The sequence below is a fragment of the Bufo gargarizans genome, chromosome 4 (genome assembly GCF_014858855.1).
Source record: "Bufo gargarizans isolate SCDJY-AF-19 chromosome 4, ASM1485885v1, whole genome shotgun sequence".
In the NCBI taxonomy this organism is placed as follows: Eukaryota; Metazoa; Chordata; class Amphibia; order Anura; family Bufonidae; genus Bufo; species Bufo gargarizans.
The window spans coordinates 513881491-513942438 of record NC_058083.1 but is presented as its reverse complement, the minus strand read 5'-3'; the positions used below and the strand labels follow the sequence as shown (position 1 = coordinate 513942438).

Here is a 60948-nt window from a genome sequence, read left to right as displayed (position 1 = left end):
AGGTCACAGAGAGGCACGGAGCATTATCAATCATGTTAATGCTCCGTGCTTCTGCTGTCCGCAGCGGGTCTTGGCTCTCATTCACGCAGCGGATGTCACGCACGGCATCCGCTCGTGTGAAAGAGCCCTTAGGGATCCAGCCCCCCAGGCTGGGTCTCATAGGCACTATGTCAGTGTAAAAGCTGACAGGCAATGCATAACAATACATGATGTATTATAATGCATGGTAGGGGGGATAAGATCTCAAAAAGTTGGAGTCCCATAGGGGGAAAAAAAGTTTAAAAAAATTGTTTCATTATTTCATAAAAATAAAAGTTTCAAGTTAAAAAACCCATAAAAAACATATATTAGGTATCCCTGCATCCGCAACGGCCTCCTCTATAAAAAATATCACATGATCTACCCCTAAGATGAATGCAGTTGAAAAAATTAAATAAAAACTGTGCCAAAACAACATTTTTTTGGTCACCTTGCCCCAAAAAGTGTAATGTTGAATGATCAAAAAATCATATGTACCCAAAAATGGTACAAATAAAAACATCAATTCTTTCTGCAAAAAATGAGCCCCTACACAAGACGATCAGCAGAAAAATAAATAAAAATATGGCTTTCAGAACATGGAGATGTTAAAACATGATTTTCTTTTTCATGATGCCTTTATTGTGTACAACTGAAATAGATAAACTTAAAAAAAAATAGACATATTAGGCATTACTGTGTCCGTAACGACCAGCTCTATAAAAATATAACATTATCTACACCCTGAGTTGAATACTGTAAAAATAAAAAATAAACGGCTAAAACAGCGATCGGCAGAAAAACTAAGAAATATGGCTTTCAGAAAATGGAGACACAAAAACATTTGTTTGTCAAAAATGCTTTATTATGTAAAACTGAAACAAAATAAAAATAGACATATTTGGTATTGTCGCGTCCATAACAACACCTGTCAGGTGAACATCATAAAAATAAAAACTGTCAAAACAGCCATCTTTTTGTTACCTTGCCTCACAAAAAGCATAATATCAAGTGAGCAAAAATCATATGTAACCCAAAATAGTACCAATAAAACTGTCACCTTATCCCATAGTTTGCAAAGTGGGGTCACTTTTTTGGGAGTTTCACTGTAGTGGTGCATCAGGGGGTCTTGAAATGCGACATAGCAACATAAAATTATCCCAGTGAAATCTGCGGTCCAAAATCCATATGTTGCGCCTTCCCTTCTGCACTCTGCCGTGTGCCCGAACCACATATGGGGTGTTTCTGTAAACTGCAGAATCAGGGTAATAAATATTGTTTTCTTTAGTTGTCAACAGGAAAAAAAATATTTAAAATAAAAAATCTGCCCAAAAAAGTGAAATTTTTAAATTTAATTTCCATTTTCCTTTCATTCTTGTGGAACACCTAAAGGTTTAACAAGGTTTGTAAAATCAGTTTTGAATACCTTGAGGAGTTTAGTTTCTAAAATGGGATCATTTATGGGTGGTTTATACTATGTAAGCTCCACAGAGTGACTTCATAACTGCACTGGTCCTTAAAAAAGTGGGTTTTGAAAATCTTCTTCTAAATATTAAGAATTCTAGATCTTCTAATAAAGTCTCCTACAAATAAGATGACAGTTACAAAATTATGCAAATATAAAGTAGATACCGTATCTGGAAAATGTAAAGTAATAACTATTTTATGAGATATCACAATCTGTCTTAAAAGCTGAAAAATTCAAGTTTTTAAATTTGCTAATTTTTCCAAAATTTTCTGTAAATCTAGGATTTTTTTTAAAATAAAGGTGAATTATATCAACTTAAATTTACTACTATCAAGAAGTACAATGTGTCACGAAAAAAACAGTCTAAGAATGGCTTGGAAGGTGAAAAATGGCAAGGTCCTTAAGGGGTTAAATTCAGTACTATACTCAGGTCATTATTAAAAACCAATGACAGAATCAAAACAGCCCATTATGGATGAAATATTGCTGGTTTTAAAGGGGTTTTGCACCTTTGGCAGACTCCCCCCAGCTCAATATGGTTAATACGTAAGAATCCTTATCAAAAACAAAAAGGGAGTCATTTATCAAATACCGACTTTTTATGCTGTCTTCGATTCCTCCCTGAGCTCCTAGAGGAAGCGGCTAAAAACTATCCAACCCCTGATTGGAATATTTTTTCCTCCTCTTTTATGCCCCTTTACTCCCAAGTGGAGAGGATGGAGCAAAAATGCGCTTGCTATAAAATTTTGTTCCGTGGACAAAACAGGTTTTGCAACTTTTTTACGCCCAAAAAGTGGCATAGCACTCTTATTAAATGACCTCCATATTGTCCTAAAAAAAAATCAATACAAACAGCATGTACAGGTGTCAGCCAACCATTAAAGGTGCGTCCCGGCAATTTGCGATGAGCTGCATGCAGTTATCACTGCCAATGCCACATTGTGTACAGGCAGGCGTAATCGTCATATAGCTGATTTCACTCACTCTTGTATAACGTAACTTTACTTTAACGCTAAATTCAAACAGCAAAATCAGTGGCAAAAAAATCTGTAGCAGATTAGTAGCTGAAAACAGGTCATTTTTGGTGGCAGAGTTCTAATTTGGTAGAGGGTTTAGGGGAGTATTAGAAGAGTATTTGGTTGAGGTTTCTCTGCTTCCTCTCTTCGGAGAGACTTCAAAGGGCCTTCATGATCTATACCAGTGTATTACTGTACTGCGGCAGCAGCAGGAAGCGCATGGCGTCATAGCAACCAATGATGCCGTGCGCTCCTGCCCTCAGAAGAAATCCAGGCTGGTATCACACGGTCCGTGTTTCACGGATGTGTGCATGAGGCTTTAGTCCTGTGTTCTTAGGGTACTTTCACACTTGCGTTTTCCTTTTCCGGCATAGAGTTCCGTCACAGGGGCTCTATACCGGAAAAGAACTGATCAGGCATATCCCCATGCATTCTGAATGGAGAGTAATCCGTTCAGTTTGCATCAGGATGTCTTCAGTTCAGTCGTTTTGACTGATCAGGCAAAAGAGAAAACCGCAGCATGCTACGGTTTTCTCTCCGGCGAAAAAAACTGAAGACTTGCCTGAACGTCGGATCCGGCATTTTTTCCCATAGGAATGTATTAGCGCCGGATCCGGCATTCAGAATACCGGAATGCCGGATCCGTCGTTCCAGCATGCGCAGATCGGTAAAAATTTGAAAATAATTTACAAGACTGATCCGTCGGTCCGCATGACAAGCGGAGAGACGGATCCGCATCCGGATCTGTCTCACAAATGCTTTCAGTCAGCGGCGGATCCGGTGGCCAGTTCCGACGATAGAACTGCCCGCCGGATCACACTGCCGCAAGTGTGAAAGTAGCCTTATATGTGAATCACAGTGGCTTGTCCCACTGGTTCAAGACAAAATAATGTAAAATTGTATTCATAATTTGGGATGCCAAGGATGGGAGCAGTGGTCAGTGTAAGCTTAGGGTGTAAAAAGCATCTATTGGCTCTGGAGTGATGTTGAAGGGATTCAACTTGAGACATGCAAAGAAAAGGGCCACTGTACCAGAGGTATTATGTGTTCAGAGGCGACAATAGTGTATGACAGGGGTGGCCAACCTTACAGACACAAAGAGCCAAAAAAACAACAACTTATGACTGCCGGGAGCCACAAGTTATACATTTATACACGAGTCAGCTTATTTTTCGCCCTACAAGATGCACCTAGGTTTAACAAAGAAAAAAAGGAGAAAAAAAGATTTTTCATCTTAACTGAGGTCTGATAAAAATATTTTTTTCTTGTTTTTCATTAGCAGAGAAATAAAGACAAAATATATTTTTCATCAGACCGCAGATAAGACTCCTAAATCAGATACCCAATCCTATTCTGACCTAAAATAAGATCCCCAAACCTAATCAGACAACACAAATCAGACTCCCAGTGTCAGGCCCTCAGTGCTCAGATCTCCCCCCTTCACAGATCTGACCCCCCCCCCCCCCATGCTCAGACCTGACCAACCCATGCTCAAACAAGACCCCCTATGCTCAAATCTGAACCCCCATGCTCAGATCCATGCTCAGATCAGGACCTTCCCCCATGCTCAGATCAAGTCCCCCATTGCCCAGATCAGGACCCCCCCCCCCCCCCCATGCTCAGATCAGAACCTCCCATGCTTAGATCAGACCCCATGCTCAGTTGTATAATAAAAAATAAAAAAAATCTCTTCCCGCTCCTGCTCAGGCACCTGCTACTCTGCAGGTCTGACACGCTCTCCACTGTGACCTGATGAGCACTATGTCAGGTCATAGTATTTCTCCACGTACTACGTTCTCACACTGTGTGCATCAGGACGTAGTGGAGAGTAGCTGGAGCTACAAAGTAGCAACAGTGCCCGATCAGGAAAAGAGATCTGAGCATGGGGTGGAGAGTCTGCTTCCCGGCTCCACAGCTAGAGCCGCACTTGAAGAAGCAAAGAGCCGCATGCGGCTCAAGAGCCACAGGTTGGCCACCCCTGGTGTATGAGACCTAAAAAGGCACGTAATGGCTTTGAAGACTTTGGCTGTGGCCCCAAGTCTTCTAGGGCTCAGATGTTTAATGCCCAGAAACAGACAATGACCTAAAAAAGTGACTGTCTTTTGACAAAGCTGCAATTTCTCCTTCAAAGCCTTACACCCATTTGCAGCTAAAAATAAAAGAAGTGACTTTGACTTAGGCCTCATGCACACGACCGTTGTGTGCATCCGTGGCCGTTGTGCCGTTTTCCGTTTTTTTTCGCGGACCCATTGACTTTCAATGGGTCCGTGGAAAAATCGGAAAATGCACCGTTTTGCAGCCGAGGCCGTGATCCGTGTATCCTGTCCGTCAAAAAAATATGACCTGTCCTATTTTTTTGACGGACAACGGTTCACGGACCCATTCAAGTCAATGGGTCCGTGAAAGAACACGGATGCACACAAGATTGGCATCCGTGTCCGTGATCCGTGGCCGTAGGTTGCTTTCATACAGACGGATCCGAAGATCCGTCTGCATAAAAGCTTTTTCAGAGGTGAGTTTTCACTTCGCGAAAACTCAGATCCGACAGTATATTCTAACACAGAGGCGTTCCCATGGTGATGGGGACGCTTCAGGTTAGAATATACTGAAAAACTGTGTACATGACTGCCCCCTGCTGCCTGGCAGGTGCTGCCAGGCAGCAGGGGGCAGACCCCCCCCCCTGTTTTTAACTCATTTGTGGCCAGTGCGGCCGCCCCCCCCCCCCTCCCTCCCCTGTAGTTAACTTCTTGGTAGCCAGCCCCCCCTCCCTCCCCTGTAGTTAACTAATTGGTGTCCAGTGGGCCCCCCCTCCGTCCGCTATAGATAACTCATTGGTGTCCAGTGGGCCCCCCCTCCGTCCGCTATAGATAACTCATTGGTGGCCAGTGGGCCCTCTCCCCTCCCACCCCCTCCTAATTTAAATCGCCCCCCTATCATTGGTGGCAGTGGTGAGTACCGATCGGAGTCCCAGTGTAATCGCTGGGGCTCCGATCGGTAACCATGGCAACCGGGACGCTACTGCAGTCCCGGTTGCCATGGTAGCTTAGCAATTTGTAGAAGCTTTATACTTACCTGAAGAGCAGCGATGTCTGTGACCGGCCGGGAGCTCCTCCTACTGGTAAGTGACAGGTCTGTGCTATAAGCAATGCGCCGCACAGACCTTTCACTTACCAGTAGGAGGAGCTCCCGGCCGGTCACAGACATCGCAGCTCTTCAGGTAAGTATGAAGCTTCTACAAATTGCTAAGCTACCATGGCAACCGGGACTGCAGTAGCGTCCCGGTTGCCATGGTTACCGATCGGAGCCCCAGCGATTACACTGGGACTCCGATCGGTACTCACCACTGCCACCAATGATAGGGGGGCGATTTTAATTAGGAGGGGGAGGGAGGGGAGAGGGCCCACTGGCCACCAACGAGTTATCTACAGCGGAGGGAGGGGGGGCCCACTGGACACCAATGAGTTATCTATAGCGGACGGAGGGGGGGCCCACTGGACACCAATGAGTTATCTATAGCGGACGGAGGGGGGGCCCACTGGCCACCAACGAGTTAACTACAGGGGAGGTAGGGGGGGCCCACTGGACACCAACGAGTTTACTACAGGGGAGGGAGGGGGGGGGGCGGCCGCACAGGGGAGGGAGGGGGGGGGGCGGCCGCACTGGCCACCAATGAGTTAAAAACAGGGGGGGGGGGGGTCTGCCTCCTGCTGCCTGGCAGCACCTGCCAGGCAGCAGGGGGCAGTCATGTACACAGTTTTTCAGTATATTCTAACCTGAAGCGTCCCCATCACCATGGGAACGCCTCTGTGTTAGAATATACTGTCGGATCTGATTTTCACGATGTAGCTCATATCCGACAGTATATTCTAACATAGAGGCGTTCCCATGGTGATGGGGACGCTTCAAGTTAAAATATACCATCGGATTGGAGAAAACTCCAATCCGATGGTATAAAAGAACTCCAGACTTTACATTGAAAGTCAATGGGGACGGATCCGTTTGAAATGGCACCATATTGTGTCAACTTCAAACGGATCCGTCCCTATTGACTTGCATTGTAATTCAGGACGGATCCGTTTGGCTCCGCACGGCCAGGCGGACACCAAAACGACTTTTTTTTCATGTCCGTGGATCCTCCAAAAATCAAGGAAGACCCACGGACGAAAAAACGGTCACGGATCACGGACCCACGGACCCCGTTTTTGCGGACCGTGAAAAAAAACTGTCGTGTGCATGAGGCCTTAACATGACACTGTTCCACTGCGGCACAACATAACAAATCATCGCACACTGCAATAGAACTGTATTGGATTCACCTGGCTCCTAATTGTCTAGTAGGCATTTCAGAGGTTTTTTATTGCAAACTGGGAAGGGGAGTTAGCTGCTCCCTTCCCTCTGAGCAGGGGCGTACACAGAAATCATTGGGCCCCATAGCAAGAATTTAAGGCTAGGTCTACACGACGACATTTGTCGCGCGACATTTTGTTGCACCAATGTCGCGCGACAATTTTTATAATGGCAGTCTATGGTGTCGCACTGCAACATGCGACATGCTGCGACTGCGACGCGACAGTCGCAGAAAATCCATTCAAGATGGATTTTTCTGCGACTGTCGCGTCGCAGTCGCAACATGTCGCATGTTGCAGTGCGACACCATAGACTGCCATTATAAAAATTGTCGCGCGACATTGGTGCAACAAAATGTCGCGCGACAACTGTTGCGCCCTATCTGTCGCGCGACTTTTTGTTGCGCGACAAATGTCGTCGTGTAGACCTAGCCTAAATTGGGCCCCTATGCCCGTTCCTAGTCCCTCCTACTATGCGCCCTGGCTCCTCTCACTACCCTCCCTAACTTCTCCCCTGCCCCACCTCATGCAGAAGTATTTTGTTCTACAAAATGGCAGTACTCATGCCGGAACCCAACAGACCCATTAGGGTACTTTCACACTTGCGGCAGGACGGTTCCGACAGGCTGTTCACCATGTCGGATCCATCCTGTGGCTATTTCGCCGTGCCGCCGGACCGCCGCTCCGTCCCCATTGACTATATAGTGCACGTCGAAAGTCGCCGGACTAAAAAGTCAGACATGCAGTAACTTTTAGTCCGGCGGCTTTCGCTGTGCACCGCCATGCTGCGCCAGAGCTCCGCCCCCGTTATAGTCAATGGGGACGGAGCGGCGGTCCGTCGGCGCGGCGAAATAGCCGCAGGACAGATCCAACATGGTGAACAGCCTGTCGGATCCGTCTGCCGCAAGTGTGAAAGTAGCCTTATAGAGAATGGGATCTGATAGGTTCTGGCGGTGTTCAGCATATATTGACAAGAACCTGGGGCGTTACATGATGTAATACCACCCAACTTTCCTGCTGTCCAGCATTGCACATGCTTAGAGACATGAGAAAAGTTTGAGGAAGCGAGTGCCCCCCTTCCCCCATCCTCTGTGTCATGCAGGACAGCTGGGAGACACTGACATTACTTGCTCTCCTGCATGACACATGTGCAGAGACAGGAGTCTCTGGGAAAGATGAGTAACCCCCTCCCTCTGCCTTTCCATGTTCTTATTATCTGCATTTATACCTTGCAGGAAATCTGAGTGACATTACATGATGTAATAGCACCCAGCTTTTCTGCTGTCCTGCATGGCACATGTGGAGAGACATGAGAAAGCTGAGTAACACAGCTCCCACCTCCCCTCATATCTTCTCATGCCTCTGCACCTGTGCCATGCAGGACATCAGGAAAGCTGAGTCACATTACATAATAGCACCCAGCTTTCCTCCTGTTCTGAATGGCATATGTGCAGAGGAATAGCCTGGGAAAGCTGAGTGACACACACACACCTCTGCACTGTCCTCACCTACAAATGGTCACTTACTTCATTACTGGTGGGGTAGTGGCAATCCAGAGGAAATAGGAATCAGGCATAATGAAGCTAACAGGCGGGAGGCGGAGCTAGGAGGCGGGGCTAGCAGACGGGAGACAGTTAGGAAGATAGATGGGGGCGGGGACTCTCCTCCACTGCGGGCCCCCCTTCCTCACGGGCCCCATAGCAGCTGCGTGGTCTGCCTATATGGTAGGTACGCCACTGCCTCTGAGTCATCTAAGTCCACCCTCTTTGGTCGGACCATTCGACCCTCTTTTCTACCAGCCATTTGCAAGTGAACTCTCATTAGAACTGTTTTCTGGTGTTAGAACAACACAAACATATAACAATCGACATTAACCCCTTCAGGACCCTGCCATTTCTCACCTTAAGGACTAGGCCGTTTTTTTTAGATTTGTCATGTGTCACTTCATGTGGTAATAACTATGGAACGCTTTTACTTATCCAAGCCATTCTGAGACACATCGTACTTCATGATAGTGGAAAATTTCAGTCAATATTTTTCATTTTTATTTTTAAAAAAATCCACATTTACCCCAAAAATTTGAAAACTTCGCAATTTTCAAAATTTTTATTTATCTGCTTTAAAAACAGATAGTGATACCTCACATAATAGTTATTACTTTACATTTTCCATATGTCTACTTTATGTTGGCATCATTTTGTAAATGCCATTTTATTTTTTGAGGACGTTAGAAGGCTTAGAAGCAAATCTTGAATTTTTTTTAACCATCTCAGCTCCCCTAGCTTAAACACCCTTTATGACAGACCACTTTTTACACTTCTGCACTACACTACTTTCACGGTTTATTGCTCGGTCATACAACTTACCACCCAAATGAATTTTACCTCCTTTTCTTCTCACTAATAGAGCTTTCATTTGGTGGTATTTCATTGCTGCTGACATTTTAACTTTTTTTGTTATTAATCGAAATTTACCGAAATTTTTGCAAAAAAATGAAATTTTTCACTTTCAGTTGTAATTAGTTTTTTAAAAAAACGACATTTCTATATAATATATAATATATCCATAGAAAAGGTTAGGCAGCACTCCTTCACATGCAGAAATGATTGTACGGTGCCCGCGGTGGTCCCTCGATACAGGACGGATAAATAATGAAGAAAGTCCGCAGCACTCCTTGCAAGGAGCGCTGCGGACTTTCTTCATTAATATATAATATATATATATATAATATATATTTTTCTCTAAATGTATTGTTCTACATGTCTTTAATAAAAAAAAAAAAATGCAATAAGTGTATATTTATTGGTTTGGGTAAAAGTTATAGCGTTTACAAACTATGGTACAAAAATGTGAATTTCCGCATTTTGAAGCAGCTCTGACTTTCTGAGCACCTGTCATGTTTCCTGAGGTTCTACAATGCCCAGACTGTAGAAAAACCCAACAAATGACCCCATTTCGGAAAGTAGACACCCTAAGGTATTCGCTGATGGGCATAGTGAGTTCATAGAACTTTTTTTTTGTCACAAGTTAGCGGAAAATGATGATTATTATTATTTTTTTTTTCTTACATAGTCTCATATTCCACTAACTTGTGGCAAAAAATAAAAACTTCCATGAACTCACTATGCCCATCACGGAATACCTTGGGGTGTCTTCTTTCCAAAATGGGGTCACTTGTGGGGTAGTTATACTGCCCTGGCATTTTAGAGGCCCTAATGCGTGAGAAGTAGTTTGAAATTCAAATGTGTAAAAAATGTCCTGTGAAATCCTAAAGGTGCTCTTTAGAATTTGGGCCCCTTTGCCCACCTAGGCTGCAAAAAAGTGTCACACATGTGGTATCGCCGTACTCAGGAGAAGTTGGGCAATGTGTTTTGGGGTGTCTTTTTACATATACCCATGCTGGGTGAGATAAATATCTCTCTAAAAGACAACTTTTAAAAAAAAATTATACAAAGTTGGCATTTGACAGAGATTTTTATCTCACCCAGCATGGGTATATGTAGAAAGACACCCCAAAACACATTGCCCAACTTCTCCTGAGTACGGCGATACCACATGTGTGACACTTTTTTGCAGCCTAGGTGGGCAAAGGGGCCCACATTCTAAAGTGCTCCTTTAGGATTTCACAGGGCATTTTTTACACATTTTGATTTCAAACTACTCCTCACACATTAGGGCCCCTAAAATGCCAGGGCAGTATAACTACCCCACAAGTGACCCCATTTTGGAAAGAAGACACCCCAAGGTATTTTGTGATGGGTATAGTGAGTTCATGGAAGTTTTTATTTTTTTGTCACAAGTTAGTGGAATATGAGACTTTGTAAGAAAAAAAAATCATCATTTTCCGCTAACTTGTGCCAAAAAAAAAATATTCTAGGAACTCGCCATGCCCCTCATAGAATACCTTGGGGTGTCTACTTTCCAAAATGGGGTCACTTGTGGGGTAGTTATACTGCTCTGGCATTTTAGGGGCCCTAATGCGTGAGAAGTAGTTTGAAATCCAAATGTGTTGAAAATGCCCTGTGAAATCCTAATGGTGCTCTTTAGAATGTGGGCCCCTTTGCCCACCTAGGCTGCAAAAAAAGTGTCACACATGTGGTATCTCCGTACTCAGAAGTAGGGCAATGTGTTTTGGGGTGTATTTTTACATATACCCATGCTGGGTGAGATAAATATCTCTCTAAAAGTCAACTTTTCCCATTTTTTTTATATAAAGTTGTCATTTTAGAGAGATATTTCTCTCACCCAGCATGGGTATATGTAAAAATACACCCCAAAACACATTGCCCTACTTCTCCTGAGTACGGCGATACCACATGTGTGACACTTTTTTGCATCCTAGGTGGGCAAAGGGGCCAAAATTCCTTTTAGGAGGGCATTTTTAGACATTTGGTTTCCAGACTTCTTCTCACGCTTTATGGCCCTTAAAATGCCAGGGCAGTATAAATACCCCACATGTAACCCTATTTCGGAAAGAAGACACCCAAGGTATTCCATGAAGGGCATGGCGAGTTCATAGAAGATTTTTTTTTGCCACAAGTTAGCGGAAATTATTATTATTTTTTTCTCACAAAGTCTCCCTTTCCGCTAACTTGGCACAAAAATGTTAATCTTTCATGGACTCAATATGCCCCTCAGCGAAACCCTTGGGGTGTCTTCTTTCCAAAATGGGGTCATTTGTGGGGTGTTTGTACTGCCCTGGCATTTGAGGGTCTCCACAATCATTACATGTCATTACATGTCAGATTGCGAGGGCATCTCCTGTGCACAGCCCTCTTCAGATCACCCCACAGATTTTCAATCCGATTCAGGTCTGGTCTCTGGCTGGGCCATTCCAAAACTTTAATCTTCTTCTGGTGAAGCCATTCCTTTGTCGATTTGGATGTATACTTTGGGTCGTTGTCATGCTGAAAGATGAAATTCCTCTTCATGTTCAGCTTTCTAGCAGAAGCCTGAAGGATGACCTTCGGGTTTGGCTGCAATTTTTGCATGTTTACGATGGTGTTTCTTATTTTCCGGAACTGGAAGTAGACAGCGATGCCTTATACCTCCTCACAGAGGCGGCAGATTCTTTTGGTTATGACGCAATTTTCACGGACCATTGATCGGCATCCCAGTGGCCTCCGGATTGCTCAAGTCAAGGTTTGAAAAAAACACTCACTCATTTGGAACTTTTTCCTATTGTTGTGACTTTTGAATTGTGGGCCCATGAGATAAAAAAAACAAACCTATTCTATTTTGGTTGGACAATAAAGGGTCAGTTATGGCAATAAATAGGCTGCCTTCTTATTCTCTGCCAGTATTGGCGCTGTTGTGTCATCTAGTTTGTTGCATAAAATTGTTTTTAAGGCACGTCATGTGCCAGGTAAGATTAATGTAGTGGCTGATGCTCTATCTCGTTTGCAGTTTCATAGTTTCAGGGAGCCTCAGCCAACTGCGGACCTGGTGGGCTTCCCATGCCCTCTGTTTCTCTGGGATCTGACGCTAACCGTCTGATGACCTTGATAGAGAATGCTGTGACACCCCCCACCTGGTCTAGTCACTGTAAAGCATGGTTAGAATGGTTGTCTTTTGCAGAGGTGGACGCGTCGCTAGCCACTGACTCGGGTCACGCTATTCTATTCGGGTCATCTCCACGACATGGGGAGTTCATCAGCCATTGTCCAGAAAAGATTATCAGGCATTTCCTTTGCCTTTCATTTGTTGGGTCTTCCTGATTTTACAGTTTTCCTGATTTTGAAGGGATGGATGAAAGAGTCCTGTCCGGTCTACAAACAGTGGCACACATAATTTGCTTTGCTGAACAGGCTTTGCGGCATCCTCCTCTTCGTCTGCTTGTTGGATTTTGAATCCCGACTTTTTTGTTATGTTCTTTCTGCGCACAGTGAATCAGTGAATTGATAGCACCTTCGCGAACAGTGACCATTTTTATGCTTGAGGACGATGTGTTTTTTTTTCCAGAAATGGTAAAGGTCCGCATTTGACGTTCCGAGACAGTCGTGTATAGTTGAGGCATTTGGCAATCAATGTCGTGGATTGATGATACCTTTTTTCCAGTGAACATTATCCTGTCTTTTTCCGAATTGCCCTCAGGTCCCCAATTATCTGGTTCACACAGACAGTTCTCCAATTTACAACCTTTTTTAAACACTGTGGGGCACATTTATTAAGACGCCGGTCTTAATAAGCCACTGCGCTCGTGGAGGATTGCCTCTACATAACTTCTTACAAACCCACCACCGATTCTAAATGTAAGACAGCTTCCTTGCCTAAACCAGGTGTAGAAAATGGTGAATGAGATGGGCCAGCTTGCCCGTCCCCTTTCCCGCCTCCTTTTTTAGACCTGGCATAAGCGAGGAAGAAGTCTCGGATTCTGCCGCAACATGGCATGCAACAGAATCTGTTCCAGATATACGCCACAAAAGTAGAGTATATCTGTTCCTAAAATACCCCCTGTATTGCCAAGTCAGGTTTGTCACCAATGAATTCAGAAAACACATCCATTCAGAATCGGGGTAGCCACCGTGGCGGGTAAGCCGGAGGCTCAAGTTTGAGAGTGAAACTTGGGCACTGGAAATCTGAGCAGTTTCTCAGATATACAAGGCCTCATCTGTTAACCTTTTGATGGTTAATTTTTCTTTTTAGGTTTTAGGAGACCAGCGGTGTGGCTGATTGGTCATTGAGAGCTTTGTACCACCCAGGAAGCTTGCAGTTGTGCTTTATGCATGCAGATGTCTCATGGAGAGGCGTTTGTGGCCTAAAATGGCTTAATGTGCTACCAGAAGTGGTGGTGGTTAGCAGGGAATCTTGCAGTCCTACAGTTCTGGTTATACATGCAGGTAGCAACGACTTTTGTTCTGATAAGATTTTGGAGTTGATTTTCATTATGTATTCAGACTTTGACCATTTCCCGGCCTTTTTCAATGATGAAGTATTAGTTTGGTCCAAGATAGCTCTGCACCGCCTACTTAACATGCGAGTTTCTAGGCATGGTCGCTCTAGGGTGGAGTAGTTGTTCACCATAGACAATTAGAGGGGGGACAACCAGAATTTGATTTTACCAGATGTTGTACACCTTTAGATATTTTCCTCTCTGGGTTGCAGGATGCAATTGACAGGGTCATTTACTCAGTGTAGGCTTACACCCGGCTCCGGTGGCGTAGGAGACCTTGTCTAAGAAGAAGATGGGGAAGTCGCAGTCACCTGAAGGTTCGACAAAGACATGCTCACCGCGACTGTGAGGTGATGTAGATGGACATCAGTTTTGGTGTAAAGTGTTAGACAATATCCTCTAATTTTTGTTTAATAAATCTGAATCCTCCCCCCATTGTTACCACAAAAGTCGCACAGCCCAAACACACAGAACATTTACCTAAATTCTGGGCTACAGGACCTTTCATGATGTCATGACCATGTGATCCTGTGTAGGAGGACTCAGGCTCCAGGCTGTGCTGCTGGAGGAGGTAAAGGACCTGTGATGATGTCAGGTCATGTGATGTGTGGGAGGAGTCAGGCTCCAGGCAGTGCTGCCGTAGGAGGTAAAGGACCTGTGATGATGTCAGGTCATGTGATGTGTGGGAGGAGTCAAGGGATCAGATGACCAGGTGTGGATGTGCTTGATGGGTAAAACCTAGAATATAAGGGCTCCAGAGAGATTTAGGTCACGTGGTGGTGAAAAGTAACATTTAGGTAAGTGTCCTGTGTGTTGGGCTGTGGGACGTCCTCTCCATGTTCTGTGCGGTCTCCTGTGGGGTCAGGATTAGGGATAGGTTTACAGTCAGGGAGGTTTTGGTGGAGAACATTAGTTTTTAAAACAATTTGGGGGCGGGGCTACATTCTCTCAGAAGCCCATACATTCTAGGTGTGTACATGGTCACTATTCACATCAAGAGGCGGTTAAAGGGGTTCTCCGAGCACAGACCTCCTGGGAGTATTACCTCTATGCTGTACATTGTCATATGTGACTGATTAGCTGCGGATTATCTGCTTGTAATCTGCCGCAGAAGAACCCCGCCTTATACTCCACTGCAGCCGTTCTCTATGTGCTATATGGCGGAATTAACTCTATACTGTGCGATGGACGCAGCTGAAGTTGGTTTCTTATTTTTATTATTAGCCTTATTTTCATGTTACATTTGTTAATTTATTAACTCCATACACACTCACCGCAGGGAGCTAACTGATCAACAGGCTTATTTGGGAAAGAGTGAACAATGGTGAAGAACATTAAGATGATGTAGGAACAAAGCACAGATTACAATTGTGTTCAAGGAAAACCCCTGGTGAAGGAGGCGGTTATCTATAACCGTAAACGGTGATGGTGGTCACACACACTCTCCTTTGGAAGATAAAAGCAATACACGCTTCCCAGCTATCTACTCCTCAGGTGGCCATAAACTACTGCCTGGCAACTCACCCAGTCTGAATGCTGGGCCCTGATTGCAAAAAACATTAATGCGCAAATGTTGGTGCACTTACGAATGTCCTGCCCGGGAACCAGCAGGGGTTGTGGCATTAAGCATGGGTCGCAGTAGAGTCGGGGACAAGATCCGCCTGGGGTGCAGGGCGACACTCCTCCAGGGAAACAGGCTGTAGAGTAGGTGCAGCAGCTGGACTCTCTCCTTGCACACAGGAATCACTGGAGCTGTCTGGATTGTGCTGTAGGCTTTACACAGAAGCAGGGTTCACTTCTACCTGTGGACATCTTTTAGTCTGTCTCTCCCCTGGCCACGCTGCTGTCTCCAATATGGCTGCTGTTCCTTTTCCTTCCTTAGCCTTTCCCCCTGGTCCCGCTGCTATTGGCTGCAGGGAGGAGCAAGTGTTCATGGGATTTGCAGTCCACTTCACCTCAGAAGCAGCACTAATGCTTGTAATTGGCAGCAGCATCAGCATCCACTAGACCCACTGCTTTCTTTGCAACGGTTACATTTGGATTTAGATGAGCCTCTAGGAGCAACTGGGGCATTGCTGTTACACCTAGAAGCTCTACTCTCTCTGCAACTGCCGTGCCCTCTGCATTCCAATTAACAGGGCCAGGCAGGCCTCATGACATTTACACTGCCTGGCCCTGTCAATCAAAGTACAGAGAGCTGAGCCTCTAGGTGTAACGAGCCTCGTTGCTCTTCCAGGCTCATTTGCATATATTAAAACATTTTTCTCAGCAATGCGGGCACATATGAACATGGGACCAACACAGATGCCTTCAGCTGCCAACTGCATGTAAGCCGTGTACCGGGGTGGTCTTCCCAGGATACAGACAAGTAATGAACAAGGAAAACAACTCCACCACCAGCTTTTGCCAAAACGGAATTTTACCTAAACATGGTAATGAACACAACCACAAATGCTGGGAAAATAAAATTAATTTACATACACCCAGCCCGAAGGCTGAGACTCTTGTGCTGAACAGTGCGGCACCCTCCAATGGATGTGGGGGGAAAGCGTGGTAATTTACCTACTGGCCTACACAACTAAACCGCCACACCTTACCTGTTATTACCCTAAAAAAACTGAATAAATGAATGGGTTTGTGGTGCGGGCTAGCCTGCGGTGCAGCACAACAGCTTACAATCTTACACAGATCTACAGTATTCCCCTTCTCATAACTGGTCTTGTAGCATGTGCCTGAGTATTTCTCCTGAGCAAAACGCCAGCCTGGCTTGAGTCTGTGGGAAGTTTATCAGCTCTCCAATGTGAAATGTCCCTTTAAATTATGGAGTCCTTGCAATGAACAGCCAGCAACTCTTGTGGCCTGACACAGACGGACACCCTAACTTACTAACTACAGACCTGGTCTCAGTCTCTAGGCGCCAACACTGTAATGAGGTGCATGCACTATCTTACCGACCCGAGTCTGCTCTGCATCCGCTGGTGACTCTGCATGCGGTGCTTCACTGTATGTAGCTTTGCTCCTCAGCTCTCATCAGCATTCCTTAGGGTGGCCACTTGCAGAGCCCCAAAAAGGAGGACATCACACCCCGAAAAGGAAAACATTGTATCGGGGACAGTTAACAATAGTTAAATAATACATACTAGATGCCCAGGTTATACCAGTATGGTCCATGTCACTATATACAAGAAGACGTATAACTTATACCAGCTGTACATATATAATTATATACAGGAGATACCCAGGTTATACCAGCATGCTCCATATCACTATATACAAGAAGATGTATAGCTTATACCAGCTGTACATATATAATTATATACAGAGAATGCTTAGGTTATACCAGCCTTGTCCATATCATTATATACCTGAAGATGTATAACTTATAACAGCTGTACATATAGAATTATATACAGGAGATACCCAGGTTATACCAGCATGGTCCATGTCACTATATACAAGAAGATGTATAAGTTATAAATCTTCAATGGACCATGCTGGTATAACCTGGGCATCTCCTCAATATAATTATATATGTACAACTGGTTATACATCTTCTTGTATATATGTTGCGTAGATATGTCGGCACTGTGTGATAGCACGTGGGTGCACAGTCCTAGGGTTGGTATCCCAAACAATAGAAATTATCTAACAGGTCCGGCACTGCAAAGTTGCTGTATAGTTATTATTTTATTGTCACTCTGACGCATTTCGGCACTTGCACTGCCTTTGTCAAACAAAGGCACTGCAATTGCCGAAACACGTCACAGAGTGACAATAAAAGAATAACTATACAGCAACTTTGGAGTGCCGGAACTATTAGATAATTTCTTCTTGTATATAGTGATATGGACCATGCTGATATAACCTGGGCATCTCCTGTATATAATTATATATGTACAGCGGGTATCAGTTATACAATGTATAATTATATACAGGAGATGCCCAGGTTATACCAGCATGGTCCATTAAAGATTTATAATTTATACCAGCTGCACATTTATAATGATATCCAGATGATGCCCAGGTTATTCCAGCCTAGTCCATATATAATTTATACTCAGATATATTGTCCTGTAAGTACCTGGGGCAGTGAGATCTGTGCTAACCTTGTGCCTACCCTGAGTGCTGATTGTGCTGGCTTTTCAAGCACTAGACGGCCTGGACCAGTGTGGAATCATAGATGGCAGGCAGTGCCAGTGAGCATTGATCAGAGTGGCACTCGTGCCCCGTAGCCGCTCCCGCCTGAACTAAAGGTACACGACGGACATTCCACACATACAGCAGCGCTGATGATATTGTCATACTGCACACTGTGCAGTCCGGACATGCTGCCAGGCCCTGCGCCTAATGATGGGTATGCGTAAAGCCATCCTTACTTGTGCCACCTGCCATCTGTCCTGGCCTTATGGAGGACCAGGAGCCTGAAAAACAGACTGTCCGGCCTAAAACCCGACGTCTGGCCACCCTAGCGTTCCTGGAAGCAATCCTCGTTCCTCTGGTCAGGATCAGGGTCTTGGACATGATCAGCTTCACTTAGCTGCCGCTCTGGTCACTGAGGGATGCTCTCACACCTGGATGCCATCGGATCCTCTGCTGACAGTTCCTGTCTCGGCTCACTCTAAGATGGCTGCTCCCTTTCTCTTCCTCTCCAGGCTCTTTGTAACCCCACCTCTCATGAATATGGAAATATATGCAGTCTGTAGCTGTGTTGTGGCCAAACAGCAGAATGTCAGTCCAGGTCATTTAATTTCATCTACACAAACTGTTTACACAAGGAGAGCTGTTTCCCCATCTTACACATATATATATATATATATATATATATATATAGCTTGAGAAAAATAGGACTGCACTCCAGATAAAAGTGAAAAATAAGTGGAACTTTATTCACCCATGATATGGCAACTTTGCGACGTTTCGGCCGAAAGTTGCCATATCATGGGTGAATAAAGTTCCACTTATTTTTCACTTTTATCTGGAGTGCAGTCCTATTTTTCTTAAGCTACATTATTGGGGCATTGCCGCTGCCCTTGTGGATTTTGCACCCGTTTCCTGGTGGTGCTCCCGCTGGATTTTCTTAAAAAAAATAATATATATACACACGCAACAGGTCAGCCAGTGTCACAGGTACCAATCTGCTGACAGATGCCCTTTAAATCTTGTGAGCTCAACTGATAGGACGAAGGCAGCTTTATACTGGTATTAACCCTGTGACCTTCAATTGTCTATAGTGCAGATATAAAGGTGTGACATGTGTTGACCTAAAACATGAAGGAACTGCCTTAATCATATATTCAACATCTACACTTTATTATCTCCTTCAATGTTTCCTCTTATCATCACCAGTAATTGCATTTTTAAACAGGATTTTATTTTATATTGCCTCATCTTTCCATTCAGGTTCCTACAATATAGGATCCACTCAGTGGATATCTCCTATATAAGATCATTCTCCTGACTGACCCATCAAGGATGGATAGGGATGGAGACAAGATGGCAGAGAGTATAATAAATCTCACCCTAGAGATCCTCCTCCGGCTTACTGGAGAGGTGAGAGATTCTGATGATGTCACATTACATCATCTTCTCTATGTTACTAAGGCTAGGTCTACACGACGACATTTGTCGCGCGACATTTTGTTGCACCAATGTCGCGCGACAATTTTTATAATGGCAGTCTATGGTGTCGCACTGCAACATGCGACATGCTGCGACTGCGTGGCGACAGTCGCAGAAAATCCATTCAAGATGGATTTTTCTGCGACTGTCGCGTCGCAGTCGCAACATGTCGCATGTTGCAGTGCGACACCATAGACTGCCATTATAAAAATTGTCGCGCGACATTGGTGCAACAAAATGTCGCGCGACAACTGTTGCGCAACAAATGTCGTCGTGTAGACCTAGCCTTACAGATGGACATGACTGGAGAGGTGAGGGACTCTGGAGATGTATGGAGTGATATTTATTACTGCGTCTCTCCATAGCCAGGAATACACAATAGTGAAGACCTGTAGTGAAAGTTGTCAGGCCTCTGTATCTGCAGGACTGGGAAGAACCCTGAGCCCAATCTCTGGGCTGACATCTCACCCCGATACATGAGAAACTCCATAGAGAGAGGATCCTAGAGCTCACCAACAAGATTATTGAGCTGCTGACTGGAGAGGTGACATTGCTGGGAATGCTGGGACATTATACAGTAACACTATAAGGGATCTGGGTGATGACTGTATCATTGTGTTGTCAGGTTCATATAAGGTGTCAGGATGTCGCTGTCTATTTCTCCATGGAGGAGTCTGAGTATTTAGAAGGACACAAAGGTCTGTACAAGCATGTCATGATGAAGGATCACCAGCCCCTCATATTACCAGGTACTAGACATGACTAAATACACACGTCCTCTCATTATTTATATAAGGAATGAATTCAGTCACTGTATTTCCTACAGTTAAAGAAGACAGAACAATACCGGATAGATGTCCCAGTCCTCTTCTTCAACAGGATGATTTAGAAGTACATTACAGTGTCCCACAGGATGATCAGGTAGATGGAGATGAGGTCTAATGAAAGGTTCCTTATGATCTGTAGAAGGGCTGGGAAGATCTTGTGTTCAATCTTGTTTTATTCAACAGTAGTATATGTGTTATCATTGTATATTGAGAAAATGACCTTTGAAATTTACAGGGCTGTAAAAAAGAGAAAAATTCTGCAAAAAAATAAAATAAACATCAAGTGGCAAAAGAGAGCGAAACAAATCCCCAAAAGTTCTTTAAATATATAAATGCTAAAAAAACACGGTCAGAGCAGGTAGGTCCCCTAAATAACGGAAAAGGGGGATGGCCACTGAAGATAAGGAAATTAGTTACTAAATGAGTTTTTTTAGCTCTGTATATAGAGAAAGTAGCTGATATCGGTGGTGCCAGGGCTGTTAGTGATTGGGTGAGTGATTGGGCATCAACTTGGCCAATGATGTTCAATGTGGATGTAAAGTTCTGCATCTGGGTAGTAATAATCTCCATGCATCTAGGCGAAGTAATACTGGGGGAGTCACTTGTAAAGAAGGATTTGTGTGTCCTTGTAGATCGTAGATTACATAACCGCATACAATGTCAATCAGCTGCTTCTAAGGCTACCAGGGAATTGTCATGTATTAAACAAGGCATGGACTTGCAGGGAAGGTATGTAATATTACCACTTTACAAATAGTTGGTGCAGACTCATCTGGAATATGCAGTTTATTTCTGGGCACAGTCCATAGAAAGGGTGCTCTGGAGCTGGAGAGAGTACAAAGGAGAGTGACTAAACTGATAAGGGGCATGGAGGGTCTTAGTTATGAGGAAAGAATTCAATTTATTTAGTCTTGAGAAGGACGTCTAAGGGGCGACATGATTAACCTGTACAAGTATATAAATGGATTGTGCAAAAAATATGCTGAAAGGCTGTTTTATGTAAAATCCCCTCAAAAGACAAGGGGCACTGCCTCCATCTGGAGAAGAGAGTTCAGTCTCCAGAGACATCAAGGCTGCTTCACTGTGAGAACTATAAATCTGTGGAATAGTCACCTCAGGACGTGGTCACAGGAGTAACAGTGGACGGTTTTAAAAAGGGCCTAGATAAATTTGTAAAAGTAAATGACATTAATGCCTATGAAAATGTGTAGAAAACTGAGTATCACTCCCTTTTTCTAAAATTTGCGTCCCCTCCTATCCCTTGGTTGAACTTGATGGACTTATGTTTCTTTTTTTCAACTAATGGGTAGAGATGACAGGATTACAGCTGGATCTACTCACAGTTTTCTGGCTATTGAGACTGCTGGTTGGAATAAGGAACCAACAGGTTGGATTTATACAGGAGATCAGCAGATATTTGTGTCAGATAATAAAATTAAGCAGATGTGGATATGCTATGTCTCTTGAACATATTTGACTTGGGGCTACTGCTAATGGTGTTATTAAAGTGACTCCCCCCCAGTCTTAACCTTTTATCTTCTCTTCAGTTATGTGGATGCTGATGCAGGGGAAGCACCAGACTGCTACCTCTTAAAGTAGTCTGTGTACAACTGACTGCCGAACCACGGGGGTCAAGAGACACCGGTGTGGAGCACCAAGAGATCAGGCAGAACCAAAGGCAGGGACAGGTCAATGTCAGGACAGAGTACATGCAGTCCTATAACTGGTTCGATGTGCGGGCAGGCAGCTCAGGGTCAGAACAGAGATTAGGTAAGGGTCAGGTCAGACAGCAAAGGGTCAAATCCAGAAGTCAAGCAGAAGTCTGTAGACAGAACAGGCAAACAAGCTAGTGACACCTTTGCCTGAAACTGGCATACTAGAAGCTATTGCTCAGGTGCCTGTCCTTTAAGAGACAGAAAAAGTGTATGTGCGTGACCTACAGGTAGTAAGTACCATAAAACATTCCGCACGACTTCTCCATCAGTCTGCTGACTTTTACAATATTTGTTTCACAGCTTTTCAGTCCTATTAAAGATCTGAACATTATTAAGGTTGAAGAGACAGATATGGACAATTGTACAGATAACCACCCAGGTGAGTAGTAACCACTACATAAAGCAGAGAAGACTCGCAGATTCTACTCCTTCACTGGCTACTGGTGACTCATTGTATAGTTTTTCCGACAGGTTCCCTTTACTACCTGTTACAACCTGGTGTCCCGTAGTATTGATCAGAAGGTTGAGGTTATCGCCTATTCTTCTAACTTCTATGAAACCTCTTTCAGTAGTAATTTGGCTTCTGAATTTTTCAGAATCGGAAAGAGCCTTATGGCAGAGCCACCACAGGGGCAGACTAAAGAATTGAAATATAAAGAGCCACCAATGAACAGTAGCCGCTGCCTGTCTGACTATAAAGATTTCACAATGTTCTGCCCTAAAGAAGTAATCAGAGGAGGAAAAAATATCAGTGGTCAATGACGGCTTACTGGACATTCTGCTCACCCCTTCCTGCTAAAGACTTCAAAGATACCCTGCCCTTGGGCTCTGATCAATTATAGTATATGGGCCCCCCAAATATCTAATGGCGGCTGTCTCATGGTCCCCTTCTTGATGTGTCAGGGAACAAATTTGTATTCTCAGTCATGGTTTGACATGGCAGCATACAGGATTAGGATATAGTATGTGTAGATTGTGTGTTTTTTTTTTTTTTTATAGGGGACTAATTCTAATCAATATTGAAGCCATCTATAGAATACATGCAGCAGTTTAAAAAACGATTCCCCCTCTGTCGGTATGAAAGTAAAAATTAAAATTGTATTTTATTGAAAATGTTTTATAACTGTTTCAGTGTATAGAAAAGTACAACCTTTATTTAATATCCATTAATCACAGGAACGTTGTCAGCTAATCTGACATATTTTGTATTGTTATCGTTCTTGGGGATCTAAACAAAAATCACAGACAAAAAGATTAAAAAAAACATGCGGATGTCCATGGCTACATTTATGGAGAAAAAAAAATCACTGAAAAAAAAATTATAATGCACTAACACAATAGATGCAAGCATTAACCCCTTAAGGACTCAGCCCTATTTCACCTTAAGGACTTGGCCATTTTTTGCAAATCTGACCAGTGTCCCTTTAAGTGCTCATAACTTTAAAACACTTTGACTTATCCAGGCCATTCTGAGATTGTTTTTTCGTCACATATTGTACTTCATGACACTGGTAAAATGAAGTCAAAAAAATTATTTTTTTTGCATAAAAAAATACCTAATTTACAAAAAATTTGGAAAAATTTGCAAATTTCAAAGTTTCAGTTTCTCTACTTCTGTAATACATAGTAATACCCCCAAAAATTGTGATGACTTTACATTCCCCATATGTCTACTTCAGGTTGGAATTATTTTGGGAATGATATTTTATTTTTTGGGGATGTTACAAGGTTTAGAACTTTAGAAGCAAATATTGAAATTTTTCAGAAATTTACAAAAACCCAATTTTTAGGGACCACTACAGCTCTGAAGTCACTTTGCGAGGCTTACATAATAGAAACCACCCAAAAATGACCCCATTCTATAAACTACACCCCTCAAGGTATTCAAAACTGATTTTACAAACTTTGTTAACCCTTTAGGTGTTGCACAAGAGTTATTGGCAAATGGGGATGAAATTTGAGAATTTCATTTTTTTGCCTAATTTTCCATTTTAACCCATTTTTTCCACTAACAAAGCAAGGGTTAACAGCCAAACAAGACTGTATCTTTATTGCCCTGACTCTGCCGTTTACAGAAACACCCCATATGTGGCCGTAAACTACTGTACGGCCACACAGCGGGGCGTAGAGTGAAAGGTGCGCCGTTTGGTTTTTGGAAGCCAGATTTTGCTGGACTGGTTTTTTGACACCATGTCCCATTTGAAGCCCCCTGATGCACCCCTAGAGTAGAAACTCCCTAAAAGTGACCCCATCTAAGAAACTACACCCCTCAAGGTATTCAAAACTGATTTTAAAAACTTTGTTAACCCTTTAGGTGTTGCACAAGATATAATGGAAAATAGAGATACAATTTCAAAATTTCACTTTTTTGGCAGATTTTCCATTTTAATATATTTTTTCAAGTAACAAAGCAAGGGTTAACAGCCAAACAAAACTCATTATTTATGGCCCTAATTCTGTAGTTTACAGAAACACCCCATATGTGGTCGTAAACTGCTGTACGGGCACACGGCAGGGCGCAGAAGGAAAGGAATGCCATACGGTTTTTGGAAGGCAGATTTTGCTGGACTGTTTTTTTTTACACCATGTCCCATTTGAAGCCCCCCTGATGCACCCCTAGAGTAGAAACTCCAAAAAAGTGACCCCATTTTAGAAACTACGGGATAAGGTGGCAGTTTTCTTGGTACTAGTTTAGGGTACATATGATTTTTGGTTGCTCTATATTACACTTTTTGTGCGGCAAGGTAACAAGAAATAGCTTTTTTGGCACCGTTTTTTTTTTTTGTTATTTACAACATTCATCTGAAAGGTTAGATCATGTGGTAATTTTATAGAGCAGGTTGTCACGGACGCGGCGATACCTAATATGTATACTTTTTTTTTATTTATGTAAGTTTTACACAATGATTTCATTGTTAAAACAAAAAAAGTTTTAGTTTCTCCATAGTCTAAGAGCCATAGTTTTTTCAGTTTTTGGGCGATTATCTTATGTAGGGTCTCATTTTTTGCGGGATGAGATGGCTGTCTTATTGGCACTATTTTGGGGTGCATATGACTTTTTGATCGCTTGCTATTGCACTTTTTGTGACGTAAGATGACAAAAAATTGCTTTTTTTAAACCGTTTTTATTTTTATTTTTTTACGGTGGTCACCTGAGGGGTTAACTCATGTGATATTTTTATAGAGCCGGTCGATACGGACGCGGCGATACCTAATATGTATACTTTTTTTTATTTATGTAAGTTTTACACAATGATTTAATTTTTGAAACAAAAAAAATGATGTTTTAGTGTTTCCATAGTCTAAGAGCCATAGTTTTTTCAGTTTTTGGGCGATAATCTTGGGTAGGGTCTCATTTTTTGCGGGATGAGATGCCGGTTTGATTGGCACTATTTTGGCGTACATGCGACTTTTTTGATCACTTTTATTACCTTTTTTGGGAAGTAAGGTGGGCAAAATTTAAATTTTCTCATAGTTTTTATTTTTTTATTTTTATGGCGTTCACCGTGCGGGGAAAGTAACATGACCGTTTTATAGATCAGGTCGTTACGGACGCGGCGATACCAAACATGTGTAGGGAATTTTATTTTTTTCATTTTTAATTAGTGATAAATGTGTTTTTTGATTTTCACTTTTTTTTCACTTTTTCTTACTTTTTTTTTGACCCAGACCCACTTGGTTCTTGAAGATCCAGTGGGTCTGGTGTCTGCATAATACAGTACAGAACCTATATATGTTTCTGTACTGTATTTTACTTACACTGAACAGATCTATGCTTTCAGCACAGATCTGTTCAGCACCATGGACAGCAGGACGCCTGAGCAGGCGTCCTGTTGCCATGGGAACCTTCCCCGTCTGCCACAACTTCGCAGACGGGGAAGGGTAAGGACTGGGGCTTCGGGGGGCTGTCTGGGGGCTCTCTCCCTCTCCCATCGGGGGGCTGCAAAGGCACAGCAGCCCCCCGATGGGAGAGGGAGGGAGCCGCATCTTACTGTTAACTCTTTCCATACAGCGGTCCGTACGGACCGCTGTATGGAAAGGGTTAAACGGCTGACATCCATTCACAGATGTCAGCCGTTTATACCAGGGTGCCAGCAATGTGCTGGCACCCTGGTATACCCACTAGAAGCCAACGATTATTCGGCGGGAGGCGGGCGGGGGATCGCGATCCCGCCTGCCGCACCACCCGCCTCCCGCACCGCCCACACCGCCCGCAACACCCCCCCTGCACCTCCCACCAGGCTAAAATCATGCAGGGGTGCAGGGGGGGTGATCACTATAGATTTGTGCCACACTAAAGTTTCTGATCGCCGCGGTCAGGGACCGCGGCGATCAGAAACAGCAGAAATAGCAACAAACCGCAGGTCTGAATTGACCTGCGGTTTGCTGCGATCGCCGATACGGGGGGGTCACATGACCCCCCCAGGCGTTGTGACAGGATGCCGGCTGAATGATTTCAGCCGGCATCCTGTGCGGATTAACCCCTGGGGCGCCACAATCTCAATTAAAACTCATGACGTACCGGTACGTCATGGGTCCTTAAGGACTCGGGAAACATGCCGTACCGGTACGTCATGGGTCCCTAAGGGGTTAAATATAGACAAATCCCTCATTCTGATATAATAAAATCTAAAAATCTCTGCCAATATATTTTGATCAAAACACATCTGTGCCCACCTACCACCGCCAAGGTGATCTCAGTCAGGCAGGTCCTACACTAAACCTACCTATGCCGTCGGGCATATATGTTCAGGAGAGCAGACTCTGCACATATAGTGTGCTGCCCCTTGTCACCTCTATGTGCAGCAACCAACCAATGAGAGGATCCCTGTATAAGGCAGTACATCTGACACCGACCTCACCACACGGCTGCAGCCAATCACAAAGGACAACAATAGGACAAAAGAATGATGGATAACTTATATTGGTATATAGGATTTCAAAAAAGCTGAGAATGTGCATTAAATTTTACCAAAACAGCGGCTGTATTATCAGCAGATCACATCATGTCCAACAATTACAGCCGTGTGCGAATTAATTGGGACATGGAGGTGAATGTCAATAACTCTCATTGTATTTTCCAAGCTTATTACTTTCTGGTGTGGAGATGGATATCACTCCCTGAAAGCACTCAAAAATTATTACTGTTAGCAAAATCCACAATTGGGCAATACAGCAGCATGGCTCCAAATTAAAGAGGACCTTTCACTACTGTACTAGCCAGGCTATGAGCTGTGCGCTGCGATTGGCCAGCAGTGCAGCAAGGGACACGCCTCCTACAAAAAATCAGTCAGAGGGAGCGCAGACACCAGAGCCTATACAGGGCGAACGGAGCGGCGCCCAGGCATACTAGTAAGTGCAGGGGGACCCCTGGGCGCCGATCTCTGCCCACTGATCTAGTTAGTTTTTAGTTTGTACAGTAGTGAAAGGTCCTCTTTAAGATGTAATCACGCGGCTTGGAGGAAACACACATGACACAAAGTTTGTGTACTCAAAGGATAATTCTGTTATTTGGGTGAAAGGTGGGTTTTTATAGGGGGAGAACAAGAAGGCTTTATGTCAACCTTTTGAAGCAAGCGTACAAGCAGTATATTTAATTTCATGGTGACACAGCTGACCATTCTAGCACAAATCATACCTTATCTACCCTTGAGTTCTTGGCTACTTACCTAGAGCTTTCTAAAAAACTGCTCATGCGAAGGATCATAAATCAAATACGTAGTAGATAACATATTGAAGTTCTGTCACTAGAATTTTCAATATTAAACTAGCTGACATTAGCGATGTGCTAATGTCAGCTGCACCTAACTCTGCTATTCTAATGATTATCCGTGCCCCTGTTACTGTAGAATTCTTACTTTTCTAATATGTAAATGAGCCTCTAGGAGCAGGGGGGTGTTGCTCCTGCACCTAGAGTCTCCCACCTCAAGTCACTCCTTCCAAGTGTTGATTGACAGAGTCAGGCATTGTTCGCATCCTTCTGCCTGCCCTGTGCCCTGGGGAAATCTCGTGCCGTTTGGTATTCTGGGCAGGCGCGATGAGGGAAGGACGCTCGCAGGCTGCCATCTTCCTCACCACACCTGCGCAGAATACTAAACGGCGTGAGATTTCCCCAGGGCACAGGGCAGGCAGAAGGATGCGAACGATGCCTGGCCCTGTCAATCAACACTTGGAAAGCGTGACTTGAGGTGAGAGACGGGAGCCTCTAGGTTAACTAGACAACTTTAAACCTAAACTCAGGACTAAAAGATTTTATTGGCAGGGCCCCCTCAACAGTATTATAAAATTACATTATATACAGTGACACTGTAGGAAACGTTTACAGTGGCTGCAGGACCTGGTCTGAGAGAGCGATCTTGACTTGCCACAGGAGGAGTGGGGGTTGCATGGGAGATAGGGGTTGCGAAGAAGTTGCTGGGGGGGTGGGGGCCTTTTCAAAAATTGGAACAATTAGAATCAACCATGAAACTGGACAGAGAGCAAGGAGAGGAGGTAAATAACGTTCCTAATAGAAGTAGCTGGACAGTAATGGACATGGGCTGCTGATGCAACTGAACTGATACCTAAGAGGATGAGGCAACTAATAAAGGAGGACATATTCTGTGCTAAAACTTGTGAAATAAATTCTATTTTGTACTGTTACTCTAGTCTGTTATCCTGTTTTTCCAAATTTATTTGAACAGTATTATACCTACAGTATAGTAAAGGACTTATCCTTAAAGATTTATTGGTACACATTTTTTTTTTTTATGAAGCAGTATTGAAAACAAATGAAGCAGTCTCAAACAACCTGTAGACTTTCAAAAATGTGGAAGATTTAAAGCTTGTGATTTTTATTGTGTCAATAAACTGCTTATAAATGCAATGGACTTAAAGACTTGTGTGATAAGGCAGTTTATTAACTGCAGCATGAAAGGAATGATCTGTGTGGCCATGTGGAGCTGGGAGAAATGATATATTAGGGAGACCCTACAAGAACTATGTTGAAGAGACTTCAACATATTAACACAATAAATACAGGATAAGTATCTCCATTGGTAAGACACATTAGATATTAACATTGAAGTCACAAGGCTCTCAATTTCTGGAGACCTCCATTGATTCACCTAGACCCCAGAAAAGGAAATTTGGATAATGTATTATTCTATAAGACGAAGCCAAGTGGATCTATCAACTGGGTGCATTGAGCTCAGGAGGCCTGAATGAGGGCTTCACTTTTACTCCATGGGGTAAATTATGATTTGTATTCGTTTTTTCTTAATAATTCTAAAACAATTTCTACACTGTGAAGTTTAGCAAGTGGGGAGAAGCGAAAAATATACTATATGGAATTAGGACATCTACTCATTATACCTACAGTAATTGTATGACACCACATTCTATGTCTGTAGGCATTAATATGAAGTTGCTCATTCCCCTCCCCCTTTATCAGCCAAATCAGCTTCTAGTCTTTCGGTTTTCCACATGATTTTGGAGTGTTTTTGTGCACATTTATCCAAAACAGAATTTGTGAGATCAGACAATGATAATGGATTGCAATCTCTGTGGTTCCTCCCCAAAGTGTTTGAGGTCGGGACTCTTTTAAGTTCTTCCAGACCAAACTCACCCAACCATGCCTGTATGAAATCCATAACTCACCAAATCAGCTAAATCCTTCGTCGGGAGAGTCCTTGCGGCGCAGCATATGGGGCTTTTATAACATGATGACATGATACAACCTTGTGAAAATACAAGAAGCAGCAAAAGTGTGGAGGAAGGACAAATATGCAATGTCTATGATGGAAATATGAGAACCACATTTGGATAAGGACGTATTCGCTTAGTCATTGTAAGACACTCATCTCATTGAACAATTTAAATTTGGACTATGTAGCTTTGTACGCAAAAATTCATTCTATTTTTGTTATTTACTGATAAATTTTCACAAATTTTTTAAGATTTTAATTTGGCTTTTCCAAAATGTCTTGGTGTGCTGCAGCATTAAGATTTTACTGGAACTAAGGAGCCTAGACCAACCCCTGAATACAACTCCATAGCTTTATCCCACCTCCACCAAACTTTACAGCTGACAAAATGCAGTCGCACCGGTAACCTCCTCCTGGTGTTCACCAAACCCAGCCTCATCCACCAGACTGCCACATAGAAGTGTGATTCATCAATCCACAGAACACATTTCCACTGCTCCAAAGTTCAGAGGTAAGTATGATGTTCTAAAGCAGAATTCCTGCAATAGATAGTGATGACGCCATTGATTAATGTAAAGTGAATACAGAGACCAGTGACCTCTGCTTAACGTATACATCCTGGGCATAAATGACACATAAAACCCATAAATGTGATATGAACAGAGCATTATATGTGCAGTACATGCCGGTATTACTTATATGTATGTGGTATATGTACAATAAGTTATTTACTATATCTGTGAGATGCTGTTTTCAACACAAGAATGGAAAATAAAAGTGAACAGCTTGGTGACCTAAGATCATCATCTACTGGTCTACTGTTAGATCAATAATTTCATTTTGTTCCATGCTTTTTAAATCTGTATGGATTTGTTTTATAAAGAAATGTAAATAAAATATCAATATAGTGTTAAAGGGGTTGTCTCATCTCACCGTTACTAAAGCGAGATTAGACACAGTCCTGACCATCTCCTGGCTGGGAAAGGTAGGGAAACGCCATAGCTTGCTGTGCTACTTGTTTCCGCGGCTCTCATGCACAGCAATGGGAGCTACTAAAACAGCCGGCACTGGGACGCTCTGCTGTTTCCAGGCCAGGAGGTGGTCAGGACTGTGTCTCATCTTGCCTTAGAGATGTGACAACCCGTTTAAGGTTATAGTACATAAAAATAATAATCAGATTTATCCTTTTCAGATGACCGTTCGGAAAGCTCAGCAGAACATCTGATATCATATTTTAAAACAGATGAATGTAATGTCACAGAAGAAGAGCATGCCATTATCTCAGATGTGTCCTCTGATCCTTTGGATAGCGTCAAATCTCCAAATTCATCACAGACTGTTAAGAAAAATAAAAGTCACAGAAGAAGTGTTCACCATCAAAGAACTCACACAGGGGAGAAGTCTTTTTCATGCTCAGAATGTGGAAAATGTTTTAACCGCAAATCAGTTCTAGTTACACATAAGATAATTCACACAGGGGAGAAGCCATTTTCATGTTCAGAATGTGACAAATGTTTTAATCGCAAATCAATTCTTCTTATACATGAGAGAATTCACACAGGGGCAAAGCCATTTTCATGCTCAAAATGTGAAAAACGTTTTTACCGTATGTCAGACCTTATTGTCCATGAGAAAATTCACACAGGGGAGACACCGTTTCCATGCTCAGAATGTGGGAAATGTTTCAGCTATAAAGCACATCTTGCTAAACATCAGATAATGCACACAATGGAGAAGCCATTTTCATGTTTAGACTGTGGGAAATGTTTTAAACGTAAATCACATCTTGTTATGCATGAGAAAATTCACACAGCGCAGAAGCCATTTTTATGTTCAGAATGTGGGAAAAATTTTCACTGTAAATCACATCTTGTTAGACATGAGCAAATTCACACAGGAGAGAAGCCATTTTCATGTTCAGAATGTGGGAAATGTTTTAACCGTAAATCACATCTGCTTAGCCACCAGAAAACTCACACAGGCTTGTAGGCATTATCATGTTCAGAATGTGGGAAACGTTACAGAGTTAAGTCAAGTTTTATCACACATCAGAGGATTCACACAGGAAAAATATTTTCATGTTCGAAATATAGAAAATGTTTTATCCATGTATCATCTTAAGCATTAAAGGGAGTCTGTTACCAGTAAATTCACTGGTAAACCCAGTCTTGTAGGGCTAGCTCAGCTGAATGTAATGATGCCTTTCACTTATGGATTTGTTGCTTCAGTTCACTTAACTGATCATTTTGCAATAAGCAGTTAAGTGCGCTGAAGGAGGGCCTAAGCCACTCTGCGCACTCTTCCTCCTCCTGCTTCCTCTGCCCTCACATTCCTTTCCTTGTTGACTGACAGAGCCAGAGGAAGAGAGAGAGGGGCTGGCAGAGAAAGCAGGAGAAGCAACAGTGCACAGAGTGTTAATGCCCCCCCTTAGTGCACTGCTGATGTGAAAATAAACTAAAACTACTTCTCTAGAATGAAGTAATGGATTGCTAAGTGAAAGGTATCATTAAACTCAGCTGAGCTAGCCCTACAAGGCATTGTACCTGGTTTACCAGTAAATTTCCTGGTAACAACAGTTACAGTCAAAGTAAAGATGAAAAAAAGATTCAAATTCCTCAGTGGTTGATACAATACCTTTTAATGGCTAACTGAAAAGATGATGGCAAAATGGCACGCTTTCGAGGCTACTTTAGCCTCTTCATCAGGCGTCTCTTAAGACAATATATGAAGGTTCAGGTTCACATACTTATACACCAAAGTACATAATGAGGTAGATGAGACAAGTGATGTAAAGCAAATTAATATGAATGGCGGAGTAAAAAAAAATGTTGTAACAGTACATTGTTGGATCAATCATTATCGAAGTGGATTATAGATAAGACACCTGAAAGTTTTATTGTCCACAGACAGGACTTCTGAGAGACTGAGGAATCCCCTTTTACATGTCTTCTACAGCATCAAAAGTAAGGTCCAATTGGAAATTGAAACAAGAAGAGGACAATAAAACTTTCACACTTCTTATCTATAATCCTCATGTATAATTGTTCCAATAATTAGTGTTACAACTGTTTGTTTCCTCCGCCACTTATATTGATCTGCTTTTTTTTTTTTTATCTCTGTCTTAAGAGATGCCTGAGGAAGAGGTTCAAGTACCCTCGAAAGCTTGCAATTTTGTCATCATCTTTTCAGTTAGCCATTAAAAGATATCAACCCCTCAGTCTTTTTTCATCTTATATTTACTGGCTAGCATGGTAGAAATATATAATTTTTACTTTGTCAAAGTAAAGTCACATGTCATCCAAGAATGAGGGAAATCAGCTAAATGATTATTACGCCTGCCCGTATGCGATGTGGCCCTAACAGTTAGACCAGATCACCACTAATTGCTGGGACACGCCTGTAATTGTTAGCCGACACCTGTACACGATGCTTGTTGGAAAAAGCATGTACAAGAAATGCAGCGCAGTTGGCAATGAGCTGCATATGGATTCCGTTGAGAAGGCTGGATTGTTGACAGGCAGAGTAAAAATTTATGTAATTACCTATAAATGTCCAAATAGCAAATAATAATAATCTTTATTTATATAGCCCCAACTTATTCTGCAGCGCCTTACAATTCAGGGGTTCATGTACAAACAGTCATAAATAACATAGCAACAGACAAGTCGATAATTACAAGAGGAATGAGGGCCCTGCTCGCAAGAGTTTGCAATCTATGAGGGGATAGGGGTGACACAAAAGGTAGAAGTGCTTGTTATGTACGATAGTCCAACCATCTTGGGAGAAAAGGGTAGCAGATATAAACCCACATGAGCCGGTCAGCAGCCAATATAGGAAGTGCTTCTGGGTGCAGTGGAGGCTTAGCTTCAGGGAATGATAAATGGGCTATAGGAGGTTAGATCAAGGGAGGTGATAGGCCACCCTGAAAAGATGTGTTTTTAGCGAACGCTTAAAACTGTGCATGTTGTGATTAAACCTGATTTCTTGGGGTAAGGGCATTCCAGAGAACCGATGCAGCTCGGGAGAAATCTTGGAGCCGGGAGAGAGAGGTTCGGATTTTTGTGGAAGTCAGTCGTAAGTCATTGGCTGAACGGAGAGCACAGGTAGGGTGGTAGACAGAGATGAGGGAACAGATGTAAGGGTGGTGCAGCACTGTGGAGGGCTTTGTGGGTGAGGATGAGTAGTTTGAATTGGATTCTATAGTGTATGGGTAGCCCATACAATGACTGACACAGGGCAAAGGCATCAGAGTAGCGGTTGGACAGATAGATGACCCTGGCTGCTGCATCAAGAATAGATTGGAGAGGGGAGAGTCTGGTGAGGGGGAGGCCAATTAATAGTGAGTTGCAGTTATCAAGGCGGGAGTGGATCAGGGCAACAATGAGAGTTTTTGTTGTTTCCATAGTGAGAAAGGGGCAGATACTAGAGATGTTTTTGAGGTGCAGGCGACATGAGCAGGAGAGAGATTGAATATAGGGGGTGAAAGAAAGATCAGTGTCAAAAGTCACCCCGAGACAGCGGGTGTGCTGCCTTGGAGTGATGACGGTGTAGCACACCGAGAGGCAGACATCAGGTTTAGGTAGGTTAGTAGATGGAGAGAACACAAGAAGTTCAGTTTTTGAAAGATAACGCACCTATAGATCCACCATGTGCAGAGAATATTTTTCATTGAAGGTAATGAGTCAACGAAATAAAGTAAATGACCCTGCGCTGTAATCAGGGGATCCATCACTAGTTCATAATTCGCTCAACTTTGTAAAACTGTGTGTCAAGTATGTTGGTACCAGTTACTAATAAATATCTGCATTTTGGGCTTATGTCTCTTTATTTTTTAGTTGATAAGATATTGCCCCAGAATCTATGGAGTAACAGGACAGCTGGTAGTCATGGTGTGTGTAAATGGGGAGAGGAGAATTACGCTGTGGATCCCAGACTTTGTGGAGTTTTCATTTTTGGAAGGCTATTTCAGACCGTTAGTAGGGAACTGGTGGATCTATAGCTCAAAGTAGATGGTGCACGGATTAATGAAGCCTTGGCATAACTTAGGATCCCCTTTATAGCATGGGGTAAGTAGCAGATGCAGACTGGAGCTATCTGCAACTTGTGGTAGTGACTATGCAGATACTGTGGCTTGACCACCAACAGAGGCTGAGCTGCCCAAGTGCGCCCCCCCCCCCCCCGCCATTTAGATATGTATGTTTGTTAATCATCATCAACCCATCATCAACCCCCCCCCCCCCACCACCACCACCCGGGGCGTTCCTTGTAATTTTACCCCATCCAGCAAATAATGCTAATAATTGGGAAGGGAATAACTGGCCGTTGTGGTGATCTCATGAAAACTGAATTACCGGTAAGTCTAATTCCGATTTTCCATATCATCACCATGACAGCCACAAGGAGATATCCAAAATTATAACATCAAGAGGGGGGGCTACTGCCTGAAGGACTTTACGTCCAAAGGACAGTTCGGAAGAATTGGAGAAATCTAAGCGGTAATGCTTAATAAAAGTATGTACAGTCGTGGCCAAAAGTTTTGAGAATGACACAAATATTAGTTTTCACAAAGTTTGCTGCTAAACTATTTTTAGATCTTTGTTTCAGTTGTTTCTGTGATGTAGTGAAACATAATTACACGCACTTCATACGTTTCAAAGGCTTTTATCGACAATTACATGACATTTATGCAAAGAGTCAGTATTTGCAGTGTTGGCCCTTCTTTTTCAGGACCTCTGCAATTCGACTGGGCATGCTCTCAATCAACTTCTGGGCCAATTCCTGACTGATAGCAACCCATTCTTTCATAATCACTTCTTGGAGTTTGTCAGAATTAGTGGGTTTTTGTTTGTCCACCCGCCTCTTGAGGATTGACCACAAGTTCTCAATGGGATTACAATCTGGGGAGTTTCCAGGCCATGGACCCAAAATGTCAACGTTTTGGTCCCCGAGCCACTTAGTTATCACTTTTGCCTTATGGCACGGTGCTCCATCGTGCTGGAAAATGCATTGTTCTTCACCAAACTGTTGTTGGATTGTTGGAAGAAGTTGCTGTTGGAGGGTGTTTTGGTACCATTCTTTATTCATCGCTGTGTTTTTGGGCAAAACTGTGAGTGAGCCCACTTCCTTGGATGAGAAGCAACCCCACACATGAATGGTCTCAGGATGCTTTACTGTTGGAATGACACAGGACAGATGGTAGCGCTCACCTTTTCTTCTCTGGACAATCCTTTTTCCAGATGCCCCAAACAATCGGAAATAGGCTTCATCGGAGAATATGACTTTGCCCCAGTCCTCAGCAGTCCATTCACCAAACTTTTTGCAGAAGATCAATCTCTCCCTGATGTTTTTTTTTTTTTTTTTGTGAAGTGGCTTCATTGCTGCCCTTCTTGACACCAGGCCATCTTCCAAAAGTCTTCGCCTCACTGTGCGTGCAGATGCGCTCACACCTGCCTGCTGCCATTCCTGAGCAAGCTCTGCACTGGTGGCACTCCGATCCCGCAGCTGAATCCTCTTTAGGAGACGATCCTGGCGCTTGCTGGACTTTCTTGGACACCCTGAAGCCTTCTTAACAAGAATTGAACCTCTTTCCTTGAAGTTCTTGATGATCCTATAAATTGTTGATTGAGGTGCAATCTTAGTAGCCACAATATCCAATAAGTGCTCGCTGTGTCACTCCCTCACTAATGCCTCATTCACACAGTCAGTGATTTCCATCAGTGATTTTTGAGCCAAAACCAGGTGTGGCTCTAAACTCAGAACAGGTGCTGATCTTTCCCTTCTACCTTATGTCTGTGGAGGCTCCAGTCCTGGTTTTGGCTCACAATCACTGATGGAAATCACTAACCAAAACACTGACGTGTGAATGAGGCCTAAGATTTACTGAGCTCTCCTCTGCCTGGCACCCTCTCGGTCCTGTCATCATGCTGTAGGCATGGGGTGAAAAATAAGTGGTCTGGCCAGTGCTGGTGCGGAGTGAACTGCGGCAGTGCATGAATAAGAAACTGTGATACAGTACTGTCTCCTGTGGTGAGTCACTCACTAAGCCTGCTCTAGTGCGCGATGCCTTATGCCCATCTGTAGTAGCTCCACCGCCATCTCCTTCCATGTTCTGTGCAGCACTTCAGAGTTGGTGCTTAAGGATTGGCACCAACTGCTGCTACTGGAGGCTGCCTGTCCACATTCTCTCAGTCAGGCTCTGAACCTACAGGCACATAGTTTGTCTGCAACTGTTATGTTTTTTCCTTTTTACCCTGGTCATCACCCGTTCCACTTTGTCCCTCTGTGACTGTCCCATGCCCACACACTGTAAGGCTACATTCACTTGACTGTATGTATTTTGCGGTACGAGTACAATCTGGTTTACTGAAAGTTGTGGTAATACTTTGGTGAGGAATTTTTGTCCTATGGGTTAGTGAAATTTACGGAGAGTTACATGTACAATCTGGCTTTTTTTGTAGACCCATTTACTTCAATGGGTCCGCATTATGTAGAAAAGTATAGGATATGTTCTATCTAGCACACGGAAGTCATATGCGTTCCGCATCTATTTGTCCGTTCTGCAAAACATAGAATATTTCCTATTCTTTGTCTGCAAAATGGAGTCTGTGGCACCATTGAAGTCAATGTATCCACACAAAAAAAATGCAGACGGCATCTGTATTTTGTGGACCGCAAAATATATATGGTTGTGTGAATGTAGCCTTAAAAGTATGTTAAATGGTCATTAAAAGTATTGCTCAGACAGTTTCTCCCACTAATCAGACATCAAACATGGAGGGACTAGCGCAGGCTGTCACCAGGCAGGACACTTACAACACCCAGCAAGTATCAAATCACAAGGATCCATGCAGGGCCGGTGCTATAATAAGGCAGACCAAGCGGCTGCCTTAGGGCGCAGAGATGGCGCCCTCTTTTTTTAAATACCCCATATTTTTCCCCTGGGTCTTATGGGGCAAATACTAATGAAGCGCTTCCATTTTGGAAGCGCTTCATTAGTACCGGAGGACCGGGAAGCGGTGAAGGATCTGTACTCACCGCTTCCTGGTCCTCCGCTCGGCTGTCTGCTGTAAAGGGCTGCGCACCATGTGACTTCACTGTGCGCAGCCTTCACAGCTGACCGCCAAGAACCAGAAAGTAGAGAGAGAGCGCTGGTGGTGAGGAGCGGCGGGTCCAGGAGCGGTAAGTTATTATTTATTTATTTTTTATTTGTGCTGATGGCTGACATGGGGGGTATGATGGCTGACATGGAGGACTAATCTGAGGCATTGGGGGTATGATCTGAGGTCTGATTAACATTGGGGGTCTGATTGCTTGTCTGACTTGAGGTGCAATGGAAAAATCCTAGGTGCATCTTATGGACCGGTGCGTCTTAGAGGGCAAAAAATACGGTGCTGAAACCAGCGATTGAAGCAGAGAGAAGATACCAGGACCACACAGAGGAGAAGCCAGCTGCTGAAGACGGGACCAGGGCCAGGTGAGCTGTGAGTAAGGGCGGGGGGGGGGCGCAAAAACGTAGCTTTGCTTGTGTTGGCAAAAATCCTTGCACCGGCCCTGGATCCATGCACCATACTTGCTGAGCGTCACATGATTGTCTTGGCAAGTGTCCTGTCTGGCGATGGCATATGGCATACACTAGTGTCACTCCGCATGTAATGTCCGATTAAGGCCTCATTTACACCTCCATGATGAAATTCGTGATAAGATGATCAGTGATTCACTTGTGAAGATGTCCATGAAGAATCCATGTCCATTTTTTGCTCTCCTTGTGTCATCCGTATTCCACGGACACTGCTAGGCTGAAAATTTATTTCCAGAGCATCTCCTACCAACAGTCCATGTAAACCACAAGCAGAACACGGATGCCAATAGACTTCAATGGGTGTGTTTGTTCTGCATCACCTAAAATAGAGCATGTCTCTGAGTTTTTCACTGACCCATGGTCATTGGAAAATCACGGATTTGTGAACAAACACATTAAAAGCAATGGGTACGCGTGCTGTCCGTGAGTCATTGACATCTGAATAAGGCCTTGTTCACATTTCTGTGTCCATTTGACATTCTTGAAAAAAATCTGTTTATCTTTCATAAGTGATGTCTGTGTTTGGTCCATGTGTTTTGCCCTTGCGGGTCCTCCGTATTCCATGGACGTTGCTCAGCTGAAAGTTAAATTTTCAGAGCATGTCCTATCAGTGGTGTGTGATAAATGGACCAAACACGGATGCCATCTGTGCTGTGTCCGTTTTTTTTTTTTTGTGGACTCATAGATTATGGCCTAGTTCACATTTCAGCGCTTTGATCAACAAATTCTGATATGTGAACAGACACATTAAAATCAATAGGTACGTGTGCTGATGCATAAAATATGGGCAACACACAACAGCGAAAAATGGAGATGTGAACGGTATTGGATAATTGTATCTAGAAGAATATAGAGTGCTCATAAAAACAATACCTTTATTATACATTATTGGGTAAATGGAGAAGAATGCTGCTCATATAGTGATCAAGACTCAACACTATTTGGTTTTAAGTCTTTTTTACAAAAACCCCTACTTAGATTTGGATACCACAACACTATTAAAGTAACCTGATAGAGAGAAATCTACAGTCAACCAGGTATTAGATCCAAGGACAGGAAATGAGGGGTATCAGACGGGAGGGAATTCACTCTCCCTAGATGTCCCTGACAAACTAGGCGCTCAGCCCAGGGATATCCCCATAAGGTAGAAATACCCTGTCCCCGTGCCTATGACTGTAGTTAACCTAAGACAACCCTACCTATATAAATAATAACAGGTTGGAAAAATAAATATTAATGAAACGGACCCCGACGCGTTTCGTCTGCGCCCGGCAGATCATCAGGGGGTGATAGACAACCCTATTTTGTAGGGCAAAGAAAATAATACAAAAAATGATATAAAGGATGTAAATATCTGATACTTAGCTCCTATTGTTGATCAGTGGGAGTATAGAGATACTAAATCCTGTCAGTGAGTGGATAGCTGCGCAGGACAATCCCACTGTCTTATTTGAATAATCATAATAGGAGGGAGCTGATGTGGCTCTTTGCCCTACAAAATAGGGTTGTCTATCACCCCCTGATGATCTGCCGGGCGCAGACGAAACGTGTCGGGGTCCGTTTCATTAATATTTATTTTTCCAACCTGTTATTATTTATATAGGTAGGGTTGTCTTAGGTTAACTACAGTCATAGGCACGGGGACAGGGTATTTCTACCTTATGGGGATATCCCTGGGCTGAGCGCCTAGTTTGTCAGGGACATCTAGGGAGAGTGAATTCCCTCCCGTCTGATACCCCTCATTTCCTGTCCTTGGATCTAATACCTGGTTGACTGTAGATTTCTCTCTATCAGGTTACTTTAATAGTGTTGTGGCATCCAAATCTAAGTAGGGGTTTTTGTAAAAAAGACTTAAAACCAAATAGTGTTGAGTCTTGATCACTATATGAGCAGCATTCTTCTCCATTTACCCAATAATGTATAATAAAGGTATTGTTTTTATGAGCACTCTATATTCTTCTAGATACGCTTAATACTAAAGACGTGTTGACTATCAAATATATCATACTTATTTTCTTTTCTGGTATTGGATAATTGCCTGATTATTGAGAAAAAAGAGAGAGCTGCATATATATCCAGCAATCAACCCCTCATTGCTATGATCATCCTTCCCTATACAGATTTATTCTTTGTCGGCAGCGCATTCTGATTACACCGACCTGCTGCCGGCAAAGAATAATTTTAAGTGCTGCATAAAAGATGTGATCACCTGATTACTATTTGATTAAGTGGGGGGAGGAGTGGCGCCTTTCTATAGTTTGCCTCAGGCGGCAGGGAGGCTAGGTTCACCCCTGGGTAAGCCCATAGTTTACAGTGGAGAATAAGCATTAACCAGTTCCCGACCGCCTGTAGAATAAACACATCCTGGTGTCCATTTACCCTAATCAAGTCCTTTAAAAACTGTAAAAATATAGAAAAAAAAAAATACACACATATTTGGTATTGCTGCATCTGTGTAATGACCAGCTCTATAAAAATATCACATGATCTATCCCATGTGCTAGGCCAGGATCAGCTGAGCGGAGCGGCTCCCGCCTGCGGCTGCTTCGCTAAAAGCTTGCATGCTGGACTCTTAGCTTAGTGAAGCGGGCACAGGCGGGAGCCCGCTCCGCTCAGCTAATCCTGGCATAGCACATGGTTACAGGGTACCCATGTGCTATGCCACTGTTCGGGGGGCACGGACAGCACTGTGCCCCATTCATAAACTGAGAAGTCATCGGTATACAGAAAAGTGGATCTTAAACGCACAGGGGAAGGTGCGCTTTAGGTGAGGGGGGGATATCTCTATTAAAGATACAAAATACATTAATAAAGTACATTACAAAAGCATTATTCGGGCATTAGGGACATTTTACCAAAAAGTTAATTAAAAGTTTAGTTACTTTTTAAAAGCAGAGACATTCAAATTTAGAAAAAAAATTTGATTGGATTTTTATTTTTTTTTTTTAAATAAAGGTAAAAACCTATCGACACAAATTTACCATTAGCATGAAGTACAATGAGTCACGAGAAAACGGCTTGTATAAGTAAAAGCATTCCAGAGTTATTACCACATAAAGTGTCACATGTCAGATTTGCTAAATTACGCCTGGTCAGGAAGGGGAGTAAATGGCCTGGTCTGGAAGTGGTTAAACTCGTGAAATCGAGGACTAGTTAATGGAATTAAAAAATCTCACCTTTTGAGAGATTATCATGGAGTGGTGAGATGTACACAGATGGACCACGTTTGGTGTTTGCACCTTGAGTGCTCTGTATTGTTGAAAGGCGTCAAGATAATTCTAGTACATACGGCGTGCGATCTCATAGATTAATTATCCTAGGCCACAGTGATCACGACATACATACTGGCATCACCGCCGTAACCACTGCTGTCATTGCAGGGAGGGTGAGGTGGTGGGGCCTCACTACGCTCCAGCACCTGCATATATTACACACTGATAAGTGTTCCTGTCAGGCTGCTCTGCCATTGAAGACATATCATAGGCAGGATCGTACCATTACCATCTATTGTAGGGCAGTGCAGTGTATAGTGGAGGCGACCAGTTCCGCTCACATTCTAGGCCAGATTGCTGGCGGCCATTTTAAATTATTTCCAGGAAACCCTGTTGGCCGTACACATTAGACAGAAGTTGGTTGAACAGCAGGTGAAAAAACATCTGGTGAACGTATGATTCACAGACACAGCCATACATGTTTCAGTCCACATCGGCCAAGTTCTTCACACTGGCCATATGTGTTCAATGAAACCCGTGATAGAGGAAAGAGCTTTCTGGAGATGTTCTTTCAAGGAAAGATCCTTCATTCAAAAACAAGCTTTGGTTGAAGGAAAGATCTTTTGCCCGACTATCAGAAAAAATATTAAAGGGTTTCTGGGTATTAAATGGGTATTAACCTGGCTGACATTAGCGATGTGCTGATGTCAGCTGAACATATCTATATTAGGCCTCATGCACACAGCCGTTGTTTTGGTCCGCGTCATTCACTTCAATGGGGCCGCAAAAGATGCGGACAGCACTCCGTGTGCTGTCCGCATCCGTTGCTCCGTTCCGCATCCCCGCAAAACAGACAAGAATTGGCAGTTACATCAATGGCCGCCCGTTCGGCAAATTGTGGAAGGAACACAGACGACTTCCATTTTTTGCAGATCCGCGGTTTGTGGACCGCAAAAAACAGCACATCATGTGCATGTAGCCTTAGTCCCATGTCACTATGTGCCGCCGTTATTTAGAAAAGCTAACTTTTATAATATGCAAATGAACCTCTAGGAGAGGGGGGGGGCGTTTCATGATGTCATGACCATGTGATCCTGTGTGGGAGGAGTCAAGCTCCAGACTGCTGCTAGAGGAGGTAAAGGACCTGTGATAATATCATGACCATGTGTGGGAGGAGTCAAGCTTCATGCCGCACTGCTGGAGGAGGTAAAGGACCTGTGATTATGTCACGACCATGTGATCATGTGTAGGCGGAGTCAAGGGATCACATGAACAAGTGCGGACGTGCTTGTTGGGTAAAGCCTAGAATGGATGAGCTCCTGAGAGATTTAGGTCTTGTGACAAGGTAATGTGACTCTGAGATCGGTGATAAGTGAGGTTCAGGTAAGTGTCCTGTGTGCTGGGCTGCGGGGCGTCCTCTCCGTGTTCTGTGCGGTCTCCTGTGGGGGTCAGGATTAGGGACAGGTTTACAGTCAGGGAGGTTTTGTGGAGAACATTAGTTTCTAGAACAACTTGGGGGCGGGGCTACATCCTCTCAGAAGCCCATACATTCTAGGTGGGTACATGTTGTGTCCAGCAGGGCAGGTAGGTGTGTAGTCACCGCCATTGTCTGTCAGAATTACTGGGGCAGAGGGGGCATTAACCCCTTCACCGCCAGCTCTCTGCTGTACAGTTACCGCCTGGTCACTATTCTCTATATATGTGTAGTTTATGTATGTGTCTATGTACGTACAGTGGATATAAAAAGTCTACACACCGCTGTTAAAATGTCAGGTTTCTGTGCTGTAAAACAAATAAGACAAAAATAAATCATTTCAGAACTTTTTCCACCTTTAACCCCTTAAAGGGATTCTGTCACCTCCCCTAAGGCAAAAAACGATTTAAAACCAGCCATGCAGCACAGCTTACCTGGATTAGGCTGTGCTGTTCAATCTTGAAATCCGTCCAGCAGTTAGTTCAAAAAACGAGTTTGATCAATGAGGAAATGCGTCCTGAAGGTGCCCAGAGGGGCGTTTTTTTCTTCTGAGAGAGCCCAGTCCCGCCCCTTTTTCAGTGCCCAGCCCGCCTTCCTTTTACTTCCTAACCGCCGCCCCCAGCCTGCCACAGCCTCTCCTGCCTCTCCTCCCCCTCCCTCTTGCCGAACGAAGTCTCGCACAGGCGCAGTACCCACTGAGGGCTGCGCCTGTGCGATCATCAGGAGACTGAGGGCGGCAGCTTCATCTTCGTCACTGGGCATGCGCCGAGCCCAGTGACGTCCGATGCTCGCTCTTCCCTCAGTCAGCAGGGAAGAGCGAGCATCGGACGTCACTGGGCTCGGCGCATGCCCAGTGACGAAGATGAAGCTGCCGCCCTCAGTCTCCTGATGATCGCACAGGCGCAGCCCTCAGTGGGTACTGCGCCTGTGCGAGACTTCGTTCGGCAAGAGGGAGGGGGAGGAGAGGCAGGAGAGGCTGTGGCAGGCTGGGGGCGGCGGTTAGGAAGTAAAAGGAAGGCGGGCTGGGCACTGAAAAAGGGGCGGGACTGGGCTCTCTCAGATATATTGCGGACATGCTAGCGGCGATCTAGCCGTGCATGTCCGCAGCTCTATAGCCCAAAACCTGGTGACAGAATCCCTTTAAGGACTCATGACATACCGGTACGTCATGTGTATTTCCGATCACCGGCAGGCGGTGATTGGAACCCGGTGCCTACTCAAATCATTGAGCAGGCACCTTGGCTAAATGCGGGGGGGGGGGGACGTCACGTGACTCCCCCGTGTCGGCGCCGCAAACCACAGGTCAATTCAGACCTGCGGTTTGTGGCGGTGCCATCGGGTCCCTATGCGGCTGTAGGGGGGACCCGATGGCATGGAAGGCAGTGCGATGTCTAAGGCCGTTGTGTGCATCCGTGGCCGTTGTGCGGTTTTCCTTTTTTTTTCGCGGACCCATTGACTTTCAATGGGTCCGTGGAAAAATCGGAAAATGCACCGTTTTGCAGCCGAGACCGTGATCCGTGTATCCTGTCCGTCAAAAAAATATGACCTGTCCTATTTTTTTGACGGACAATGGTTCAGGGACCCATTCAAGTCAATGGGTCCGTGAAAGAACACAGATGCACACAAGATTGGCATCCGTGTCCGTGATCCGTGGCCGTAGGTTACTTTCATACAGACGGATCCAAAGATCCGTCTGCATAAAAGCTTTTTCAGATCTAAGTTTTCACTTTGTGAAAACTCATATCCGACAGTATATTCTAACATAGAGGCGTTCCCATGGTGATGGGGCCGCTTCTAATTAGAATACACTACAAACTGTGTACAAGACTGCCCCCTGCTGCCTGGCAGCACCCGATCTCTTACGTGATCAGCACAATTAACCCCTTCAGGTGCGGCACCTGAAGGGGTTAATTGTACTATCATATCCCCCATATCCCTCCCTCTATTGTAATAATTCGTTGGTGGCACAGTGTGCCCCCCCCTCCCTCTATAGCATTAACAACATTGGTGGCCAGTGTGCGGCCTCCCATCTCCCCCCCCCCCCCCCCCCCATCATTGGTGGCAGCGGAGTTCCGATCGGCAGTGGCGACTCTAGGAACAATATATAGGGGGGGCACAAAGATACCACAGTCAAAAATGGGGGGGCACAAACAAAATAAGTATATATCAATAAGATTACAAAATACGAGAGAATTGCGGTATGCAGGGATACAGTTATAATAAAGCAATTTACTTACAAAAGAAGCTACTCAGTCGTCTGCTGTGCTGTCCCCTGCTTGCTTCCACGGATTCTTTCCCCTTCTTTCTGTCTCTCGTCAGTGCACAGGCGCACTGTTATGGTGGATCTGTGGAAGACACACTGTTATGGGGGCATCTGTGGATGACACATTATGCCTCTCATTAGCCCTCATTATGCCTCTCATATCAGCCCCCATATTAGCCCTCATTATGCCTCTCATATCAGCCCCCATATCAGCCCTTATGCCTCATTAGCCCCCATATCAGCCCTTATGCCTCATTAGCCCCCATATCAGCCCTTATGCCTCATTAGCCCCCATTATGCCTCTTATTAGCCCCATTATGCCTCTTATTAGCCCCATTATGCCTCTTATTAGCCCCATATGCCTCCTATTAGCCCCCATATGCCTCCTATTAGCCCCCATATGCCCCCTATTAGCCCCATATGCCCCCATATGCCTCCAATTAGCCCCCATATGCCTCCAATTAGCCCCCATATGCCTCCAATTTGCCCCCATATGCCCCCATATGCCTCCAATTAGCCCCCATATGCCTCCTATTAGCCCCATATGCCCCCATATGCCTCCAATTAGCCCCCATATGCCTCCAATTAGCCCCCATATGCCTCCTATTAGCCCCCATATGCCTCCTATTAGCCCCCATATGCCTATTAGCCCCCATATGCCCCCATATGCCTCCTATTAGCCCCCATATGCCTCCTATTAGCCCCCATATGCCTCCAATTAGCCCCCATATGCCTCCTATCAGCCCCATATGCCTCCTATCAGCCCCATATGCCTCCTATCAGCCCCATATGCCTCCTATTAGCCCCATATGCCTCCTATTAGCCCCAAATATGCCTCCGATTAGCCCCAAATATGCCTCCAATTAGCCCCCAAATATGCCTCCAATTAGCCCCAAATATGCCTCCAATTAGCCCCCAAATATGCCTCCAATTAGCCCCAAATATGCCTCCAATTAGCCCCAAATATGCCTCCAATTAGCCCCCATATGCCTCCAAATGCCCCCATATGCCTCCAATTAGCCCCCAAATATGCCTCCAATTAGCCCCCATATGCCTCCTATTAGCCCCCATATGCCTCCAATTAGCCCCCAAATATGCCTCCAAATGCCCCATATGGCTCCAATTAGCCCTCATATGCCTCCTATTAGCCCCCATAATGCCCCCAGCAGCCACATTTTTTATAAAATAAAAAATAAAAACACTTACCTCTCCTGCTCCTGGACGGATGCCGTCTGCCATTTTCTCCTCAGTCGACTGTGCTCTAAACTGGCGCGCACAGCGTGAGGTCACAGAGCGACCTTACGCTGTGCGCAGCCCTGCACAGCCGACAGCCGAGGACCAGGAAGTGGTGAGTACAGAGCGTTCACCACTTCCTGGTCCTTCGGTACTAATGAGCGCTTCTATAATGGAAGCGCTCATTAGTATTCACTCTGGGGAATCAGCGGGGGGGCACCCGGGGGGGCAAGGGACAACATAGGGGGGGCAATTGCCCCCCCTCGCCCCCCTCTAGCGACGCCACTACCGATCGGAGTCCCAGTTTAATCGCTGGGGCTCCGATCGGTAACCATGGCAACCAGGACGCTACTGCAGTCCTGGTTGCCATGGTTACTTAGCAATAGTACAATAGTTGAAGATTCATACTTACCTGCTGGCTGCTGCGATGTTCGTGTCCGGCCGGGAGCTCCACCTACTGGTAAGTGACAGGTCTGTGCGGCGCATTGCTAAATGAACTGTCACTTACCAGTAGGAGGAGCTCCTGGCCGGACACAGACATCGCAGCAGCAAGCAGGTAAGTATGAATCTTTTACTATTGTACTATTGCTAAGTAACCATGGCAACCAGGGCTGCAGTAGCGTGCCACCAACAAATTATTACAATAGAGGGAGGAAGGGGGGGGGGCGATGGGGGGCCGCACACTGGCCACCAACCTATTATTACAATAGAGGGAGGGGGCCCGCACTGGCCACCAATGACATTCAAACTGGGGAGGGGGGGGGGGGGTCTGCCCCCTGCTGCCTGGCAGCCCTGATCTCTTACAGGGGGATATGATAGTACAATTAACACCTTCAGGTGCGACACCTGAGGGGTTAATTGTGCTGATCACGGCCCGCTGTAAGAGATCAGGTGCTGCCAGGCAGCAGGGGGCAGTCATGTACACAGTTTGTAGTATATTCTAACTAGAAGCGTCCCCATCACCATGGGAACGCCTCTGTGTTAGAATATACTGTCGGAAATGAGTTTTCACGATCTAACTCATATCCGACAGTATATTCTAACATAGAGGCGTTCCCATGGTGATGGGGACACTTCAAGTTAAAATATACCATCGGATTGGAGAAAACTCAGATCCGATGGTATAAAAGGGACTCCAGACTTTACATTGAAAGTCAATGGGGACGGATCCGTTTGAAATTGCACCATATTGTGTCAACGTCAAACGGATCCGTCCCCATTGACTTGCATTGTAATTCAGGACGGATCCGTTTGCCTCCGCACGGCCAGGCGGACACCAAAACAACTTTTTTTTCATGTCCGTGGATCCTCCAAAAATCAAGGAAGACCCACGGACGAAAAAACGGTCACGGACCTCGTTTTTGCGGACCGTGAAAAAATACTGTCGTGTGCATGAGGCCTTAGGAAGGCATCGCGCTGCCTTCCTGTGACGTGCCTGTGAGATCCAGCCCCCTGCATCTCACAGGCAGGAAGCTGTATGAGTAATACACAGTATTACTCATACAGCCAATGCATCCCCATACAGAAGTATTGGAATGCATTGTAAAGGATTAGACCCCCAAAAGTTCAAGTCCCAAAGTAGGACAAAAAATAAAGTGAAAAAGAGTAAAAAAAAATAGTTTTCCCCCAAATTTTTTAAAGTTTACATATTAGGTATCGCCGCGTCCGTATCGACCAGCTCTATAAACATATCACATGACCTAACCCCTCAGATGAACACCGTAAAAAATAAACTGTGCTATATAAACCATTTTTTATGTCACCTTACATCACAAAAAGTACAACAGCAAGCGATCAAAAAGGTGTTTGCCCACCAAAATAGTACCAATCCAACAGTCACCTCATCCCACAAAAAATGAACCCCTACTTGAATAAATAAATTAAAAAAAATTGGTCTCAGAATATGGAGACACTAAAACATAATTTTTTTTGTTTTAAAAAAGCTGTTATTGTGTAAAACTTACATTAAATAAAAAAAAAGTATACATATTAGGTATCGACCGGCTCTATAAAAATATCACATGAGCTAACCCCTCAGATGAACACCGTAAAAATTTTTAGATAAAAACTGCTAAATAAACCATTTTTTGTCACCTTACATCACAAAAAGTGTAATAGCAAGCAATAAAGTCTCATGCACCCCAAAATAGTGCCAATAAAACTGTCATCTCATCCCGCAAAAATCATACCCTACCAAGGTAATCGCCCAAAAACTGAAAAGATTATGGCTCTCAGACTATGGAAACACTAAAACATGATTTTTTATTTTTTTTGCTTCAAAAAAGAAATCATTGTGTAAAACTTACATAAATAAAAAAGTATACATATTAGGTATCGCCGCATCCGTGACAACCTGGTCTATAAAAATATCACATGATCTAACCTGTCAGATGAATGTTGTAAGTAACAAAAAAAAAAACGGTGCCAAAACAGCTATTTCTTGTTACCCTGCCTCACAAGAAGTGTAATATAGAGCAGCCAAAAATCATATGTACCCTAAACTAGTACCAACAAAACTGCCACCCTATCCCGTAGTTTCTAAAATGGGGCCACTTTTTTGGAGTTTCTACTCTAGGGGTGCATCAGGGGGGCTTCAAAAGGGACATTGTGTCCAAAAAAAACAGTCCAGCAAAATCTGCCTTCCAAAAACCATATGGCATTCCTTTCCTTCTGCGCCCTGCCGTGTGCCCGTACAGCGGTTTACGACCACATATGGGGTGAATCTGGGCCATAATTATTGAGTTTGGTTTGGCTGTTAACCCTTGCTTTGTAACTGGAAAAAAATATTAAAATGGAAAATCTGCCAAAAAAGTGAAATTTTGAAATTGTATCTCTATTTTCCATTAATTCTTGTGGAACACCTAAAGGGTTAACAAAGTTTGTAAAATCTGTTTTGAATACCTTGAGGGGTGTAGTTTATAGAATGGGGTCATTTTTGTGTGGTTTCTATTATGTAAGCCTCGCAAAGTGACTTCAGACCTGAATTGGGTTTTTGAAATTTTCGGAAAAATTTCAAGATTTGCTTCTAAGCCTGGTAACATCCCCCAAAAATAAAATATCCTTCCCAAAATGATCCAAACATGAAGTAGACATATGGGGAATGTAAAGTAATAACTATTTTTGGAGGTATTACTATGTATTATAAAAGTAGAGAAATTGAAACTTAGAAATTTGCAATTTTTTTTTACAAATTTTAGGTAAATTTGGTATTTTTTTTATAAATAAAAATGACTTCATTTTACCAATTTCAATGATGGTCAGCCGGCACTCCGTTTGGAAGCGTGGTGCACGAGTCCAAGACCGAAGTTACCAGAAGAAAAAGTGAGTGCCGGTCTCTTCATTTTACCAATGTCATGAAGTACAATATGTGACGAAAAAACTGTCTCAGAATGGCCTGGATAAGTCAAAGCGTTTTAAAGTTATCACTACTTAAAGTGACACTGGTCAGATTTGCAAAAAATGGCCGGGTTTTTAAGGTGAAATAGTCCTTAAGGGGTTAATGTGACCTATAAACTGTATAACTCCATTGAAAAACAAACTGAAATCTTTTAGGTGGAGGGAAGAAAAAAAAAATAATAATAATAATGTGGTTGCATAAGTGTGCACACCCTCTTATAACTGGGGATGTAGCTGTGTTCAGAATTAAGCAATCACATTCAAAATCATGTTAAATAGGAGTCAGCATACACCGGCCATCATGTAAAGTGCCTCTGATTAACCCCAAATAAAGTTCAGCTGCTCTAGTTGGTCTTTCCTGAAATTTTCTTAGTCGCATCCCACAGCAAAAGCCATGGTCCACAGAGAGCTTCCAAAGCATTAGCTATACCATGGAACACAGTGAAGACAGTCATCCTCAAGTGGAGAAAATATGGCACACCAGTGACATTACCAAGAACTGGACGTCCCTCCAAAATTGATGAAAAGACGAGAAGAAAACTGGTCTGGGAGGCTACCAAGAGGCCTACAGCAACATTAAAGGAGCTGCAGGAATATCTGGCAAGTACTGGCTGTGTGGTACATGTGACAACAATCTCCCGTATTCTTCATATGTCTGAGCTATGGGGTAGAGTGGCAAGACGAAAACCTTTTCTTACAAAGAAAAACATCCAAGCCGGGAAACATTTTGCGAAAACACATCTGAAGTCTCCCAAAAGCATGTGGGAAAAGGTGTTATGGTCTGATGAAACCAAGGTTGAACTTTTTGGGCATAATTCCAAAAGATATGTTTGGTGCAAAAACAACCCTGCACATCACCAAAAGAACACCATGGTGGTGGCAGCATCATGCTTTGGGGCTGTTTTTATTCAGCTGGATCTGGGGCCTTAGTTAACCTAGAGGGAATTATGAACAGTTCCAAATACCAGTCAATATTTGCACAAAACCTTCAGGCTTCTGCTAGAAAGCTGAACATGAAGAGGAACTTCATCTTTCAGCATGACAACGACCCAAAGCATACATCCAAACCAACAAAGGAATGGCTTCACCAGAAGAAGATTAAAGTTTGGGAATGGCCCAGACCTGAATCCGATTGAAAATCTGTTGGGTGATCTGAAGAGGGCTGTGCACAGGAGATGCCCTCGCAATCTGACAGATTTGGAGTGTTTTTGCAAAGAAGAGTGGGCAAATCTTGCCAAGTCAAAATGTGCCATGCTGATAGACTCATACCCAAAAAGACTGAGTGCTGCAATAAAATCAAAAGGTGCTTTAACAAAGTATTAGTTTAAGGGTGTGCACACTTATGCAACCGAATTTTATTTTTATATTTTTTCTTCCCTCTACCTAAAAGATTTCAGTTTGTTTTTCAATTGAGTGGTACAGTTTATAGGTCACAAAGGTGGAAAAAGTTCTGAAATGATGTATCTTTGTCATTTTTTTACATCACAGAAACCTGATATTTTAATAGGGGTGTGTAGACTTTTTATATCCACTGTATATGTGTGTAATTTAATGATAAACCTTTTTATATGTGTGAGCGAACCTATCTTATTATATAGGCTGGGTTCAGGTCATGATTGCGATATTCAAGTCAATTCTATCATGTCTCTATTTTTTATGTCACCCTTTTTTTTTCTTATCTTTAAAAAAATAATAAAATATTCTATTAAATTATTTTTTAATTAACAACTTTGGTTACATACTTTTTTATTATATGTGGTTTCATAATAAAATATATGTAATTCTATATAATCTCTAACTGGTCATATCACTAATGCTTTTTAATACTAATTTATAAGAAGACATGGCGCTCAATAACATATCTGGACTATGAAGAATGAACCTGTATGTGTACAAAATAAACAGTCCAGGATTTGGAAAAGACCCAATGAATTACAAGCAACACCCACTTGAGCAAAACTATTTAAAAATCCTCACTTGTCTCCAGTGTTCAAACACTAACCACTGAGGAAGGAGTAGGAATACGCTCTGAAACTCGTCTGGTATTAAGGAACAGTGAGGATATAACAAGCCGGGATAACCAAGAATCACAGCGGTTACAATAGATTGAATTCAACTATAAAAAAAAAAAAAAAAAAAAAAAAAAAAAACGCACTATCTTCGGACACAACAAAGCTGAAAGAGGACCAATCACCAACTCCAGAATAAGTGCTGTAACTCCCCGCCCAAGTCACGTGGGACGCCACGTGATAAAGACAAGTGACCACATGGGACGCCGTGCAGGTCCTTGCAGGACAGAGCAGAAACAAAGCGGCGTGGAGCGGTAATGTACACACTTTCTCTTTCCCATACAGGCTGCAATGAACAGCTAATACAAGCTGTACCACCATCCCACTGTGAGAGTACTAACTAGTATAAAGACTTTTTCTTACAGGAAACCTAACGGACTCAGGTGTACTGCTCAGTACTACACAGAGCGTGAACTCTAACCAGGGTCTATTCCCATATAACCAATCTGGGTTAAACACAAGGGATACTCAGTGTCTGCCTTCTATAAACGTTCATTGCTGAATATATTGTGTACATTCCAATATAGATCTATGTATTCCATTTGCAGCTAAACTGTGGTATACACAAACCAATACGCTGTATTGCATCTGTAACCATACATTTCTGTGAAAGTATCAAATCTTGTATATCGAGCCCACTTGACATCATTTTGGTATACTTAAAGGGGTTGTCCGGGTTCAGAGCTGAACCCGGACATACCCTTATTTTCACCCCGGCAGCCCTCCTGAGCCTGGCATCGGAGCATCTCATGCTCCGATGCGCTCCCGTGCCCTGCGCTAGATCGCGCAGGGCACAGGCTCTTGTGTTTACAATAACACACTGCCGGGCGGTAACTTCCGCCCAGCAGTGTGTTCGGTGACGTCACCGGCTCTGAGGGGCGGGCTTTAGCTCTGCCCTAGCCGTTTTACTGGCTAGGGCAGAGCCAAATCCCGCCCATCAGTGCCGGTGACGTCACCGGGGTTCCTGTCAGCCCCATAGACAGCCCCGGTACGTCACCGGAACTCTGAAAAATGCCTTTGCCCTGCGCGATTTAGCGCAGGGCAAAGGAGAGCATCGGAGCATGAACTGCTCCGATGCTCATGTCAGGGGGGCTGCCGGGGTGAAAATGGAGGTATGTCCGGGTTCAGCTCTGAACCTGGACAACCCCTTTAAGAGACATACAGCAGGTCTACATCGCCATATTGAACACCTGAATTGAAAACTTCAGCGCATTTATATCACAATGTACTCCGCTTCTGCGTAACTCTATGCATATCTAGACTACATTTTTATGCACTGAACCTGCTACTTGCACATATTTATTAGATCAGTGATCATCTGAATCCATATGTTCTTAATTTGCACATAGCAATTTTTTATATATTTTTACTATTCCAAATGTACTCCGCTTGCACATAGCACTTTATATACCAGGCTTGCACCCAGCACCTTCCATGTACTAAGCTTGCATATAGCACTTTTATGTATTGAGCTTACATACTGCACCTGTATACAAAACGTGCATACTGCACATATTACATCAAGCATAAATATTAATTAAGTCTGCCCTTATATGTACTGAGCTTACACTTAGCATCCGATATATCCAGTTATATTCGGCTATATTTCTTATGTGAACACAGCCTATTTATATGAACACAGCGTATCCAACTGATACTTGTTTACACTCAAAATCTTATATATTAACCACTTCAGCCCCGCTAGGTGAAACCCCCTTCATGACCAGGCCACTTTTTACACTTCTGCACTACACTCCTTTCACCGTTTATTGCTCTGTCATGCAACTTACCACCCAAATGAATTTTACCTCCTTTTCTTCTCACTAATAGAGCTTTCATTTGGTGGTATTTCATTGCTGCTGACATTTTTACTTTTTTTGTTCTTAATCAAATGACATTTTTCACTTTCAGCTGTGAAATTTTGCAAAAAAAACGACATCCATATATAAATTTTTCGCTAAATTTATAGTTCTACATGTCTTTGATAAAAAAAAAAAAAATGTTTGGGCAAAAAAAAAAAACGGTTTGGGTAAAAGTTATAGCGTTTACAAACTATGGTACAAAAATGTGAATTTCCGCTTTTTGAAACGGCTCTGATTTTCTGAGCACCTGTCATGTTTCCTGAGGTTCTACAATGCCCAAACAGTAGAAAAACCCCACAAATGACCCCATTTCGGAAAGTAGACACCCTAAGGTATTCGCTGATGGGCATAGTGAGTTCATAGAACTTTTTATTTTTTGGCACAAGTTAGCGGAAAATGATGATGATTTTTATTTTTATTTTTTTCTTACAAAGTCTCATATTGCACTAACTTGCGACAAAAAATAAAAAATTCTAGGAACTCACCATGCCCCTCACAGAATACCTTGGGGTGTCTTCTTTCCAAAATGGGGTCACTTGTGGGGTAGTTATACTGCCCTGGCAATTTAGGGGCCCAAATGTGTGAGAAGAACTTTGCAATCAAAATGTGTAAAAAATGACCGGTGAAATCCGAAAGGTGCACTTTGGAATATGTGCCCCTTTGCCCACCTTGGCTGCAAAAAAGTGTCACACATGTGGTATTGCCGTACTCAGGAGAAGTTGGGGAATGTGTTTTGGGGTGTCATTTTACATATACCCATGCTGGGTGAGAGAAATATCTTGGCAAACGACAACTTTTCCCATTTTTTTTATACAAAGTTGGCATTTGACCAAGATATTTTTCTCACCCAGCATGGGTATATGTAAAATGACACCCCAAAACACATTCCCCAACTTCTCCTGAGTACGGCGATACCAGATGTGTGACACTTTTTTGCTGCCAAGGTGGGCAAAGGGGCACATATTCCAAAGTGCACCTTTCGGATTTTGCAGGCCATTTTTTACACATTTTGATTGCAAAGTTCTTCTCACACATTTGGGCCCCTAAATTGCCAGGGCAGTATAACTACGCCACAAGTGACCCCATTTTGGAAAGAAGACACCCTAAGGTATTCCGTGAGGGGCACTGCGAGTTCCTAGAATTTTTTTTTTTTTGGGCACAAGTTAGCGGAAAATGATGATGATTTTTTTATTTTATTTTTTTTTCTTACAAAGTCTCATATTGCACTAACTTGCGACAAAAAATAAAAAATTCTAGGAACTCACCATGCCCCTCACAGAATACCTTGGGGTGTCTTCTTTCCAAAATGGGGTCACTTGTGGGGTATTTATACTGCCCTGGCAATTTAGGGGCCCAAATGTGTGAGAAGAACTTTGCAATCAAAATGTGTAAAAAATGACCGGTGAAATCCGAAAGGTGCACTTTGGAATATGTGCCCCTTTGCCCACCTTGGCTGCAAAAAAGTGTCACACATGTGGTATCGCCGTACTCAGGAGAAGTTGGGGAATGTGTTTTGGGGTGTCATTTTACATATACCCATGCTGGGTGAGAGAAATATCTTGGCAAACGACAACTTTTCCCATTTTTTTTATACAAAGTTGGCATTTGACCAAGATATTTATCTCACCCAGCATGGGTATATGTAAAATGACACCCCAAAACACATTCCCCAACTTCTTCTGAGTACGGCGATACCAGATGTGTCACACTTTTTTGCAGCCTAGATGCGCAAAGGTGCCCAAATTCCTTTTAGGAGGGCATTTTTAGACATTTGGATCCCAGACTTCTTCTCACGCTTTAGGGCCCCTAAAAAGCCAGGGCAGTATAAATACCCCACATGTGACCCCACTTTGGAAAGAAGACACCCCAAGGTATCTAATGAGGGGCCTGGCAAGTTCATAGAATTTTTTTTTTTTCGCATAACTTAGCGGAAATTGATATTTTTTTGTTTTTTCTCACAAAGTCTCACTTTCCGCTAACTTAGGACAAAAATTTAAATCTTTCATGGACTCAATATGCCCCTCAGCAAATACCTTGGGGTGTCTTCTTTCCAAAATGGGGTCAGTTGTGGGGTGTTTGTACTGCCCTGGCATTTGAGGGTCTCTGCAATCATTACATGTATGGCCAGCATTAGGAGTTTCTGCTATTCTCCTTATATTGAGCATACAGGTAATGAGATTTTTTTTTCCGTTCAGCCTCTGGGCTGAAAGAAAAAAATGAACGGCACAGATTTCTTCATTCGCATCGATCAATGTGGATGAAAAAATCTCTGCCAAAAAAAAAAAATGGAGGGGAAAGGCGTCTGCCAGGACATAGGAGCTCCGCCCTACATCCATACCCACTTAGCTCGTATGCCCTGGCAAACCAGATTTCTCCATTCGCATCAATCGATGTGGATGAATAAATCATTGCCGGGATTTTTTTTATATATATATATATATATATATATATATATATATATATACATACATACATACATACATACATACATACATACATACATACATACACAAAGTGTTTGCCAAAGCATAGGAACGCCGCCTCCTCCTCAGCTCGTATGCCTTGGCAAACGTATCTGTCACTGCAGAGGAGAAAATCCCGTCTTGCAGCGCCGCATACACCGACTTGTGTGTAATCTGACAGCAGCGCAATGCTTTTGTCAGAATGCACATCGGTGCTGCAGCTAGTAGATCGGTTGGTCCACCTGGAAGGTAAAAAAAAGAAAAAACCAGGCCACAACGCAATAATTTAATTAACTTTGGAACAGAACCTGTAAACTTTAACTTTTGGAACTAAACATTCACCTGTTTGCTTACTGGTGTTTTTTTTTTTTGTTTGTTTTTTGTTTTTTGTTTTTTTACCTTTTATAGAACAAACCTCTCCTTCCCCATGGGTCAATGTGCAAAGCGCAAATCGCCCAAAGATGTGGCGAAGTGCGTTAGGCACTTTGTCCCATGTGAAAGGAGACGTTTGCAGCAGCTGTGAGTGAATGGGCCCTAATAGCCCTGTGTGCCTATCCTGGTGAGATGATCCCTATGCTAGGTGTACCTGTGTGTGGTACTTTCGGAAACACTCCCCTAAGCATAGGGCAGGGTGGTCCGGACAGTCAGGACAGAAATAGCGGGTGTCACGCCTTATTCCACTCCTGCTACAGACACGACATTTTTTTCGGGGTGGCGGTCGGTTTGAGGTACCAGCAACGACACTGGGGAAGTGTCGCTCGTGTAGACGGCTAACTACACTGGTGGATGGGGCCACGGAACCTCCTGGATACAGGAGGTTCGCGATGATCTCTTCCTGAAATTTGAGGAAGGATCCAGTTCTCCCAGCCTTACTGTAGAGAACAAAACTATTGTACAGAGCCAATTGAATCAAATATACAGACACCTTCTTATACCAGCGTCTGGTTCTGCGGGAAACTAAATACGGAGACAACATCTGGTCATTGAAGTCCACCCCTCCCATGTGGAGGTTATAGTCGTGGACTGAGAGGGGCTTTTCAATGACACGGGTTGCTCGCTCAATTTGTATTGTCGTGTCTGCGTGAATGGAGGAGAGCATGTAAACGTCACGCTTGTCTCTCCATTTCACCGCGAGCAGTTCTTCGTTACACAGTGCGGCCCTCTGCCCCCTTGCAAGACGGGTGCTAACGAGCCGTTGGGGGAAGCCCGCGCGACTAGTTTGCGCGGTACCACAGGCGCCAATCCGTTCTAGAAACAAATGCCTAAAGAGGGCCACACTTGTGTAGAAATTGTCCACATAAAGATGGTACCCCTTGCCGAATAAGGGTGACACCAAGTCCCAAACTGTCTTCCCACTGCTCCCCAGGTAGTCAGGGCAACCGACCGGCTCCAGGGTCTGATCTTTTCCCTCATAGACCCGAAATTTGTGGGTATAGCCTGTGGCCCTTTCACAGAGCTTATACAATTTGACCCCATACCGGGCGCGCTTGCTTGGGATGTATTGTTTAAAGCCAAGGCGCCCGGTAAAATGTATCAGGGACTCGTCTATGCAGATGTTTTGCTCAGGGGTATACAAATCTGCAAATTTCAGGTTGAAATGGTCTATGAGGGGCCGAATTTTGTGGAGCCGGTCAAAAGCAGGGTGGCCCCTGGGACGGGAGGCGGTGTTGTCACTAAAGTGCAGGAAACGCAGGATGGTCTCAAATCGTGTCCTGGACATAGCAGCAGAGAACATGGGCATGTGATGAATCGGGTTCGTGGACCAATATGACCGCAATTCATGCTTTTTTGTCAGGCCCATGTTGAGGAGGAGGCCCAGAAAAGTTTTAAGTTCGGAAACTTGGACTGGTTTCCACCGGAAAGGCTGGGCATAAAAGCTTCCCGGGTTAGCGGTGATAAATTGTGTGGCATACCGGTTTGTCTCTGCCACGACTAAGTCTAAAAGCTCCGCAGTCAAGAACAGCTCAAAAAATCCCAGGGCCGAATCGATCTGAGCTGTCTCAACCCGAACTCCAGACTGGGCGGTGAAAGGGAAAACTACAGGTGCGGCTGAAGTTGGGGACTGCCAATCAGGGTTTGCCAGCACCTCAGGGACTCTAGGGGCTCTACGGGCACGTCTTTGCGGTGGCTGCGACGGGGTCACTACTGCACGTGCCACCGTACCAGCTTCAACTGCCCTTCTGGTGCTCGCTACTTCACCAGGTTGTACGGCAGTGCTGGTACTAGGTCCAGGAAGGGCTGGGCTGCTGGTGTATGCCTCACCACGTAATCCGACAGCACCAGCCCCACTCTGCTGCTCTTGAAGCGGATCCTGCGCAACCTGCGGTCTAGCGACACGGGGCCGGGTACGCCTGGTGGTATCAGGGACCTCAGCCTCCTCGTCCGAACTTTGGGTCAGAGAGCCACTGCTTTCTACAGGTTCGTATTCTGACCCGCTGGATTCATCAGATGAGGGTTCCCACTCCTCATCCGACTGGGTCAGAAGCCTGTAGGCCTCTTCAGAGGAATACCCCCTGTTAGACATGTGGGCAACTAAATTTAGGGGTATTCCCTGAGACTACCCAAGAAAAAAAAAAGCAAGCCTGTCTTACAAATGGGAGGCTAGCGAAGTACCGGAGGCCGCTGCGGTTGATAAAAAATATCAAAACAGATTTTTTTATCGCCGCAGTGCGTGTAAAGTGAATGTGCAGCGATAAAAAAAAATAAAAAAATTTTTTTGTCACTGCGGTGGGGCGGGCGTGGGTGTACGCACGTGTGGGCGACCGATTGGTAACCGGATCGCACGTCTAAAGGAACGTGAGGCATTCTGGATTTTTGAGTTAAAAACTCTTTCTCCTTATGGAATGAACAGGGACTTTGATTTTCGTATCTGATTTTCGTCACCTTTAATAAATTGGGACCATTCTTCTCACATTTTCACCTCCACAGGTTGATATCCTTATGTCGATCCCTATTTTTCAATCTTCATTATCTGTTGACAGTACTGTAGTGTTATATGAAATAGAAGCTTACCTATATGTATGTACTAACTCTCCTTTTTCTCCTATCTTCACAGACAAAATGACCCCTATAGTCGCACTTTTACAGGTAGTATACCATCATATATATAGAGTCAGTACTAGTAGTATTAGCGTATTTCCTTTATAGTTTTCCTTTATAGTCTTTATTACAGATTCCTATATAGTACATAATTTATACACATGATATATTGAGCATTGATCATATTCTTCATCTATTCCATAATGCAGTGACTTTAAAACAATGTACAGCGCCTGCGCAATAGACTCCGATCCCCGGACACTCTATGTCCGATACTGAGAAATAACACGCATGCGCGAGTGACGTAACAGTCCTCGCGAGACTACGGCATTTACCAAAGGGCTGGCGCTTGCGCAAAACCACCCTGGCTCCCTATGTAAACCCGGAAGCCGCGCTCCCACAACGAGTCCTCCCGATGCCTCCAGATCACCTGCAGTAAGGTTTGTTTGCAGCGCTTCATATTGCCACTATCATAGCCTATGCCTGTTCCGTTATTATTGCGCATTATCTACAACAACTTTTATCACCACTCGCCTTTGCTACCTAGTATTCAGAACCCTAATGTTCTATCCCCTAGAGGTCTGCTAAATTGTACAGCTACTTCATGCATAATATGAATATGACTCTACTTTACTCCCAAACTTCTATTACTTATTTTCTTACTCAGTCAACATGATTATATTTCTTCACCCAGCTATTATGCTTGCATTTTTGTAAAATGACTCCTTACTTCATATAGTGCCAGAATGCTATACAGAGATAACATATTATATTGACAAAGCTGATATTTTGATAAGCATTTTCAGCGAATTTATCTAATTGACTAATTGATTTGACTACATTACGCTATCTCCCTAGTCTTCTGGCACTAACTCTATTCACTAACTCTATTCTGTTAATATACCTTTTACGTGAATATACTGTTTACATGAATATGGTAAATTTGACTATTAATAGAACTCCATAGCCTCGTCCTAATATGGCAATTTATACTTATTACATATTCTATGACCACTTTCCTATGTACAGGTTTTCCAATTGTTCGAGTCACAATACGAAGATAATGATTTTGGAATCACGTGCCATCCATGTCTTGCCAATGGTCTTCTCATCTGCTCCTTTTATGGCACCTTAGTCTATATATATTTATATATATATATATATATATATATATATATATATATATATAATGTTTGACATCTCTCTATTTTTGATATTTCACCTAGATATTTGTTAGCTTGCTATAACTATATATTGCCCATCCATGCTATGTGATATGTCCTTAACTATGATGTACCAAAACACTAAAATATGATGTACCTATTTTCAGGCCGTGAACAAGGTCCTGCTGGACCGAAACGATATCGTTGGCCATTTGCATTATAAATGATCCTACTTGGGATGGACAATTAATAAATGAATTAATTTTGACTATCTAATATTGAGTGCCGTGGTTTCTACATATTTGATTGATCTCTTCCACTGAGCACCAACAGCGACACACAAGGAGTGCCATCCACTACAATTATCATGGGCGACCGATCAGGCCTGATCGGGCAAACACTGCGTTTTGGGTGGAGGGAGAACTAAAGTGACACTAGTACTATTATAGATCTGACCGTGATCAGTTTTGATCACTTCCAGATACTATAAAAGTACAAATGCTGATTAGCGATACGCTAATCAGCGAATAACGGACTGCGGTGCGGTGGGCTGGGCGCTAACCGATCCCTGAACTACCTAACCAAGGGGCCTAAACTATACTGAAACCTAA

General features: G+C 43.6%; 1 protein-coding gene across 6 annotated transcripts; it reads left to right on the top strand.

The window, feature by feature from the left end:
• Positions 1-14425: 14425 nt before the first annotated feature.
• Positions 14426-32425, top strand: LOC122934340 (oocyte zinc finger protein XlCOF6.1-like). 6 transcript variants are annotated; one of them, XR_006388653.1, is made up of 7 exons: positions 14471-14537; positions 19784-19903; positions 19985-20108; positions 20186-20280; positions 22202-22280; positions 29880-30097; positions 30779-32425. XR_006388653.1 is itself a non-coding variant. In XM_044289740.1 (6 exons), exons 3-6 carry the CDS (start codon positions 20024-20026, stop codon positions 31573-31575), a joined length of 1056 nt encoding a protein of 351 aa, XP_044145675.1. In that variant the 5' UTR covers positions 14471-14537; positions 19784-19903; positions 19985-20023; the 3' UTR covers positions 31576-32425. The 6 variants fall into 6 exon arrangements, 5 of the variants coding, with proteins under 5 accessions (XP_044145676.1, XP_044145675.1, XP_044145673.1 ...); XM_044289740.1 differs by lacking the exon at positions 29880-30097; XM_044289741.1 differs by lacking the exons at positions 19784-19903; positions 29880-30097 and having other exon boundaries at positions 14426-14537; positions 20030-20108.
• The last annotated feature ends 28523 nt before the right edge of the window (positions 32426-60948 follow it).

Bases quoted from the DNA above. Each gene is read 5' to 3' on its own strand.
- LOC122934340 (XM_044289738.1), top strand. From the start codon at position 19,961: ATGACTGTATCATTGTGTTGTCAGGTTCATATAAGGTGTCAGGATGTC. The intron at 20,281-22,201 runs GTAGATGGAGAT...TTTGTTTCACAG, and splicing joins GTGTCCCACAGGATGATCAG to CTTTTCAGTCCTATTAAAGA. The intron at 22,281-30,778 runs GTGAGTAGTAAC...TATCCTTTTCAG, and splicing joins TTGTACAGATAACCACCCAG to ATGACCGTTCGGAAAGCTCA.